This window comes from Talpa occidentalis, unplaced genomic scaffold, assembly GCF_014898055.3.
Source record: "Talpa occidentalis isolate TD23 unplaced genomic scaffold, MPIMG_talOcc4v2.1 talOcc4.7, whole genome shotgun sequence".
NCBI lineage: Eukaryota > Metazoa > Chordata > Mammalia > Eulipotyphla > Talpidae > Talpa > Talpa occidentalis.
Window position 1 is genome coordinate 117240376 of NW_023605083.1, and position 63151 is coordinate 117303526.

Consider the following 63151-nt stretch of genomic DNA (forward strand, 5'->3'; position numbering starts at 1 on the left):
TCCTGCCAAGTCCCGGTCAGTTGTCCACCCCCACAGTTTCTCTTGTCAGTGTTGAGTATCACTTCAGCTGACTTTTAAGGAAAGTTTTAGAATGTTCTCAATATCACTAGATTCTGAAATGTCAACACAACATATGTGTGTTGGTTGTTTTCGTTCTTCCCGTACCACACACAGTGGGCACCCGCAAACTGAAGACTTATAAATGTCACTGTATTTCTCTAGTGCACCCCTACTCTTTTTACTCTCTGCTTGAAGAACTACTATTGGATGGATGTGAAAATTCCACACAGACCTTATGCTTTTTTTTTTTTCAGACCTTAAGCTTTTTGCTTCCTCTGCCCATCACTTTCTTTCTTCGCACTGTACTATGCAAGATTTGTCAGCTCAGTACTGCACTCACTAATATAGCTGTGTCCATAGTGTCACTCAGCTACTTTCTGAGGTCCCACCCCCACAGGGGAGTTTAATTTACAATGTGTGTGTGTGTGCGCGCGCGTGTGTGTTATCCTGCATCCTGTTTCAGACAATCACTGCAGTATAACAAGCTGCCTCGAAACTAAGCGACTTGAAACAACTATCAGCTCATGATTCTGTGCTCCTGGGAGGCTCAGCAGGAGTTTTTCTGGTGGGCCCAGATAGCTGCCTTCAGCTGGGCCCTCTGAGGTGGGGTCAGCTAGGATGGCCAGGTTTCCGCTCTGCATGTAGCCCCAGGGCCTCTCTGTGCAGTGTCTCTGCCTCATCTCTCCAGCAGGGTGTCTGGAGAGCATACATGGTGACCCAAGGCTGCCAGGAGCACAAACATGGGCCACGCCAGGTCTTCTTAAGGTTTAAACCCAGAACTGGCGCCCTTCTGCCATAGGCACAGAGAGAAGCAGGTCACAGGCCAGCCCAAAGCCCAGGAGGGAGGGGTCTTCCAAGGACAGGCTCATCAGGAGTGATGTTCATGGGGCACCACCCACGTGGCAGACCCAGCCATCCCTCTGGAGCTACGAATTCTATTTCTTTACACGTCTCAGGTTTGCTTGGTTAACTCCAGGACACGGTGTCAGACAACATGTCGCCTGAGGGAGGAGCTGGGAATTTGCCCTCTGAGTGTGAGGACATCTGGATCCTTCCCTCCCAGTCAGGGCTCACACTCTGGGTTAACATTGCTGCTAGTGCCATTCCGGCTGCTACTCAGAGGCATGACAGACAGAAGGGGGAGCAAGGCACTGCCCACTGCTCCAGATGCAGCCCCCACCCATAATAATGCAGGTTCACATTCTAGAGCAGCCCCCCCCCACCCCGGGGCTTCCTGGTCCCTCAGGAAGGCTGCTCTTGACTAATTTCTATATTCTGGAAATTCTTTAGCATTTCCCAGTTTGCCTAACTTTTCTGTTGTTTGTGGGATTTGGTATGAAAGGGGGTACAGAGCTGTGCTTAACCTACCAAGGTAGTGCATATCAGAACTTGTGGAATTGGTTGCCCCACTAAGCCCAGACAACAGGTCCCCCTAGGAAATATGCTTCTCAGCCCTGGACATCCTACCCAGCTCACATGCTGGACCCTCACTCTCAGCCCCACCCCACCCCTGCCCTTGGGCGCGTCTAAGAGGGTGTACTGAATAGAGCACAAACTTCCCAGCAAGTGGTTAAGTGTGGCTTCCAGAGACACTGGACTAGGGATGTCATCAGCCTGGACTATGGTCCTGATGCCCACGACACCCCCGCTGGCTCCCACCCCCTCTGGGGGTCAGGCAGGAACCCAAGCCTCCAGTGTGTAGCCACGGACAGAACACATCGCTACATCTAATGTCCCAGGTCTGATCCTTTCTCCAATGAAGGCGTCTGGGTTGTAGGGAGTCCCTGGCCCATCCTTCCCAAACACACACGAGAAACAAGGAAGAAAGGTCCAAAAAGTCCTGGAAGGGCAGGCAGTCCCAGACTGACAAAGATGAAGGTCGAGGGGGCAGAAATGGACACCTGTCCCAGGCGTCACCTTCAGCGCGCGCGCTGGCACCCACCTGGCTGGCGGGGCCGCCTGAGGACACCCACTTAGCAGGAGCGCGGCAGAGCCGAGCCCAGCCCGGCGGCCCGGGTGCAGTTCTCGCGGCGGCCGCGGGGAGGAGCCCGAGGACCAGAGACCGGGAGCGCGGACCTGGCCTCGTCTGTCCCCCACCGCCTCTCCGGTGAGCTGCGCAGGAGCTCCCGGGTTCGTGCACTGGGAATGCGAGGGGTGAGCGGCCGTCCTCCCACCTGGTCAGCTGCAACGGGGACATCAGGCTGGGATGCAGCAGGGAGGGCGCCGGGCCGGGAGTGTGCTCTCTCCCTTGGCACACACAGAGCGAGCCCCCCAACTCGGCACTGGCCCGCTGAGGGACCCAGGGGCGTAACCCCCAGCCTGCAGCCCTCCTCTTGCAGAGAGGGCAGACCCAGTGCACCCCAGTCCACGGCGGCCTCCTCCTGCCACTTCAGTGGTCCCTCTGCAGCTTTCAGAGGGAGGGGACCCGCGATGCCAGGTCTGAAAAAGGACGCGGGGCTGCCTAAGGGGGAACAGACAAGGTGACTTGGAGGGAGTGAGGGATTTGGGGGGGAGGGGAATGATTGCCAGTAGGGATAATGCAGGACCTTGTGAGGGAGAGCGAGTTATAGAGGCTGTGCTACAGTTGTCAAAATCTCTTTACATGTCTTCCTTTTATCTGCTGATAACCTGCATGTTCGTTATAGAAAAGTTTCCCAACACAGTGGTAACAAAGAGTATCCCCTGTGGTAGGAGTTAGAAAGATACAAAAGCTCTGTTGGAGGGCCTGCTAGGTGTTCCTGCTCCCTAGAGACAGAACCAGAGCAGGGACAAGCAAAAACATACATGGATTTGGTCTCCCCAAAAGGGTCACAGCGGCTCTCCTCATGTGCCCATGGGTAGGCCTCTTCCAGCAAGGGCTGCAGACCATGAGTATGGAGAACTAAAGGTCCCTCTGAGGCCCTTGGGAAGTCTACAACCATTTCTTAAAGAATGCAGATCACTTTAGGAGAGGTGCCATACTCAATTATCCAGGGTTAGATTTTCAATTTGGCTTTCTGTGTCCCTTTGATTAGTTTCTTTATTTTCCACCTGTTAGTGACACCATCCTCCGCTTGGGGTGAGCAAGGCAGAGAGGAAGTTCCATGGACGGAAGTGGTGGATGCACTATGGTAATGACACTTGAAGGGGGTGGGGAGGCGCAACATCACTTCAATAAAAAATAATAATCACAAAGAGCAGTGAAGGCCCTAGAGGCTAAGAGAAACTTTGTCCCTGTCTAGTTGTTTGCCCTTTTCCTAACTAAAGACGTAATCATTGCCCCTCTTTCATGATGGAGAACAATGTGGCTGGGAGTATCATACAGCTGTAGATTTATCAACACACCCTCACTATCTGAGACACTCATCATTTACTCTCAGAATGAAGTGATCTTCGCATGTCATGTGACATCTCTGCCTCTCTCTCTCTCTCCTTGGTGCCCAGGTCTTTAAATACAAAATAATTTCCATTTTACTCTAGAACGCCCTACCTATGTTAATTTTTAATTTTTCTCCTATTAATTAATCTGATACTGGGCCTCTCCGGTGGCGCAGCGGTTGAGCGCTGGGTTGCGAAGCTGCCCGCAGCCTCTGCAGCGCCAGTTCTATCCCCACCTGCTCCCCAGCCACCGGAGGAGGGTCCCACATGGCGCACAGACCTCTCCTGCCACCCGCTGCTCCCCTCAGCAGTGTACTTCGGTCCTTCTGCCTGCTCTGCTCCCTGCTCTGGCTCTGGTGAATTCTCTCACCCTCCCGCACTTCTGACTGTACCCAGTGCTTGCATAAATAAATAAATAAAAATAAAAATAAATCTTTAAAAAAAATAAGTAGTTTAAAAAATAATTAATCTGATACTAATTTGTTCATCCAACCAGCCTCAGAAAAACCCAGATGGGGTGGGGGAACTTCCCCCTGCACCCTAACAATAAGGAGGGAGATAGCAACAAAGACAGGCATTGCAGAGACTAAAAAGTCCCCAGATCTGCATTCAGCAAGCTTCAGACCAGAGAGCTGGCTGTGGAGTTGGAGCTGGAGGGCTGGAGAAGGCCTCACCTTGAGTTCTGTCCAGGTGAGTCTGGCTCACCCATGGCAGGGGTTGGGGGGGTCAAGCTACCTTAGCCTTCCCATGTTCATCTTATCCGTCAGCACCCTCACAGGCAGACAGATTATTGTTTAACGACTATCTATGAATATTGTTTAATGAGCACCCTATGACCCAAAGTGACACACAGAATTAAGCATCAGAGGGCTAAAGCACATCGTAGGCAGGACTGCAGTAAAGGAATAGCATGGACTGGACGATTTCAACAGCGAACACCGACTCTCAAAGTTCTGGAGACTGGGAAATCTGAAATCAGGATGCCGGTTGCATCAGCTTCTGAGACAGCCTGTTACCCAGACGGCTTATCAAGCAAACTGTGTTTTCAGAACAAACCCTTAGAGCAATTTCAGAGCTGTTTTAAAAAGGGTCAGTCATTCCAACCCAAACCAGTTAAACCACGTGTACAGAGAAGATGCCCCTAGCAATATCGCCTTAGGTTCATCTGCGTAAGATCCCCTCCCAAGATGGGGGGTAGGGTGGTGCTGGGCGCCCTTTTCTGAACAAGAGACTCATGAAGAAACTTGATCTGGTCATGGAACCACACCGTGCCTGCAACCAAGTTTCCAGATATTCTATCCTGCCAAACACAACATCCTGTAGAGACCCCAGCTCCCTCTAGGATGGGGAGCCATAGCTGGGAGCCATCACTCAGCCTGCCTCCTGGATTCTCCCCCTGGGTCTGGTCCACCAAGCACCCACCCAAGGCAGTAACAAACCCCTTCCTGGTTTCCTCACAAGCTGAAAGGGGAGGGATTTGCCCAGGTGTCTTCAGCTCCTTATTAGGGCCGCAGTTCCCTAAGGGAGGCGTCACTCTAAGACCTGACCCAACTTAGTCCCTCCCAAGGGCTCCACTTCTAAACTCCATCCCTTTGGGGGTGAAAGGCTTCAACCCATGAATTGCAGGAGAGGGGGGCCTCCAAGCATTCAGTTCATAGCAACGACTCTTGTACCATTTCAGCATTTAGTACAGCCCTAAGTGATTTACCTTTTCACTGTTGGAGCGGCCCAGCATCCGAGTCCTCAGAGCAGCTGCCAAGGCTGTGAAACTGGGCGCACAGCCAGCTGCTACCCCTCCAGAGGCGGGAGGTCCCCTGCAGAGCGGCGCAGGGCTGGACTCGCCCAGCAAGGGGGCTTCTGGGAAGGGGCGGAGCCGGGCAGTCTTCTTTTTTTTTCTTTCTTTTTTTTTTTTTTGTGACTGCAAAAGGGGGAAAGCAGGTTCTTTCCCTTCTATCCAGAGCCCACCTGCCTTCTCATTGCATAGCTTCACCTGGCCGCTCAGCCTCGCCCGTCATTAAGCGGGGCTGAGAATATGGTCGTTCCACTTATTATGGAGATGACTCTTGGTTACAGGGCAGGGAGAGGGGCACTCCAGACCCCGCAAACCCAAAGCCTGTATGGAATTAGCTCAGGACATCCCTTCCCCCTAACATTTTCACCTCCCTCCCTCTCCCCTGCTACCCCTTCCCCGGCCCCCATTGGTTAGAATAAACTGTTTTCATCTCCTTTGCTGCACCAAAAGCCCTCTTGCTGCTTGCTAGCATCGGAGGCAGCAGGTGGCCAGACCTAGGTGGTGAGAGAGGTTCTGACCCCTGAGAGTTTCTAGACCCTTTGCCTGGTAACATCACCACCCTTTGTTCTTTGACCTATGAATTATCTAGGGGTGTTTTTATTTTTACATATGGTAATGTAACTGTTCTTATTAAATTTTAACATAGTTGCATTATGGTCAGAAATTATAGGGGAGCAAAAATCTGCTACCCCAACACAATGTCTTTAGGACAAGAGGTTTATTTCAAGACTTGGGCTCTGAAAGCTGAGTGGAGTTGCTTTTGCTATTTATATGTAAGCTCTCTGTAAGAGCCCCTCCCAGGAAGACCTAGTCTCCTGGTCTATTTTTCAAAGGAGAAAGCAGAACTAAATCCTCATGTCTTTTGTTTGCTCTGCCTTCCGCAGTAAAGGATCTAACTGAATTTCTTCCCCCTGGCCCCCTTGTTTTAGCTAAACCCTTTTGGATGGTGTCTGAGGCCTAAGTGGGTGAGTTACACAGTCACACTGGTTTTCTCCCATGTATACAGGAGATAATTGTGTCATTATTAAACTTCATTTTGGCTTTTTCTCATGAGTCTGTCTGATGTTTAATTGATTGTCAGCCTGTAAGAGTTCAGAGGGGTAAGGGGTGATTTCTTTTGTGCCCCAACAGAGTGAAATGTCCATGAGTCCTATTCTTTGAAGTTTTTTGGGTTTTTTTGCTAAAGATTTATTTTATTCATGCATACAAGAGCTGAGGTGTAGTCCATAGTTGTGGGGTGGGGAGTGGGGGTTGGTGGTGACAGGAATCACCAGAGACAGAGTGGGGAGCAGAGCAGGCAGATCCACTAAAATACACTGCTGAGGGGAGCAGCAGGGAGACAGGAGAGGTCTGCTACACCATATGGGTTGCTCCCTGGACAGGGAGCAAACTCGTGCTGCAGTGCCGATAGCTTCAGAATGCTGAGACTTAACCCCTTGCGCCACTAGCAAGGCCCTCTTTGAAGGTTGCTGGAATCATTATTTTTGTCCAAAAGTGCAGTCTGTTCACCACCTATCAAATTCACTCTAAAGTATGATTCTTAGGACCCTACCTCTCCAAGGGAGATTCTGAAGGCTTGTGTTGAAGTCAGAAGTCAAATGAAATTAAATGAGAGGATTTCACGTGATTCTAACAGGGAACCCCTCAACACTCTGCCAGTAATTCACAACCAACCCTTATCAGTCTCCTCTGCTGTGAAATGCTTGCAGCCACCAGCACCATGGACAGTGGCAAGCACAGTAGGGTCTGCAGAGGTGAGGGCTCATCACCTCCCAGGACCCTGTCCTGGAATCTTTGCCTGTAACTTGGGTTTCCCATGGAAAGGTTGGAGGAAAAACTTCAATTATGACCAGGGCCTTGCTGTTTCTCATGGTGCTGGCTTCCTAGGGGTCCTGATGCAATGTTGGTTCTCCAATACCTGCTCTCAGCCCCGTACCGCTCCCTGGCCTGTGGAAAGGGAACAGCACTGTTGGGTGTTGGGGCAGCATGTGTGTGTGCTCCATGCTCTGTGCTGGGCCTGGTCTCCTGTTGACAGCAGAGATGACAGAAGCCCCTGTCTTCTGTTTCCTCTACCCTCTCCTGGATATTCAGGTCACATGATTGCTCTATCAGGAAAGTATAATTTCCCTGGGGGTGGGGCGGTGAGGGGTGCACTATGCCTTACAGGATATATGACCAATTGAAGGGCCAATTCTAGTCTGTTTTATTAGTCATCCTGTGACTGAAAGGTAGGAATTCCAGGAAAGCTATTGGCTTAAGATTGGGCATCTAGGGCCTCCCCGGTGGCGCAGCGGTTGAGCGCTGGGTTGCGAAGCTGTCCGCAGCCTCTGCAGTGCTGGTTCGATCCCCAGCCACCGGCTGAGGGTCCCACATGGCGCGCAGACCTCTCCTGCCGCCCGCTGCTCCCCTCAGCAGTGTACTTCGGTCCTTCTGCCTGCTCTGCTCCCCGCTCTGGCTCTGGTGAATCCTCTCACCCTCCCGCACTTCTGACTGTACCCAGTGCTGGTATAAATAAATAAAACTAAAAAAAAAAAAAGATTGGGCATCTAAACCTCCCTATTCCTGAAATGATAGAAACAATTGACAAAGAGAAAACACATTTCAGTACTAAGTGGTGGTGCACCACAACCAGAGAGGAATTCCTGATGGATGCACCTTACATCAGACCACAGTGACTGGCAAAATCACTCTTTTTTTACACACAGACATGCACATCTTTACCAAGAAAATACCACAATGTTATAGGAATAAAAAAGGAAATTGTCATTATCAGAACACCTTGTTGTTTCTTCAATTACCAACCTGTTGACTCCCTAACATGGCCTCAAACTGACCTCCCTCCTTCCCAGTTGTTTCTGTCCACAGATGAATTGAAAAGGTATGACCCATCACGAAACCAGGGTGACTCTGGCCACACTGCCCCTGGACAGGCTGACACCACAGCCACCAACTTCACAGGTGAGGGAAAAGCAACTTCCCACAACAGGAGAGCTGAGACTTGTGACCAACTGAAAACCCATCTCCTCCTCCCCTGCACTCTGCTGTGAAAACCCAAGCCCGTTGCCAAGAAGCAAACCCCACTTCCCTCACCCCAGACCCCGTCTCTGGAGACTGGCGCCAAGCAGCAAGTAGCCGAGCTTTCCCGGCATCACAGTCTCCCCAGAAAGGACATTTGGGTTTCCCCCAGTTTGGAACTATTACAAATAACACTGCTATGAACATTTGTATGCAGGTTTTTGTGTGAAAATAAGTTTTCACTTCCTGGGATAAATGCTCAGGAGTGAAATCACTGGAGCATATGGTACGAGCGTATGTTTAATTTTATAAGAAGCTGCAAAACTCTTTTCCAGCTTTTAGGGTTTCTTAGGTTTTTCATTTTTGTTAATTTGCTCATTTCCTCTCAGAAGATACTGGGGAGAGTGATCTCTGGTTAGATCACCCCTGGTCACTCATTCTTGGGAGTGGGCTCAGCATTCCGGGCGGCAGTCCACGAGGCCCTGCACTGTCATTTGTCCAGGTTTTCCTTGCTTTGCTTTTCATTCTCTTCTTAGTGCAGGGTTTTCATCCTCACTATAATTTAATTTAAAGACATAAAAATATAAGCTTTTCAAAAGTTTGAAGGAAATAACAAATAAATAACAAATAAATAACAAATAACAAAACCAAACATGTGAATTCCAAATTTTTATTTTATTTTTATTTTATTTTATTTTTTTATTTTTATTGGTCTGTTTTATTTTTTTATTGGTCAAAGTTACTGAATTTTTAAAAATTTATTTGGGCCTCCCCCAGTGGCACAATGGTTGAGTGCTGGGTGCAGCCTCTGCAGCACCGGTTCAATCCCCAGCCACTGGTGAGGGTCCCACATGGCGCGCAGACCTCTCCTGCCGCCCGCTGCTCCCCTCAGCAGTGTACGTCGGTCCTTCTGCCTGCTCTGCTCCCCGCTCTGGCTCTGGTGAATTCTCTCACCCTCCCGCACTTCTGACTGTACCCAGCGCTTGTATAAATAAATAAATAAATCTTTGAAAAAAATTATTTATTTAAGAGAACCCAACAACAGAGGTCAACCCCAGCTGTGGGCCTCTGTGCTGGGGGCATTTCCATAAATGTGCGGGAGTGTGTGGGTCCATGTTCCCCATCCTACCTATTGAGGGGAGAAGCCGTATAAGGGGGAAGACAGGTGAAGTCAAGGGGAGACCCGTGGAGAAGGACTTGCTTCCTTCTTGAATTTGGCCTTGCACCAGGGCCTGGGAGGAGACACTTGCAGGCGAGAGACTCAAGGGGAGGCTGCAATGGCGGCCGTTGCCTTGATTTGTACTTTGATTTTGCTCCTTTTGTCCCAGACTCGCCTGGGGCCTTCTGCCCCTTTCCTCTGGTTCCCTGCCAGAGGGTACCTTAGACTTGTGGCAAACATTCCAAAATATTAACAACGATGTAAACCAATGGTGCCTCAATTTAAAAAAAAAAAAACCAACAACAAACTTATAAGCAGCTGGCACAAAATCAGCATGAATGACTGCCTGTCAGGATGTACATTTTATTACTAGTTTCTTTATGCACCTCACTTTCTTCTACTAGAAACCAGAAATACTATCTTCCTGGAAGCAACTGTAATGGCCAGAGGCAAGGCAATGAAAATGCCTGAGACTTTATAGGTTCCCAACAGAACATAACTGTTATGATAATGATGAGCACCCCTCAAGTCCCCAGTTAAACTATCAGCTGAGCATTCAGTGGACACAGAGTTGCTGAGAAAGGAGGTCACCTGCCCAGGAGCTGGCCCCGACTGAGGGGGCCCTACCCCAAGAGTTGGAGGGTGTCAACTCTGCCCTCAAGTCTAAGGAGCAAGAGGGAGGACCCCTCCTCAAACCCACTACTATCAACACGGTCTAGGCACCACCTGTAAGTCCTTTATGTAACAGAAGGGGGCGCGGTCCCAGGAAGGGAAGAGCAGGTTAGGGCATCAGAGCTGGGGCTTCAAGGGCTCCCAGGACACTGCCCTCAGAACTGGCACAGGGAGTGAGGGCCCTGGGGGCCCAGGCCATGCTGGGCTTAGCTCTCTGCTGCTCCTAATCCAACCACCCCCTGTCCTTTAATTTATGGAACCAGAGATATTTTTTCTTGTCCTTCCATAGACTCTGCAACTCCCTTAGTAACTATACAGATAAAGTGTGGCTCAAATTGGGGTGCCCTGGGTCTGCCCTCTGCAGGAGGAGGGCTGCAGGCTGGGTCCCTCAGTGCCCCGTGCTGTCTTGTGTGTGCCCGCACTGTGGGCGCCAAGGAAGAGCACACGCTCGCGCCTGGAGCCCGGGCCCGCGCCCTCCCTGCCGCACCCCTGCCTCATGTCCCTGCTGCAGCCGACGGGTGGGAGGAGGCCGCTCAGCGCACCCCGAACCCGGGAGCTCCCGCGCGCCTCGCCAAAGAAGCGATGGAGGACGGACGCGGCTGGCGCACCGGGGCCTCCAGTCGGGGGTCCACGGCCCCTCCCCGCGGCCGCCGCGCCAACTGCACCCGCGCCGCCGGGCTGGGCTCGGCTCCCGCCGCGCGCGCCTGCTACGAGGGTGTCCTCAGGCGGCCCGGCCAGCCGGTGTCGGTGCCAGAGCGCGCGCTGAAGGTGACTCCTGGGACCTTCATCTTTGTCTGGGACCGCCTGCCCTTCCAGAACATTTTGGACCTTGTCTTCTGTTTTTTCTCGTGAGTCTGAGGATGGTGAGACAGGAAACCCGCCAGTCCAGAGGCACCTTCACTAGAGAGGGCGATCAGTCAGCTAGCAACTTAAATGTGTCCTGTCCTATCCCAGGCACCGGCGGTGTCAGGGGCCGGCAACAAAGGGCACCATCTTTTAAGAAAGTGGAAGTAACCTTAGATTCCATTGCCAGGTGTGCTCCTGCCCCAACTAAACTGTAGGGTAACTTGAAAAACTGTATTTTATTCCCACCTATGGTTGACAAGATCCTTATCCCTAGGCCTTCCAAGTTGGGTTCCACCTCCTGCAGGAATCAGTCTGGCACCCCAATGCCTGAGCTGGGTGGAACCATTACCCCACTTTACTGAGGAGGAAACTGAGACTCAGAGAGGAGACAGCAGTGGATGACAGAACCAGGCCTAGATGACAGAACCCAGGTCTCTTAGGAGTCCAGCACATTTTCCTCTGCTCCAGATGCCTTCTGTCTGTGTCTGTGTGTGTGAGGGGGCAGGGAGGACTCTGCCCCTTACTAGGGAAGCACAGAGCAGCGATGCCCCAGTTGGTCCTGAGTTCTCCGGTAAATTAGGCACAGACTTAATGCCCCACCCCAACCCTCCCCCTCTTAGTGGGGTAGAGGGGGTTTCCGTCTCACTACCACACTCCCTCCTGCTTGTGGCTCAGAGGTCAGGGCCCAAGCTGGACCCCTGTGAACCAGCCCAGACCCCGGCCAAGCTCAGGAAGCTAGGGAGCAAGAGGGTAGAGGCAGTGGGTCAATATCATTGTGAGGGCCCAATGGGTGAGGCTCGTGGAGAGGCCTGACTCCCAGTGCTGGGACAGAGGAACCAGCATATCCAGGCATGGCAGCACCGACTTTCCCCAAATAGCCAGACAACCCTCAGGGTGATGGGTTCTTGGGATAGTGCCGAAGGCTGAGGGATCACTGAGGACTGAGAAGCAGTGTGTATCGGGGTGAACACAGTCTGAGCCTGGAGAGGCTTCTGTATGAGTTGTCCATCACCACTGGGCAGTACCATCAGCCATCCTCGCATACTGGTTCTGGATTGACCTGCTTTGGTAAAGATTTCCAAGTAGAAGTAAATGAAGGCAATTAGTCCCATAAGGCCCTGTGCCCTGATGACGAGGGCACTTTGGGAAATTGGGTGCCCCTCTTGTGGTTAGTTGAAGAATTTCACTCTATCTTTCCATTCTCGGAGTAGTTCCACAGCCATTTCCACCCACCCCAGCCCACTCTCAGGCCCATTAAGAGGCATCATCATTAAGGACAGAAAGAATTCTGGTGTCCCAAGATTGATTTTCAACACATGAGACCTTGAAGAGTGTAAACAAGCATTTACATAGCTCTTACTATATGCTTTCCAAATATCAACTCATGCGTCCATCAGAGCTGCCTGTGAGGCCCCAGCCTGATTCCTATGTTACCGATGAGGAACTGTGGCACAGGGAAGCCTAGTGTCCCATGGCCCCCTGCCATGCTGCCTCTCACTGCATGGGGAACCTCGCACAGCTCCCTAGAAGCTCAGCCAGAGCAGTGTGTGTGTGTGTGCTGGCAACAGACGGAACCTCCCAGGCCTCTTCTCTGACACCCCCAGAGCTCACCCTGCACCTCCCAGGGATGAGCCTGTGCAGCCATGCGAGTGAAGGGGCAGATTTCTAAGAACCTCCCTTCTCTACCTCATTGGTTCTACTTCCCAGAGGTGCGAAGGAGGCGCGGGCAGAAAGCACTGAGACGCTCAGGGAAAGCCCACTCTCACACAGTCGGTCCTATCACCAACTAAACTAGACGCGAGTGTAGACACAGGCCAGTTAGGCGTCATCCACACCACCTTCCACCCGCCATCTTTTTGGCATAGAGGGCATCCAGATGAGTGAGCACAAGAGTCACCCCTCTTGTGAAACCTGGAACTGGGGTGTGAGCTCCTCTTCCACCATCTTACAAGGAGACAAAATCTCTCCAGAAGACCAACACTCACTCACCACATGCTTGTGACCTCCACTGTGGGTACTGGGAGAGAGGGACACAGAGTGGATAAAGCCCGTCTCCCTGCCCTTTGGGAGCTCTGTCTTGGAGGAAGGACAGGTGGACAGAAAGCAGCTGTGGTTCAGTGTGGTGCGTGTACCATGGGGGTGGCTGCCCCAGAAAAGCAGGCTGAACCCTGGTCAGATGGAGCAGGAAGGAGCTGTTACTTGGGATTGGTCTTGGAGGACAAATTGGGATTCATCAGGAGGGAGAGAAGAACATTCCAGATTGAGGCTCAGGCAACAATGTGGCAGTCTGAGACAAAAGGGCAAGTTGGAGAACTGGCTTATAGGGGTTGCTTGGGAGGGTTGGGTCAGATGGCAAAGGTCTCACTCACCAGGTGAGGAGTTTAGACTTGACACTCTAAGTGTGGGCGAGGGGTGGCACCAACCTCTCCAAAGGCAGAGATGAAGAGGCGTCTCACCAAACTCAGAAGGAGTGAGGGGGTAGGGAAGCACTGGAGATGGTTTGCTTAGTTTTTGATGTTTTCATTAAACTTTTATGCTGTTCTCCATTAGTCAGAACTCTTTGAATTACAACTGGTAATAACCCACACAAACCAATTTAAACAGAAAAAAAAAAGGAATTTATTCACTTAACTGGAGAAAATACTCTGAGAGCCTCGAGGAATAAAGGAGAGCAATAGGAGCTGGCAGAACTGGCACCCAGGACTCCAGGCCAATGGAGCTCTATCTGCCCGTGATTAAAATCCACCCATCTGTGCCTGATGTTCTGCAGAGAGATTCCCCTCACGTGGAGGGAAGATGGTTGTCCACACCCTGTGCCTGTACCATCTCCACAAGCAATGCTAATGTGCTAGGACCTCCGCCCCGTGTCTATATGTAAGTCCCAGGGAGGGCCCTGTGTGGGTCCTGCTACCCACTCCTCTGACTCCTATTGCTGGGGGCTTGGGAAACTATGATCAGCATGGGTAGCAAGTCCACCTCTGTAGAGGAGGCAGAAATGGAGGAAGTACCCCAATTTATAGCTTGTCAGTACCATGTGGAGTGAAGGAGGGAGTTCCCTCCGTGAGCATCAGGAAATGAGCCAGATGGCCAAAAAATGGAAGCTGCCACTACTGGGAGCCACATGCTCTCCTAGGGGGGATTCAGAAACAAGAGCCCGTCTCTGCATCAAATAGCTCGCAGTGTGGATGAGGGTTCAGATACTTAGGAGGCGTCACAACGATGATGGGACACAGGGACCCTCCAGATACCTTGGGAATCCAAGAGAGGACACCCGATCCAGACTGAGGCAGAAAGAAACCTGGAAACACTCCCCAAACACTGCTCCTCAACTGAGCAGTGACGGATGAATGAGAAGTAGCCACAAGAAGAAGAAAGTTCAGAATGAGAGTAACATCCAAGTTAATCAATAACAACCTAGATGTTGCTGTGAACACATTTTGTAAATGTCATTAAAGTGACTCATCAGGGGCCTCCCTGATGGCGCAGTCGGTTGAGCACCACACTGTGAAGCTGTCAGCAGCCTTTGCAGCACGGGTTCGATCCCTGCCAGCCGGCGGGAGTTCCACATGGTGCAGCAGGCCTCTCCTATCTCGCCCACTGCTCCCCGCAGCAGTGTATTCGTCAGTCTGCCTGTTCTGTTCCCCACTCTGTCTCTGGTGAATCCTCTCACCCTCTCGCACATCTTACCTGTACCCAGGTTCTTTTAGAAATAAATAAATCTTAAAAAAAATAAAAAAAAATAAAGTGACTCATCAGCTGACTTCCAGCAAGAGAATTATTCTAGATAGTCTGAGTTGACAAGCCTCAATGAACTGAAAGTTCATACAACAGGGCCTCCCTGGTGGTGCAGTGGGTTGAATACAGCGCTATGCTGTCTGTAGCCTCTGCAGCGCCGGTTCGATTCCTAGCTGGCCAGAGGGATACCCACATGGCACGGCAGACCTCTCTTGTCTCACCTGCTGCTCCCCTCAGCAGTGTATTTCATTCTTTCTGCCTGTTCTGCTCCTCACTCTGTCTTTGGTGAATTCTCTCATCCTCCCATACCTCTGGCCTATACCCCAGTGCTTATATAAATAAACAAATCTTTTTTAAAAAGAAAGAAAGAAAGTTCATAGAACAGAACCAACACTTCCCTCAAGAAGAAATTACCTCTGTGACGGCAGGGAAGCATAGGCCACCCAGACGGTGTAGGCCACCCAGACACACCAGGCTTCTGGCCAGGCAAGAGGACAGGCTTGAGGAACTTCTTTGAGAGAGGGACACAGAAAGACTTTCAGACTGAGGTGAGGGGACTGGAGGTTCAGATCAGGACATGGGGAGCTTGGGAGAAGGGACCTGTGGGTCACTCAGGTGGAGAAGCCCAGGAGATGACAGAATATTCTGAATCTAGAGGGTGAGAAATAGAATTAAGCTGTGGAGATAAATTTGCTAATCACCCCCACAGTGAGTCACTCCCATGATGGGAGCTAATGACACAGGAGGAAGCTCTCCCTGGGGAGAGGAGAGGAAAACTGAGAACCCCCATATCTCCAGAGCAGGTGAGTGAGAGGACCTACAAAGAAAGGAGTCCCGGGGAAAGAGCAAGAGCAGGTCAGCAGCAAACTGTGAAAATGATTTGTGTTCTCAGGCCCCAAGGGCCTCTGCTTATGTAACTCTCTCTTATTTGAAAGCTTCAGGGTGAAAGAACAATTCCTTACAAATGAAAACCAGATGGTCTCCAGACATCTCATTGGCAACTCCTGATGCAAGAAGGTGAGGCAGAGCTTGCAAGGGCTGAAGGGATGACAGGACAGCTAGCTGACCCCAGCACCTGCTCCCCATTCTTCTTGCTAGCAGAGCCTTGGTTGTTCAACTGGACACACAGCCATTTGCAATCAGACTTCCAGAAGGAGCCTAGTTCCCTCCAGCCTTTTACATGGGGGGGGAAAAAAAAATAAACTTCAACTTGTTTGAGCCACGGCTATGTTGGATCCCTTATTTAGGGGCAAACTGAATCCCAACTGATATTGAGGGGAAATCATATCCAGGCAAGATATCTATCAAGTACAATAAAATAAGGTCATTCTAATACAGGCAACAGTCCAAAGAGAAGTCAGGAAATAGATATGTAAATATACTATTTAAAGCATTGAAAGTTAATAACAGAGGCCCTCCCCGGTGGCTCAGCGGTTGAGTGCTGGGTTGCGAAGCTGCCCGCAGCCTCTGCAGTGCCGGTTCGATCCCCGGCTGCTCCCCGGCCACCGGAGGAGGGTCCCACATGGCATGCAGACCTCTCCTGCCGCCCGCTGCTCCCCTCAGCAGTGTGCTTTGGTCCTTCTGCCTGCTCTGCTCCCCGCTCTGGCTCTGGTGAATTCTCTCACCCTCATGCACTTCTGACTGTACCCAGTGCTTGTATGTATAAATAAATAAATAAATCTTAAAAAAAAAAAAAAAAAAAGAAAGAAAGAAAAGAAAGTTAGTAACAGAAGGACAGAATAAACACGTGGCTGGCAGGGTCCGGGAAGAAGGGACACGATAAAAGGAGCCACGATCATCGTCCTCCATTGCAGGGAGTCTGGAGGCGCTTTAACCTTGATGAGCTGGGCATGAGGACGCGGGTGCAGGTGCTGGCATTGTGGGGGCACTAGAAATAGTTGAAAATGATTACCTCTGGGCAGTGGGGCTCAGAGTTGATGGAGGACAACTCATTTTTCAATTCACCCTCTTGTATGAATTTGGATGTCTGTCTGTACGCATACACACAGAGGAAAGATACAGACCTAACTCTTTTTTTTAAAGATTTATTTTTATTTACTTATGCATACAAAAACTGGGGTGTAGAACAGAGGAGTGACAGAGTGGGGAGCAGAACTGGCGGATCGACTGAAATACACTGCTGAGGGGAGCAGCAGGCGAGACAGGAGAGGTCTGCTGCGCCATGTGGGTAGCTCCCTGGCCGGGATCAAACTCGTGCTGCAGTGGCTGCAGATAGCTTCAGAGTGCTGTGCTTAACCCCTCGTGCCACCAGGAAGGCCCAGCCCTAATTTTCGCTGGCTGATACTGAACAGGAGAAGTAGGCAGGCTCTGGATACGACCCCCCACTTCAGACTGTGGCTGTGATCCACACCACCAAACCAGAAACTCTGAGTGCTCTTTTGCCTTTAAATTCATGGTCAGGAGCTAACCATGGGCTCAGGGTCACAAGCTTTAGTACTCATGCACCTTTACACTTCAGCAAGACCTGGGACCAATCTGCGGATGGATCAGAAAATAACTGCCACGGGGGTAAAAATGAGGATGTGCTCTCTGTTCTCCATCGTAACCCACCCCCCACACTGCCTCACCTTGCTTCTGCAGTCGGATATTACTCGGAGATGAGCTGGGTACATGTCCTCCCACAACAGAGAATGTGCGTCTTCATCCTCTTACTCACAAAGATGTGATTTGCTTATTATGACTGGGAAAGAATGTCTTAATTAAGGTTCTCTTAGTAGTCCCAGGCTCCCACTCCAAACTAAAGGGAAACTATTGTCAGCGCATGGCTCAGAGAATAGAGAGAGGAAGCTCCCTAGGACCCTAAGAGGAACTGGAACCAGGAAGTTGTTTCTCACTTTCACTCTTGCTATCACTCACTCCCTCGTATTTTATTCCTATGTCACTTTGCACATCTTCTGCTCCTGTCTCCACAAGCCGCTTTCTCTGCATTTTCAAGCACTTGGCCACCCTGTTGTACTATAATTTACACAACCCAAACTCAAGCAAAACAACCCAAACCCAACTCAGCAGTGACTCTCAACCCCAGTTCCTTCCTAGAGCAAAGCTCTCCTGGTCAGCAGTGATGAGGACTGAGAAGGCAGGGTCACTTCATGCAAATGGCCTTCCGGAACCAAACCTGTTCATCGGTAAAGATGAAGTGTGATCCAAGGCGCAATAGTTATTATTTTGCCCCAAGTTAAACGATTTGTTTAGCTGATGTATAGCCAATGTTCCCACATAAAAAGTTGCCTTACTCAATTATCCGCCATTTCAAGGCCCAAAAGAAAATTTCAGAGAACTGGAATTTTATATTCAATGAATTGAGAATTGAGATATGAAGATAACACACCAAGAATAAAGGGGGATACATAAGACAAAAATGGGAAAAGAAGCTAAAGCCCAAGTTGCGGCCTCCCTGGTGGCCTAGGGGTTAGGTCTCAGCGCTATCACCACGACGGCCTGAGTTCGATCGCCAGCCTGGGAGCTAACCCAGGTACAACAGACCTCTCCTGTTTCAACTGCTTCTCCCCTCAGCAGTGTATTTCAGTAGATCTTTAAAAGAGTCAATAGATAATTTAACAGAAAAAAAAATTAAAAAATAAAGAGCACAAGTTAATTGAGGCAAAAACAGGGCTGAATCACAAATGAGGCCATTGTAATTCAGGGTGTCTGGACACAAAGCAGCCACGTGTCTATGCACAAGTTCTCTCTAATCACATCAGGACACTTGTCAGATGAGGATCTGAGCATGGCCAGTTGTATTTTCTCAGATATTTCCCGACGCAATTCTGTATTCCTTTCCTCCCTTGGAGGAACCACTGGTGTTCTAGATATAAGTGACTCAAAAAGGCTGGGTTTTGCTGAATCCAAAATCCGAGAAAAGATTAAGCTAATATTCATTTATTTTTAAAAGATTTTATTTATTATGGCATAGAAGAACTGGGGTGTAGGCCAGAGGTGCGGGGGATGAGAGGATTCACCAGAGTCAGAGTGGGGAGCAAAAAGGGCAGATTGACTGAAATACACTGCTGAGGCGGGCAGCAGGCGAGACAGGAGAGGTTTGCTGCGCCATCTGGATTAATCCCTGGCCAGGGGATCAAACTCAGGCCGCCAAGGTGGGCCAGTGAGGCATAAGGATGATAGGGCTGAGACTTAAGCCCTAGGCCACCAGGAATGCCCTAAACTAGTGTTTAATCTGGTTTCAAGTCTTGACTCCAAGAGTTACTTTTATAACCTTATAATGACTCTTGCCATTACTAACTTTTAAAAACACAACACATTAAGACATAGCCAAGTAGGGCCTCCCCTGGTGGCACAGGTAGTTGAGCGCAGTGCTGTGAAGCTGTCCGCAGCCTCTGCAGCGCGGGTTCAATCTCAACCCGCTGATGAGAAACATTGTGCGGCAGACCTCTCCTGTCTCGACTGCTGCTCCCCTCAGCAGTGTATTTCAGTCAGGCTGCCTGTTCGGCTCCCTGCTCTGTCTCTGGTGACTCCTCTCACCCTCCACACATCTGGCCTGTACCCCAGTTCTTGTATGCATAAATAAATAAATCTTAAAAAAAAAAAAGACATAGCCACATAATAGACTGTCTCCTTGGAAATTAGGAATGTTCAGACTAGCAGTAAAGGAAAGATCCTAAGACAGCGGCTAGTACATGACACACCTCCCATCCAGAGAGGAAATGATCATCTCTTCCTGGACTCACATGGACCAGTGGAAGGCACTGGGGTGATACTGCCCAGCCCCAGCTCAGGCCTGGAAGCTTCTGTGCCACTCTTTTGGAGTCCTGAGCCAAAATGTCTGACTATGTACTACTGGAGAGAAAAGTCCAGCCACGACTTCATGTCCCACATCTCTTGAATTGGAGGCAACATCTGTGGAAGAAATTTCTTCCAATTTAGTCTTCTAGGACTTCCATAGCTAAAAATTCAAACATGGGCCTCCCGGGTGGTGCAGCGGTTGAGCGCTGGGTTGCGAGGCTGCCCGCGGCCTCTGCGGCACCGGTTCGATCCCCGGCTGCTCCCCGGCCACTGGAGGAGGGTCCCACATGGCGCGCAGACCTCTCCTGCCGCCCGCTGCTCCCCTCAGCAGTGTACTTCGGTCCTTCTGCCTGCTCTGCTCCCTGCTCTGGCTCTGGTGAATTCTCTCGCCCTCCCGCGCTTCTGACTGTACCCAGTGCATGTATAAACAAGCAAACAAACAAACAAATAAATAAATAAAAACATGCCTCTATTAAAAAAAAAAAAATTCAAACATGACCTTACAGAGGCCACCAAGCTTATAGGAAAGCAATCCCTGTGAGTGACAATCAGGAGAAACATGTTTAAACACACTCCTGTCACCACCTTCCACCAAGACAGCAGATCTTGAAAAAGTCAAATACAAAATATAGGATGTCATGTGGAAAATGTTTACAGAAACAGAGAATGCAATCATAATGGTAAGCATGCAACAGAAAATCATCAGGTTTATACAAATTGTAAAAAACAGAACTTAGAGAAATGTAAAGCAAAACATTGAAAAAAATCTTCTTGGAGCTATATAAAATAGTTGTGTAAAGTACTTTGTAAACTCTGAGAAAAAATCTCAATGATGGGCTAATCAGTATATTAGATGCTCTTAAAAGTAGAATTAAAATAAAAGAAAAAAAATAAAATAAAATAAATATCCCATGAATTTATTCAGAATGCACCAAAATAAGGAGGAAAAAAAAAGACAGAGTTGAGAGACATGAATAATAATAGAATGAGGAGATCTGACATCCATCTGAGTGGAAGCCCAAAGGGTGAAATTGGAGAGAATAATAAGAAATAATATTTGAAAAGATAGTGACTGAGAAATTTCAGAATTGATGAAAACCGTATGTACACAGATCCAGTATCCCAAATATGATTGAGAAAAATAACTTCTAACCTCATCACATCACAGCAAATATGTTGGACATCAAATATAAATAGAAGATTTGGAAAGCAGAAAGAAAATGACAGATGACCTGCAAAAGAATGACATAGAACAGGGCCTCTCCTGGTGGTGCAGCAGTTGAGTGCTGGGCTGCAAAACTGCCCGCAGTCTCTGCAGCACCTGTTCGATCCCCTGTCACCCGCCAGGGTCCCACATGGCGCGACAGACCTCTCCTGCTGCATCCACTGCTGCCCTCAGCAGTGTATATCGTCAGTCTGCCTGTTCTGTTCCCCACTCTGGCTCTGGTGAATTCTCTCACTCTCCCGCACTTCTGACTGTACTCAGTGCTTGTATAAATGAATAAATAAATCTTTAAAAAAAAATGACAGAGAACAGAGACAGATGTTGAAGATATGGCATATTGTAAAATGAAAAGAAAAAAGTACTATCCACTTAAAACAATTTTCTCTGCAAAACTGTCATCTTATAATAAGGAGGGAAATAATCTCTCTATAAACACTTGAGGAATTTATCTTCTCTAAAAGAATATATAAAGGATTCAGTTTAAAAAGTAGAAAATGATCCTGAGAAAAGAAATACAAATAGGAAGAGTGAGCAGAAAGAATAGTAACATAAAAGTAAGTCCACACAAATACGGTCTCAATAAAGTAAATTGGGAGAGAAAACAACAGTAAGGTGAGAAGATCAGAGTTAAATCATCTGAACTTGTATTGACCAGAAGAATGGGCAAAATCCCATTCGATATTAAGACTTTGTGAGGTTAAATCTGCATATTAAAATGTATAAAGTAACCACCACAGTAACAGAAGTAGATTGCAGAAATGCCAAATCAGCACACGGGAAAAGTGGAATAAAAAGAGGAAATACCACTCTCCAAAAAGAAACAAGCATCGACGTTCTAGCCAGTGCAATGGGATGGGAAGGAAAAAAATGGAAGCTCAATAATTATAAAGGAGGAAATAAAATTGTCATTACTTAAAATAATCTGATTTGCCATAGAGAAAATAATGAATTTATAGCAAACTAAAAAACAAAAGAATTTAACAAAGTGGCTGGATCTTAGGATCAGCATACAAAAGTCAATCGTTATTCTACACATTAGTAACAATTAGACAACAAAATTTTTCTTAATGTTAAAAAGCAAGCAAAGGATAAACACAAAATTCAGAACACTGGTTATCTATATGGGATAGGCAGGAGATGAGGTGGGGTGATACACAACTAGCAATGATATTAGAGTTTTATTCCTTGAGTTGTACCGTGGGCTCAAGAGTAATCGTTGTATTTATAAGCAAACAGAAAATATTTTAAATAAGGAGTCCTAAAACGTGTTTTTAAATTCATGAGTTTGCTGCTCAGCAAAGACATAACTGCCACAAAAATGAAACTAAGACATTATCCACTAAAAATGAGAAAATGGTTCAGATTAACTCAAATAAAAACAGAGCACAAAATTCTATAGAAATGTCAGCCCATGCAATATTTAGAGTAAAATGCATAACATTAAATGCTCTGAGTACGTGTGTGTTTACCTATATATCATATATATCATATATATTTAAGCTAGTCCTCCCTTGTCCGCGAGGGATGCGCTCCAAATCCAGGGGACGCCTCGAACTGCACGTAATACCAAATCCTCTGCATGCAGCTTTCATCAAGTTTAACTTATAAACTAGGCGCCGTGAGAGATCAACAACAATAACTGCAATAAAGGACACACTGCAACGAAAGCTACGTGGCTGGGTCTCTTGCTCTCGCCCTGGCTGCATCTCACCTGCGGGACTCGGTCCTGACCGCCCGCCCAGAGGCGCTTGCGCTGCGCTGCGCTGCTCCCACCTGCGGCCGCCCTGGGGCAGCGCCTCTCCAGGGCGGAGGATCCAGAAGATCCCGGTCGGCGTGGACGCTGAGGCTGACGACGGGCTCAGCAAGGTCCCCAGCGAGCTGAACCGAGAAAGCCCAGAGACGCCGCTGCCCAGAGCAGGCGCTGCGGCCCCCTCGGCTGCGTCCGCGGCTCCTGCCGCCGGCTCCGCCCCAGCTGCAGCCGAGGAGGAGCCGAGGAGCCGCGCAGCCCCGGACCCGCTGGCTTGATCCGAGTTCTGCTCCGCTGCAAATAGAAGCCCCATGCCACCTCGTTCTTCCTCCCCCAGCAGAGAAACAGACGCGAAGCCAAGTCTAGACGTGTCCGGGGTCAAAATGTTCACTGAGAAAATGCAATTTGCTGCTTCCATCCTGCTCTTTTGCAAATAAAAGGCCTTTTCCGTTAAAAAAAAAAAAATCAGGGGGCCACAGTTGACCACAGGTAACTGCAGCAGCGGAAAGCGAAACTGTGAATAAGGAAAGTTGGGTGTTTTCATATATAATGTATATTCTGCAACAGAAATATGTGTGTATTTATTTAGTAAAATGTGTGTGTGTGTTCAGTAAAAGGTACGTTTAATTGTGAACAAATAATAGTCATGAGCCTTTAGGACTTAATGACACCATCAAATCAATGCAGCCAGACTTTGGAGGAAGGTGATGGAAGGAGGCGCCCACACCTCTCCCTTCACTTCCTACCTACAACAGTGAACAAAAACCATTTAAAAGCAGTGGGGGAGAATGTTGTACCTACCAACAGCAGTCCCCCAAGAAAGGCAGCAGGCCCGGAGAACACTATCACCCCCAGCGGTGGTGTGGCGGCTGAGGCCGCACAGGGACGCTGTCTGTCAGGACTAGCATCACCTACGAAGTTACACACCTCCAGATCCAAAGAGATGGAACCAAACCTGTCCCCTTATCTTTTCCTTCTTTCAACCAGGTGATGAAAGTGACCCCTGGTAGAGGCCAGGAAAGGGGGCGGGGGGTGTGAACTGTGACAAAAGCGAAGTTTTCCAGGCTCTAAGAATTAAGAGAATACCCCAGATCCCATGCCCCATCAGAATGGGGTCTACCCTGTACAGGAGAGGCAAGCATAGTAACTCCAAACCCCTCATGCTTCCCAGAAGCTCCTTTCTTAACCTGAAAGGCTTAACCTGAAAGAGCGCTTTCAGAAACTATGTCTTTTTTTTTTTTTTTTTTTTTTTTGCGTACAGGAACTGGGGTGTAGGCCAGAGGTGGGGAGGTGAGAGGATTCACCAGAGACAGAGTGGGGAGCAGAACAGACAGATCTACTAAAATACACTGCTGAGGGGAGCCGCGGGTGAGACTGGAGAGGTCTGCTGATCCATGTGCGTCACCTCCCTGGCCAGGGATCCAACTCAGGCGGAAGCAGTGATAGCGCTGAGACTCAACCCCTAGGCCGTCAGGGAGGCCCCAGAAAGTTATTTCTTACAATGTAGAACAGTGTATCTCAGGTTGAACAATCCCTTTGGTTCACTTGAGTGTTTAGGGAGTTGATGGTGCTGTTATTAAATTCTGTGAACTAAGATTCAATAGTCTTCATGAAATAAAAGCATTTTCAGTATGACTCCCCTGTTAAAAAGCGTTTGTCTATCTAGCCCACCTAATGTTAATGGTAATCCTGTGGGTGGTAATTTATAGCTTTCTTTATATATTTCTGCATTAAAGAATCAGGTATCACTTTACAAATACAATTCAGTGTGTGTATAAGGAGAGAGAAACAGCTCTGGAATGATGATAACAATTGTTAATGCTGGGCCTCCCTGGTGGGGCAAGGGGTTAGGCACAGCACTATGAAGCTACCCGCAGCCACTGCAGCACGAGTTTGAGCCCCAGTAGGCCAGGGAGCAACCCACATGGCGCTGCTCCCCTCAGGAGTGTATTTCTGTCAGTCTGCCTGTTCTGCTCCCCACTCTGTCTCTGGTGAATCCTCTCATCCACCGCACCTCTGGCCTGTACCCCAGTTTTTGTATGCATAAGTAAATAACAATCTTTAAAAAATTGTTTATACAGTTTTTTAAGTACTAGTCTAAACCCTTTACAAGTACTAGAAATTTTGATTTCTAGTAGAAATTGTCAACATGTGGCTGTGCTTGACCTACCAATAGCAATTTCACATGGTCCAATTTACATTTACTCTTTTAATCCTTGAACCATGCAGATCAAGATGGACAGTCAAAACTGCTAGAAATGCAGAGAGATCCAGGCCATGCCGCAGAGTCCTGACATCCCCCTTCTCCAGTCCTCCAGCCTGACCCCCACCCCTCCCCCACAGGTCAGAGCACACACACAGGCAGAGGGAGGGAAAGCATAGACCTACGTGCGGAAGGGAGGACATGGGACCTTGTCTGACTCAGCTTCTCCCCTAAATGACGCCACTGAGGGTTCTAGGAATTACAGGTTCTTCAGAACTTTAGGTTCTGTTCCAGAGCCAAAAGAACAGCTTTTAACGACCCCAGTGGTGCCTCACCCACACCCCCCACCCTGGCACTGAGGCAGGACATGCTCAACAGTTTTGTTTATTTTCAGAAAGTGATGAAGACAAAAGAAACATCTCCAGACATCACTCTCTGTACAATAAATAGTCTTCTCCATTTCAAAAAAAAAAAAATACAGAAAAAGAAAGACCCTGCTTCTTGCCATGTGACTGTCCCCCTCCCAGCCCCGCCCTCTGGACCCACTGTCTCCGAGCTGGTGGCCAGGTGAGCTGCGGGAGGCTGCCTGAGGCCTCCCCCTGACCTTGGCTGGCTGCCTTGTGAAATCCATGTATCCTTATTTTCAGATCAGGGATGAACACACACACAAACACAAATGTTGAAAGTAATTCCACAAAGGGAGAGAACTGAGTCTCTGGGTCCCAGCCTCCCCTCCTGGCCTGACCCCCACCCCCAGAAGGAAGGAAGTTCCTTTGTGTACAAGATACTCTCGTTCTCTGATTTCTCTTCTCCAGCTGGGAAGCCACAGCCAGAAGCAGCACCAGGTAAATGACTGTAGTTAGGGCAAGGGAAGGGGCAGGGGCGCTCCCTCATTGTGGGCCAGGAAGCAGCAAGTGCACCCCAATTCCTTCTTGGCCTCTCTGTTCCCCAACCCACTGCAAAAGGAGAAGAGACAGAAGGAGCTGGGGACCTCTCAGTCCTGAGTCTGCTGTGTATGTTCCCTGGTGTCCTCCAACCTAATAACGCTGTTTCCTTTTGTTTCACTGCATCATCTGCTCAATTGGGAAAATAGTTATAAAACTGGCCTTCCGTTTCCTTATCAAAAGGAGAAGGCGCCCCAGCGGGGGACGAGCTGTCGCCGCTGGAAGGATAAGGAGATACACGCCTCCTCTTAGAGTCTCCTTCGCCCAGTCCCGAGTCACTGGACTCTGGCCGGATGGGGGTGATCTCAGTCCACACCGAGGGGGAACCCTGGTCTTCGGGCCCCCGCCCGTCGGAAGCTCCAGGACCAGTTTCCATGGGCAGAGTCCGCATGGAGCGGAACCAGCTGGCTGGGCCCATCTTGGGAGGGTACTGGGGGGCCATGGGCCAGCCAGCTCCAGGTGCCAGGACCTCCTGGCCTCGGTAGTAGGACATGGGGGGCCCAGGGGCAGAGGGCAGGAATGCAGGCTTCATGCTGACAGCTCGGAACTCGGCCTCATAGCTGTGGTCCCGGGGAGCTCCCAGCCAACTCCCCCAAGGCTGGGGAACCACATCCTTTGCCTGGCCAGGAAGGTCAGTGTAGAAACGGCTGGGAACAGGATACTGGTTGGGTAGGAGAGGCGAGTAATGGTCTCCCCCAAGCAATTGACAGTTGGGTCCAGGCGGGGAGGGGACACTGGTGTCAACAGACGCATATATGCTGCAAAGAGGAGCAGAAAACAGGGTCACGAGCAGAACCAGTCACCGGCGGCCCTCCTCATGTGTGACCCTCCCCTGAACATCCTCCCTGGCCTGCCCACTCTCCAGCACCCACCTCACAGGCACGCACACATAAGCCTGCGATCCCAGTCTCATGAGGGACAAGAGAAGGCCTTTGCCAAGGTGAGTGGAACCCAGTGGCACTTACGACTCAAAGTTCTCACGGAATCCTTTGGCGAAAGGGTTATTATCAATTTTCAGCTGAGTAATCTAGAGAGAAGGGAATAGTGGCCTCTGAGTCCTGGGTCTGGAGCTAGTCCCTCCCGAGGGAGACTGGGGGCTCCACTCCCCGAAGCCCACGGGGTCAGGCCTGCCGCGCTGGCCTCACCTCGGCGTTCTGGTAGGCGGTCACGGCGATGAACTGGGTTTCTTGGAAAGTGAAGATGTGTGTGTTGGAAGTGCCACAGGCCACGTCCGGCTCTCCGTCGGTCACCTCGACGATGTGCAGCCGGGGCTGGTACTTATGGAGGGACTGGAGCACGATCATCTGAAAGACAGACAAGATGCTTGTGGGGGCACGGGAGATGGAGTTGGGAGACGCTCCCCCACCAACAAGGCCACCAAGGGCTGGCCTTACCCCAGGTTACAAAGGACTCTAAGGTCACCATGTCCACTCCCCTGCTCTGCCAGCAGGTGACTTCTCCCAGGCCTTCCAACTCTGGTCCCAGGCCCTGCGGGGCACCAGTTCTATCCTCTCGCCCCACTTCCCACCCCCAGCTGTCCATCGGAGCGAGGTCTGAGCGCAAAAAGAGCTTTTCAGGGATAAGGGCAGTTCTCTGGGATTGCTCAACTTAGAGAAACTGCATCCATCCCCTAGGAGCTCCGGGCCCAGCAGGTGCCCGGAATGGGGCCCAAGCAAGGGCAGCCCCCACTCACAGCCCCAAGCAGGCCAGCACATGAGCCCGTCTGTCCTCCCACCTCACTTTCCTCCTCCCACCTCCCCTTCCTCCCACGTGGATGGAAAAGAACCAGAGTCAGAGAGGAAGAAAAGTGACTCTCACAGAACTAGATCAGCGCCGGGACCCCTGTGGCCTGGCAGGGAGGAATCCCACCTGGGTGATGTTGTTGGAGGCGCCTTTGTTGTTGGTGAGCTTCAGCTTTCCAAATGAAACTTCCTGGCGCATCCAGTGGGCGCCGGTGTTGGGGGAATCCGGGTGGACGTACCGGCGGTTTCCTGTGGACAGTTGATGTCTTTGGCATGCAGTGCCTGGATCAGACCCCTGGTGATGTGGGGGCTTCTTTACCAGTTCCAAGGGGGATGGCAAGAAGAACACGGGGGAGGACCGGACGGGCAGGACAGGGGGAGGTGTGAGCAGAGGACTGGAGAGAAAACAGGGCTGAGCGAAGTGGAGAAGAGATGACACAAAACAGAAACCATCAGTGGGATGAGGTGGGGTGGGGTGGAAGGGCACCGCGTGGGGAGAGAAATCCCAGTTACTGCGGCTAGGGCAAGAGCCAGGGGGGTTCCTCCTGGATCCACTAGGGGGCGCCGAGCCTTGGAGGAAAAGAGTCCACAGTTCCCAAGGGGGTGCGTACCTGGCATGCTGCCCTCGGCCTTTCCACACTGCACCCACTTGCCACTCTGATACCGCCAGTGGTGCTGGTCCACCAGAACCACGTCCACGAACATCTGGTAGTGGCTGGTGGGCTCCAGCCCGGCCACAGTAAATGACAGGAAGGGGAACATCCGCCTGGGGAGAACAGAGACCCACCAATCCCCATCAGCCCTGAAGCCCGAGGAAAGTGACCCCTCCTCGGAAGCCCAGCAGTGGAGAGCTGGAGCTGGCTCCCTCATGGGAGCCAACTGGAAGTGCCCAAGCGGTTAAACACAGCCATAATTTAACATTAAATTATATAAAATTACAATTACACACACTATGTCATCAACCAAAGTAATACATACTAAAAAATCTTCACTTCCCACTTTCTTGGTGTATGTTAGCATGATCTGGAGGCTCTTTGCATCTATGGTGCTGGCGTGTGGGAATATTAGACAGCCTCACTGTTCTTCCCAACTCTGGCTTCAGTGCAGCAGATGGGAGGCTGGAAATCAGTCACCGCAGGAGTATTCACGCCACAGAAATCAGAAGACACTATGAATCAGGGCTTTTTAGCATGTTTTTCGTTTGGAGGCCAATCGTTAGACACTAAGGAGCACGCCACTGCCCCTAATCTTAGTTTGCATCTTGGGGAGAGCAAAGCCACAGCTCGTCCCCCAAAGGCAGTTCCTAGCAGGTTCTCATACCTCAGTCCTCAGTCCCCCCCAACCACCTTCTCCACTGGGGCTCTCACAGAGCCAACACACCCAACCCAGGGTCTCTGCCAAGTTCTCCCTGACCCATCCTCCCAGGGCCTGATGTCTAGGGTGGGAGGCCCCCGGCGTGGGCCTGCCGAGGAGCAGGAAAAGGGGCTTCAAGTCCACCCAAAAGGATGCTATTAAGCAGTCCTCACACTCAAAGTCCTGATTGCCAAGAAAAGTAGAAGAAGTTGGGGTTGGGATATTGCATCATCCCCTATTGTGTCAGAGTAATAGATTCAGAGGAAGAAGCACCCCCACAGCACAACGATCTCTACCACCCCCACCATCACCTCCACCCTCACCATCATTAATACAAACATCACTTCTAGCTCTACAACCAGCACCTCCATCATCACCACCCCCCACACCATCTCGACATCCAACATCCACCACCATCACTACAACCAGCAGCTCCACAAGTACCACCATCACCACAACAAACGCCTTCACCTCCACCACCACCACTATCACCATAACCTTCACCTCCACCATCACCATCATTACAATGACCCCCTTCGCCATCACAACCACTACCGCCACTGTCACTCTAACCACCACCGACACCATCACAGTCAGTTCCCATACAAGCAGCGCTTCCACCAGTGGCTTAGCTGTTCTCTTCTAACCCAAGCAGAAAGACAGTTTTCAGGATGGCAGGAAAAAACCCTCAGCAGCGTTACTGTCCATGCCCACACACATATCCCCTCTTCCCACAAGAAGTCCTGCAGTCTGGGAAGAAAGGCACTGGGCTGTGAGTCAGGAAACTTAGGGAAAGGTGAGTTCCAGGAGCCTTAGAATGCTTTTGGGTGTGCCCTACTGCCCAGAGGGTTCCAGAGCAATACCCCTAATAACTTTATGAAGGTCTCCTGGGAGAGCAGTGTTGCATTCCTGTCTTGCCCAGACCCTCCCAGACTGAGTAAAAGAGACTTACTGGCCTTTTGACTTCAGACAGTTGATTTCCAAACCACACCCGTTTCTTCATGGGTAAAGAGAGATAACTCCTGTCCGTCTTTCCTCAGAGAGGTTTGTTTTTTTTTTTTTTAAGATTTATTTATTTATACAAGAAGTGGGGTACAGTCAGATGCGCAGGAGGGTGAAAGAATTCACCAGAGACAGAGTGGGGAGCAGAACAGGCAGACAGACGGAGAACACTGCTGAGGGGAGCAGCGGGCAAGACAGGAGAGGTCTGCCACACCATGTGGGCATATCTCCCTGGCTGGCCGGTAATCGAACCAGCGCTGCAAAGGCTGCGGACAGTTTCACAGCGTGGTGCTCAACCTGCTGCACCACCGGGGAGGCCCTCCTCTGAGAAATTTTTTTTTTTTAAGATTTATTTCATTTAGGGCCTCTCTGGTGGTGCAAGGGGTTTAAGTCTCAGCACTATGCAGTTATCCACAGTCACTGCAGCACCAGCTTGATCCCCGGCCAGGGAGATACCCACATGGTGCAGCAGACCTCTACTGTCTTGCCCACTGCTCCCCTCAGCAGTGTATTTCGGTCAATCCGCCTGCTCTGCTCCCCACTCTGTTTCTAGTGAATCCTGTCACCCACCTCACCTCTGGCCTGTACCCCAGGGCCTCCTGGTGGCACAGGCAGTTGAGTGCAGCGCTATGAAACTGTCCGCAGCCTCTGCAGCACAGGTTCAATCCAGGCTGGCCGGGGAGATAACCACACGGCGCAGCAGACCTCTTCTGTCTCACCGCTGCTCCCCTCAGCAGTGCATTTCAGTCAGTCTGCCTGTTCTGTTCCCCACTCTGACTCTGGTGAATCCTCTCACCCTCCCGCACATCTGGCCTACATCCAGTTCTTGTATGTATGAATAAATAAATCTTTAAAAACAATAAAAATTGGGCCTCCCCGGTGGCGCAGCAGGTTGAGCGCAGCACTGTGAAGCTGTCCGCAGCCTCTGCAGCACGGGTTCGATTCACGGCTGGCCAGGGAGATTCCCACATGGTGCAGCAGACCTCTCCTGTCGCACCCCCTGCTCCTCTCAGCAGTGCTTTTGATCTGTCTGCCTGTTCTCCCCACTCTGTCTCTGGTGAATCCTGTCACCCTCCTGCACCTCTAGCTGTACCCCAGCTATTGTATAAATATAAAATAAATCTTAATAAATAAATAATTAAAAATTAAAAGTTAAAAAAATTTATTTCATTTATTTATGCATACAAGAGCTGGGGTATAGGCCAGAGTTGCAAAGGCAGCAGGCGGTGAGAGGACTCATCCCTCACCTCTGGCCTGTTCCCCAGTTCTTGTATACATAAATAAATAAATCTTTAGGGCCTCCCTGGTGGTGCAGGCGGTTGAGAGCTGTGCTGCAAAGCTGTCCGCAGCCTCTGCAACACTGGTTCAATCCCGGCCGGCCAGCGAGAATCCCACATGGCGAAGCAGACCTCTTCTGTCTCGCCCGCTGCTCCCCTCAGCTATGTATTTTGTCAGTCTGCCCGTTCTGTTCCCCGCTCTGGTCTCCCGTGAATCTTCTCACCCTCCCGCGCATCTGGTCTGTACCCCGATTCTTGTATAAAAATAAATAAATCTTAAAAAAAATTAAAATAGGGCCTCCCCGGTGGCGCAGCAGTCGAGCGCTTGGTTGAGAAGCTGCCTGCAGTCTCTGCAGCACCGGTTCGATCCCCGGCTGCTCCCCGGCCACCAGAGGAGGGTCCCACATGGCGCGCAGACCTCTCCTGCCGCCTGCTGCTCCCCTCAGCAGTGTACTTCGGTCCTTCTGCCTGCTCTGCTCCCCGCTCTGGCTCTGGTGAATTCTCTCCCCCTCCCGCGCTTCTGACTGTACCCAGTGCTTGTGTAAATAAATAAATAAATCTTTTTTAAAAAAATTAAAATAAGTAAATCTTTAAAAAAAAAAGGTTTATTTCATTTACTTATGCATACAAGAGTTGGAGTGTAGGTCATAGTTGCGGAGAGGGGTACATGTGGTGAGAGGACTCACCAGAGACAGAGTGGGGAGTAGAGCAGGTGGACTGACTGAAATACACTGCTGAGGGGAGCAGTGGGGGAGACAGGAGAGGTCTGCTGTGCCATGTGGGCAGATCCCTTTGCCGATAGCTTCATAGTACTGAGAGTTAACCCTTTGCGCCCCCAGGAAGATCCTCCTCTGAGAGTTGTTAAAAACTTTGATAGATGTGAAACAGGATGAGGACTTGAACAATTGAGAATGGAAAAATATTTTCAACTCATTTCTATCACTCACTCATTCGCGTAGTCAGGTCATGCACACATATGTAACTGGTATGTGATCAGTTCTTCTCCAAACTTGTACGAATAAAGGAAGAGCAGGAAATAAAGTCAGTCCATCAAACCAGTTCTTTGAGATATAAAATGTTCTTCCAATTTTATACTTGAAGAAACTGAGGCTCGGAGAGATTTGGTGATGGATCCTTGGCAGAAAGTAGAGTCCGGACCTCTACCCACACAGTGCCTGGCAGCGGGGGCATGTTCCATTCCTCTACCCTGCTTCTATTGCTGGTCAAGGAAAATGGAGGAGACACAGAAAGAGGATGGGGAAAACAGAGAGAAAAAGGGAGGTCTCCATTTTACCCTAAAGGTCTAGAATCACTACCAGTGGGAATCCCAAAATAGAGCCTGATTTACATGACACTGCTGGGAAGAAACGTGGGTAGAGATGGGCCTGCTGTCAAACTTACTATTTCCCCCCGCCCCCAGGATAGAATTCAAGACCCCAGATTTTTCTGCTGCCCCTAAGGACTTTGATGCCTTGATTCTGAGGGTTACCGAACCCCCATCATGAGCACCCGAGACAGGCCCCACTTCAGCATCGCTGAGCACATCTTGAAGGGGATGGGTTTGTCAGCCTGCTGGCAAAATATCTAAGAATCAATTGTCTCCAATGCTGAATCACCTGTGGGGAAATGATCTTCTCAAACACTGTGGGTGGGATGTCGTCGGCCCCACCATTTGGGGGTATATCCTACCTGTAGATGCACAAAATTCGCTCAGGCCTCAGGGGATCTCCACCTACCCGCACCTCACACTCTTATAGAAGCCAGATGCTGTAAGCAAATAGCCAAACAGAAAGCAAAGCTGTTTTCATCTCCCCCAAGAGAAATGAAGCCTGTCAGTCCTTAATAAATCGAGACGTTTTGTTTGTTAAGGTCTAAAAAGATGGTGGAGTTGGCAATGGGAAGAAAAGAAAGCCACGGGGCTGTGAGGCCAGCGCTCGGGGTTCGTGCGGGACTGAAATTATTTCATCAACCCCTCACTTCGCACACACCCCATGCAAATTGAGCTACTTAACAACAGAGGCCGAACATTATCTTAATTATAATAATCAACTAATCACACCCAGAAAAGTGGGGATTGCCAGCCATGAATGCACACCCACACACCCACACTCACAGTCCCCGACCTCTCTTCCTCTACTGAGCCTATCTACCATCAAGTGTGAGATGCGCACCAACACTCGCAGCACACACCCTGCCGCAGAGGGACGCGACGCCAGTCTGCGGTGGCCGCTACCAGGCCTCCAAGGCTCCACAGACACATCATCGTAGACACTGGAAGCCCCCGCTGGTCCACCTGTCACTCTGTCCTCACTTTCCTCCCAGGCCGTTGAAGTGCCTGCATCCTGACAGCCCCCTACTCCCACTCCACCCCGCCCATGGGCGACAGCGTGACTGTCCAGACTGAGGGGTGGGTGCAGGGTGGCTGGGAGAGGATGAGTCAGCTCAAAGCATCAGGCTGCGGGCCCGTGGGTGGGCCTGGGTGGGAGAAATTTTCAAAGAGGAAGAAGCCGTGGGTGACTTGGTGGTGGCTGGTGGGTCTACTGGAACACACTGGGGGACAGGCCAGCCCTCTGAAGCCGAAGGATGGGAAGGCTGACCTTGAACTCGAGACTGACTTTTCAGAAGCCATTAGTGGAAGGAAATGGCCGCTGATTTCCCAGATCACCGGAGCCCGAGTTAACACATGGGGGTGATTTAGGGCTAGTGGGGTTAAACTGGGAGTGTTAACTGTTCCCGGCACCCCAACATGGGACGCCTTGGTCTGATCCAAGGGTCGCATCAAAAGAAACAGTGAGGGGCCACTGCCCCTTCCAAATGAGCCCAGTGGTGCTGTGGGTCACCCCTAGGTATGGACGGAAAGTATAAGCATTACCACACACGCATACACTTAGGAAACAGGGGAGTTGATGATTCTTAGAAGTTTCTTTTCATGTTTGCTAACGATACTGTGTTTTACTGTGTTTCTTTTTCCAGAGCCATTTTTAGAGATGATAGAGAAGTATTTAAGGATGAAATAATGTAGTGCCTGGGATTTACTTACTCGTTACTTACTCTCACGAATATAGTTGCAGCCCAGAGGGATAGGAGTGCGTGGGGATAAAGAAGAAACAAGACCGGACTAGCATGACCACTGTTGACACCGAATGATGGTCAATGGAGGTCTGTTGCTATTTTTCTCATCACTTTAGTATATATTAGAATTTTTCATAATAAAAAAAGAAAGTAGTTGTGTGCATTCAAATGAGAATTATTCAGATGGCTCCGAGAGAATTATTCAGGGAGAATTATTCAAAGAAATATTCAGCAGGGACATAAAGAACAGGAGACCAGGGGTTAGGGATGGTGACCCACCCAGAGACCCCCACCTTAAACTGCTGGTGTTGCACCCATAGCCGGCTCAGCACAGCCAGATCCCCGAAGTGCTAGCACATGCGCCATCCAGCCCCTCCCTTGAGACCAGACAGGGAAGATCTGGCAGCAGACTGTGGGGAGAGCCCAGCCGGGCCCCAGGGTGGGAGGACTTCCTGACCACATGCAGAGTGGAGGCTTGAGTTCAGGCCTACTGTGTGACCAAGTGCAAGCCACTAGACATCCCTGTGCCCCTGTCCCCTCAGCTGTAAAACAGGGAGACCGTTTGGCTTACCTAGAACACAGAGAAATGATGGAAGTGAAAGCATCTGACTGCACCAAGACTGTCAGACAGTGTGGGTGGCTGTTTCTACTCTTGGCCATGGGGACCAGAGAAAGAAACCCAGGCAGGTAGCATCTGGGTTCTACTGCCTGCAGCCCATGTGCCTGGTGACCTCAGGAGTTTCTCACTGCCTCTGGGCCTGTTTCCCTACCTGGGAAACAGAGAGGAGGGGAATGGACAGAATCTCCTGGGTCCCCTCCATTCACACACAATGGGCTGTGCCTAGGTGCACCCGGAAGGTCTGGGATTGTGGGGAGCAGAGACAAGTTATCAGAAGGCTTAAGAGATGAAGGCCGGCCATAGAAGAAAATGTCCATTTTCCTGGATTTATCCCAGGGACAGGGGGACAGTTCAGCAGCTTGAAGCCAATTATGATTGGTGGGTGGATCTCGCAATATCAGACCACCCACAGAAAATCATCAGGAAGGAAGACTGTTCCAGCAATATCCAGATTGACTGCCAACTTGCAGGCCCATCATGGACTCTCCTCTCTCCCTTCCTCAGTTCTGTACTTGGTGTCCACTCTTCTCCTGGACCCACTGATGACACAGTCCATCCACAGGGAGGTTCTCACTGTTGCCCTGCCACATAGCCCCGGCTGGGAAGGGTGGGTGCAGGAGCTCACAGGCCAGACACAGGCCAGGCCCACTCTGAGTCTTGCTTACTAGACTAATACCACACAAGACACAAGTTTCTCTTTCTTTCTTCATGAAGGCTCTCTGCGGAAGCAGCAGCCTTGGCCCCAAACCCCAGGCCCTGCTCAGGGTCCCCTGAGATGTGGGGGCCCCTCCCCACTTCTCCAGGCTGGACCAGATGTATCTGGACAGGGGTGTGGGCAGGCACTCAGGGGACAGACCTCAAGGATGTGGAGTGTGGGCTCGGCTGGGACCTGTTGCTTAGCTTCACCTGCTCAGGTCCATGGACATTAGTGCCCTGGAGCAGGGATCTGTGCCCCCATACACTTTACCCCCACCCCTCTCCAGCACACACACCAGACATATGATCTCAAAGTACTACCGGAAAGGAAACTTGGCAACTGCTTCTCCGTGTTGCCAAATGCCAGTCTTACCTCCAACCCCAGCGGATCTGGGAGCAAAGGGGCTGGGAGAGGCGGGTTCGGGGCTGGGGTGGCAATGACGGGGGTTTTTGTAGCCACACTGCAAGTCTCTGCCCCCCTCCCATTTCCCCATACACAGAGGCTAAGGAGTCCCTCCTGTCAGACCCAAGTCACATGCTCCCCTCTCCATGGCGACTCCCCACTCAGGCAGGAGCGCACACCAGTTCTCAGTGACACCACGGCACCCTCCCCTGAGCCAAGGTGACGCCTCAGGCTACCCTCATCCACGTCCTTGTGAGTTCTCTGCCTGTCGGTGTACCGTCCGGGGCTCAAAAGGCCCCAGTTGTACTCACTGACAACTCCCTCTGCTGCTCCCCAAAGCTTTAGCCAAAACTGTCAGGCCCGCAGAGATAGGGCAGCACTGTTCAGGCCGGCGGGATGCGGGCTCCCAGCCGCCGCGGAGCTGGCTCGCGCGCCCGCGCTGGCCTCACTCACCGGCCCTGCTTGGTGATGATCATCTCCGTCTGGTGCTGGTTGAACTTGGACCACAACAGGTGGTTATTGAGCGCGACTCTCAGTTTCCCCGACACCTCCAGTCCCGCCGGCAGCGCATAGTCCTCGCGCGTCCCGGGAAAGAGTCCGGCGCGCGGGTCCGGGGCCACGAAGCCGTCCCCAGTCTGGTAGCCCTCGGCGCCTGCCGTCGGCGGAAAGGGCTCGCCAGCCCCGGGGAAGCCGGCCGGCTGGGGCCGAGGCGGGTAGGCGTAGGCTCCAATGAATCGGCCCGGCGGGGTGGGCACCAGGGCGCCCCCGGCGTAGGGCGCTCCCAGGCCGGCGCCCCCGCGACGGTCGTCCTGCGCGCCTGGCTCGGGGTAGAAGTAGCGGTTCTGCGGGTCGGCGCCAAGCGCCCGGCCCTCGTCGCTCGCCGGCATCGGCTCGGTGCCTGTCAGCATGTCTCCGCAGCCCGGTCCCACGATGCCCATCCGGGGCGGGCTAGCACCTTCCAGCAGCCGTCGAGGACCGCCTTCCTTCCTCCGCGCCGGACAGGCAAGAGGGTCCCGTGGGTGAAGGCGTGAGGGGGGCGGGGCGGGGCCCCGGGGGCGGGGACCCCACCGGAGCCGGAGCTCGGTTGCAAGAGTCCTGCGCCCGCTTTCGGCGGGGCGCGCGGCAGCTGCCCAGCTCCCTCTCCGGGCTGTCACTAGCGTCGAGGCGGCGCCTTTGCTGTGGCTTTATGAAGCTCTCCGCCCCCCCACCCCATATCCCGCCACTTCGGCCCCGCCCCGCCTCGCCCCGCCCCCTCTTGGCTGAATTATATGCGCTGAGGACTAGAAGGTCCCCCACCCACCCACGGTGGAGACCAGCGGGTCACCTCGTCTCCTGATTCGTGCTTAAAGACTGCCTTTTGGGAGGGTCAACCCCTCCACCTGAAACGCCAGCCTGTTTCTCTCTTTTGAACCCTCGTGGAAATTCCATCCATCCCTGTAGTCTCAGTACAAAGGCCCCCTCCTACGGGAAGCCTTCAGTGATGGCCCAGATGCTAATCAAGGAGGTCTTCTCAAAGCTCTTGCAGGCAAGGAACACTCCCAATGTCAAACCTCTTCAACCGTAAATATTCAAGAGACACTTATTGATGCCCATTGTGTGTCTAGTTTCTGGGGTAAGTGGCTTTACATGACATGTTTGCACACTTTGTACCACCCAGAGGAGGAGGTGGGCTGTGTCCCTTGCATCTTGAACCTCCAGCCCAGGGGCAGACCTGGTACCTGGAGGGCAGCAAAAGAGTTCCTTGAGGGGGGTTGCAGGTCTGCTGACGGGTTGCAGGGCCCAGGCTGGGCAGGGCCCACAAATGCTCCCCCACCTGGTGCCCGGCTCTGCTCACTCGGGAGCATGGCAGCCATGGGCCCTGGAAGCACTGGCTCTGCCTGTGACTCAGGTGTGTGTGACCTTGACAAGTCACTTCCCTTGCTTGAAAGTCAGCCTCAGGTGGCTCCTCCAGAGGCTGGGGAAATACACTGATCTACTTTAGGAGGGGCTGAGAGAGGGGCACCTGTGCAGCCCTTTCCAACCTATTATCATACCTGGATGGGAAGCTGCTTTCAGCACACTCGGGGGCTGACAGGAAGGAAACACACCGCATGTCCTGAAGGGCTGCCTGGGTGATAGGACCACAGTGCCTTTTCTTTCTCTCTTTTCCTTTTCTGTTGAGTAATGTATTGCTAGTTACATTTTATGATGAAAACTATCCTTTTTCCTCCTGATTGAAAATAGCATCATTGGGAGTTTTCCTGTTTATAAAAAGAAAACATACTCATATAGAAAATTTAAGCAGTTCAGAGAAGTAAAAATAAAACTGTTTAAATAACCCCAAATTCCACCCCCAGAAGCAAACAGGATCAACATACCGTGAACCCCCTTCCAGACGTCACTCCTTGCACGCTGCCTGTCTTTTGGGCACACACACACACACACACACATTTTATATAAACAGCACACGTGCTGCTTTGTAGTGTGTGTTTTTCTTTCACTCGTCAAAGTGTCATGGAATTTTTTGCATGTCAATGTATAGAGAAAGATTTACATTTTTAAAGAGTGTTTTGAAAAATACTTAGCAGTTTCGATGTGTTAAAGGTTAGCTTCTCCTCTCGCCCTCCTCAACTGTCCCCCGGGGGCTGGCCCCATTCTACATCCCTGTCCCAACCCAACAGGGCTTCATCCTGAGGGGCCCATAGGGACTCTCTGCTCCCAACTAGAGCTGAACCGAGAGGCAGCTTAGCAGGTGAAGGCAAAGCTGGGGACCCCAGGCAGCAGGCATGACCCAGGGAGGGTGGGGGAGAGAATCTGCGCATGCCCTGAGGACCGGAGACCAGATACACACAGCACAGAACCCGCGGCCTCCTCCCACCCCTTTACCCCCACGTCTTAAGGAAGGGGGAGGTTTCTGCCTGGCAGTGCCAAGTGGGGCAGCATTACTTGAAAGAGAGAGTGACTTTGGACCCTTGGCTACTTTTGGGGAAACATGAGAAATTTCAGCAAGACCTCCCTGAATGACTGATTTCCCCAGGAGACCTGAGACTATTGAATGCTCACATCTCTTCGGGGGGACATTTTTGCTAAGTGCTTGGTTACAGAAGGCCAAATGGAGTCGTGTTCCTCCCCCTCCCCTCTGCCCTCTTTTCCATGTTATTCCTCGGGTCAAGGGATCCACCCCCCTGCCCCTGAGGTGAGAGACCTGAGCCCCCACCCAGCTTTGTGGAGTAGGGGGGGTTATGAACCTCAAAATCAGTTGGATGTGGAGACCCCCACCCCGGAGGAAAAGGGTGGCCAGGCGGCAGTCTCTTCATACCCTGATGGCTATAAGAGGGTCTTACACCTTGCTCGTCAACCCCAGACTCCTCACCCCCCTCCCTCCAATTTCTTCCACCCAAAAAAGAAAGTGCTTGTGAAAAGCGGGGGCTGAGTGGCCCTGGTGTCACCACTGCCAGTCCCGCCCCACTGCCAGCTTGGGTGAGAAGAAGAACCCTGGCTGTCACACCTCCTCCTCCTGTTGCCACCTCATCCTCTTCCCAGGCCCCAGGCCAGAGAGGTGGGAAAGGAGAAGCAGGAGACTAGGTCCCCTGGGATCCCCTCACTTCCCATGACTGCCCCCCATCCCAGCCCTCTGGCATCCCCTCAACACGCTGAGCACCCAGAGGCTGGTGGGGCTGCAGCAAGGATACGCCAGGCACATCCAGGATGGGAGGGACATGGTCCCCAACAAACACCAAGTAGGAGACAGGCTGGTGGTCAGCAGGAGGAGGGCCTGACTCACCCCAGTCACAGGCCGCCGCGGCAGGGACAAGTCTCTCGACTCCTGGTCCAGTGCTCTTCCCACAGAATGCTGGCCTTCCTGTTCCGAGGGGAACAAGAAGAAATGAGGCCGTTTGATCACTTTAGAGAAGGTCTGGAAAATCTAAAAGAAAATCGCCCTGAACCCACCAGCCTGGACCTGGGTTTTCTTCACACTATACCCCAAATGTATTTATGGCTTCTTTTTAAGGAGTTTCCCACCAAGTCTCAAAGTGAGCGAGACTCCCCTGGTGTCACACAGCACCTGCCACATCTGTGGGTCGCAGCCCGTGCCAGGAAACTTACAAAGCAGATTCCAGGGACCTGCTTCTAGAGATTCTGATTCCTGGGGCTGTGGCAGTTCCCCAGAAGCTACACATTTAAGAGGGACCCAGGAGACGCTGGGCCCCACGGAGTCTTCCACAGGGTCATGGCCCATCCCAACAAAGTCAGTGACCTTATTTGCTGCATTGGTCTCACACCTCGGGATGTGGAAAGAGGTCTCCTGCCCAAGGAGGGCCTCTCCAGGCCTGAAGATCTTTTTATCAAAGATCAAAGTGCAGATACCTCCTCGACCCAGAACAGAACAGCCGGCCAGCCGAATCCTCTCCTTTATTTATTTATTATTTTTTTTAAGATTTATTTATTTATTTATACAAGCACTGGGTACAGTCAGAAGCGCGGGAGGGTGAGAGAATTCACCAGAGCCAGAGCGGGGAGCAGAGCAGGCAGAAGGACCGAAGTACACTGCTGAGGGGAGCAGCGGGCGGCAGGAGAGGTCTGCGCGCCATGCGGGACCCTCCTCTGGTGGCCGGGGAGCAGCTGGGGATCAAAACGGCGCCGCAGAGGCTTCAGGCAGCTTCACAACCCAGCGCTCAACCGCTGTGCCACCGGGGAGGCCCTGAATCCTCTCCTTTAAATGTGTGGTGTGTCGAGCCCCTCAGGAACGGGAAGGCCCTGGAATGGGGGCATCCTTCTGGTCCTTAGGGGAGCCCTGGAGGGGGTGGCTGTGAGTGAACCACGGGAGCCCCAGGACCCTCCACCCGGCTGGGCACAGCCTAAGGCCTATAGAGGATGGAGAGTGGAAGACAGGAGGGCCCCATGTTGGCCATGAGGCACAAAAGGAAGAGCGAAGTGAGAGGGTGCACCCTGAAAGAGATTTAGAGATGTGGGGATGGGGCCACAAAGTCAGAATCCTAGAACGTGGCTCTGGCCTGGGCAAGAAAGAAGACAGGCCACTGAGGGGCCCATCTGCAGAGGCGGGGGACTAGAGTGGAGGTCTGTGGGAAACAGGAGGCTGGGCAGAGGGGAAGGGGTGGCTGGAACCCCAATTCCAGCCCTCATAGGCTGTGTAGCCTGCTCAAGTTTCTTACCTTCTGGGTCTCCCTGTCAATAAGTGGAGCTAACAGACCTGCTAGAACTAACTGGAACTCAAGTGAGGTGTGGGAGAGTGGAAGGCTGAGAGGTTCTGGCCCAGAGCAGGCACTGAGCAGAGGCACAGCTGTGTTCAACTTCCCCTCCTGCCTCTCCTCCCAGCTGCCTGCATCTTCCCGTGCCCCACTCCAGCATCCATTGGCCTCCCCCATAGCGGCCTTCAAGTCCACCCTTCAGCCTCTGCTCAGGACCTTGGGCCCAAAGAGAACCACTGCCTCTGCTCACGAGCCAGCATCTCAGAAAGCCCAGGCTTCCCCTGCTGCCACCATAGCTGCTCCCCTGTGGCCACTCCCTGGACACTCAGGGAGGGCTGGGAGGGGCCAGACTCTGGGGTCACAGAGATAAATTAGGCTCAGGCCAGACCCAAAAGCACCTGAGTCCACTTGCCCCTCCTGTGTGGAATCATGACACACGAGTCACAACACGCCCCCGCAAGCACATCACCCACACATATATACACCCCACACACAGAGCCATGCCAGACAAATCCCCGGGACCCGGTGCCTGCAGCTGCACCCTATTCTTTGCCCCACATCAGCTTTCCTGAGCTCCTTGGGTATCTGACCCACTACCACCCACCCGGAGCCCCCTCCCCCATCTGGGCCTAGACTGCCAGTTCTTTGGAGAGGTGGCCGGAACCATGGGATTAACAGCCAGGGAGGGCAGAGGGGGGTGACCAGCACCTGCAGAACCCCCTCCCCCCACCCTGTGACAGCTGCAGGAGTTCTGAGTCCCCAGCAGCCAGCACCAGGTGGTCAGTGTGGGCTCATCCCAAGGTCAAGGGCTCCGGGGGCTCGCTGCCATGCTGGGTTCTCACCCTTCCTCATCCCGCATACCCTCAAGGCCAGGCAGCCTTACCCTGTCTCCAGGCCTAGGTTCTACCAGTCTTTCTCCTTCAGTGGGCTTCCTATCTCTTCTCTCTGGGTCTCTAGTTACTCTCACCCCCGCCCCAGTTCTTCACACCCATGCAATACCCTCCGCAGTGCTCCCCGGCTAGGGCGTCTCCATCCTGAGCACTGAGGGATATTGAGGTGTGGGCTGCTTGAGCAACTCTGCTCGTGGGAGCACACAAGCTACGCATGGGCAAGCCCACAGGGGAAGGAGGCCCCAGGGAGAGTTTGTGCCCCCCCCCCCTTCCTGGGGAATCTCAGCAGACAGGGCCTTAATCTCAGGCAGGAAGCAGGGTCCGGTTACCAGGAGTGGGGGTGGGGGGGAATGCCCAGGGCTTTAGGTAAAGGGAGCTGGGGGAGGAGGGAAGAAAAAGAAGAGCTGAATGGAGTCCTGGCTGAAGGGATCAACCCCACCCTAGCCAGGATCCCCTGGCTCCCCACCCGGAGCTCCTGGAGACACGGCCACTCCTGGCACTGTCAGGCTCTGCCAAGCCCAGCCTCCCTTTAAGGTCACCCTCCCCACTCCCCAGAGCCTGCTTGGCCCCCCTCTCTCCCAGGCCCTCTCTGGCTTCCTGTGAGCCTGAGTAGCCCTGTTTGCCCTGTGACTCTCCCAGGGCGTCTGGGTTTCTGTGTTGCTCTGCTATATTTGTCTGAGTCCACGTCCCTTGGGGTCCCTGTGTCCTGCCTGTGTTGCGGTGTGTCATTTGACAGCCACCTCCCTCTCTGGGATCTGTAAGACCTTGTGTGCTTGTCCTGCATGTCGGGGTTCGATACCAATGTCTCTCGGGGCTTTGGAGTCCACTTGAGCCTCTGTTAATGTCTCAAGGTCTATCTGGGCCTGGTGTGCCTGCTGCATGTCTGTCCTTCTGTCCAGGCTTGGGCCTGCACTTGGCCTGTTTGCCTCCAGCTTGGGGCCCTTTGATGTAGCCATCCAGTTTACATTGTGGAGGGGGGATGAGAGGGGCCGGGGCTGTGTGAGAGAGTGAGGGAGGTGTGGACATAAGCGTTGACTGGACGGGGCGGGGAGAGAGATGAGGAATGAATCCCATTCCTAGAAGGGACCTAGGCCTGAAGCAAGCTGGACCGTCCTGAAGTGCCAGAATGAAGCTCCGGCCAGGCCAGTGGACAAGGGAGAGAGAGGGATGGAGCAGAAGGAAAGGTGAAATGGGGAGACACAGAAGCAGTGGAAAGGCAGGTGTGGGCATCCTCGCTCCACCACTAGCCCTCTGACTTTGGATGGGGTTTCCTTCTCCTGCCTCAGTTTTTTTGCTCTGTAAAATGGGACACAGAACAGCCTTTATAATCCCATGAGAGAGCTAGGAGATAGCTGGCATCCCTGAGCCCAAGACAGGATACTGGTTGCCCCTTTCTGTACTTGCAGGAGGCGTACCAAAGCCCTTTCCAGTTCCAACATCCTCTGTGTTTTCAACTCAGTTAGGGGCAAGACAGAGGGAGGGATGGAGGTTAGACAGCAGGAAGGACTTCCTGCCATGCAGCAGGAGGGTGAGAAGGCCCCAGACTCTCCTCCCAGCAGTGGGGGGGGATCTATTGGGACTGGGGGTGGAGAGGCAGGGTCTGGGGGTTCGGCAGCTGGGTAATTAGCCATTGCTTTCAGGCCCTAGAGGAGGGGCCGCCTGGACTGAGAACCAACACAAAGTGACAGGGGCAGTTTTGACACGTGGTAGAGTTGACGGGCCCAGGGGGCCTGGGCATTGGTTGGGGGGGGGGGTGGAAATCCCATCAGATGATTGAAAAATAGGTCAGAGGGAAGTAGCAGCTGCCAGCACTGGGTCCCTCTGTGGTGAGAACGCCATGTAGCTGCCCCAGGGCTGCCCGCCAAAATGGGTGGGGGTGCCGGGAAGTGTTTGCAGGGGGTGGGTGAAAAGGGAAAGAGCGGGGGCAAGAAAGCTGCAAACCCAGCAATGCACCTGCTGGCTCCCTCAGCTCTGTCTCATGGGATGCTTTGCAATTCTCCCTGCAGCCCACCTCTGGCCTTCCAGGTGCACCCTCTTCCTCCTCAAAGGCAGGGAGGTGCAGCTCTTCCTCTGTCCTCCCATCTCAGCCAGAACGTCTATTTAAATTCTGTTCCAGAAACACTGAGACGCTTGCTCCACCTGAAAGTCCTTCTCCCCTCCCTGCTTGGGGGTCGCTGCTGGAAGGCAGCTGGCCGACATGCTCTGCATTTCTTGCCCATCTGATCAAAGTCACCGCCTTGCAGCCCCTAGGTCATCCATCCTGCCAACGCTGCATTCTGCTTGGGGTCCATTTTGGCCCTCCAGCTTGTTTTCGGAGCTTGCTTTTCTTCCTCCTCAACTGCTGGCATGAAACCTAACCACGGCCTGGGCAAGGCATGAATATGGCAGGGTGCGAGGAGGCCAGAGGGAGCCAGCCTGCTTGAAGCTCCACTTAACAGGTGGGGGCTGAGTGCTCCGTACACACTCAGCCCCCTGCGGCGCCCCCCCCCCCATCCAGGCAGTTTGGGGCCACTTCCCGCCTCAGCTGCTTGCAAGAGGGAAGGGCTCTCAGTTGTCCCACAACCCCTCGTACTGCAGCCCCACCATGTTTCCTTTTTCGCCACGCGAAACCCATGGAGAGAGTGGCACGCGCAGCCCGGACGTGGGGCAGGGGCCTAGCATCAACGCATGCCATGACCAGTCCTGGTAAATCCCAGCATGGGCAGAAATCGGCGGCCAGCCCCCAGAGCGGAGGGACACACGGGGCACTGGCAGCGTGGGGTCCCAGCCTAGGTCCCAGCCACCGCAGCGGAGGCCACCCCAGGCTGTGTTGCTGTGGAAATGGGGTCTGACCTTGAGTTTAACCCTCTCACCAACCCAGACACAGATGGGCTCTGACACAAAAGTCTGAGGTTTCCTTGGGAGCCTGCTGTCTGCTGCCCATCCTGCTCAGTTACCCAGGAAGCGTCACAAAATTTCCTGGCAACCTCCTTCCACCAAGGCCATGGGCATCTGTGCTCTGCGCAGGGTCTTGAGACAGCCCGGGACCCCTGGTCTCCACCACAGGGAGCATGAAGCCGGTAAGGCTGCCCATCACCACCCCCTCCCCATGCCCACAGCCAAGTCTTTCCACTCACTGACCCCAGAACCTGACAAGTTCTGAGGTTGGGGAGGGGTGACTGTGGTCAGGTAAGTCCTTAGCAACTGGACCACTGGCTGGAAATCAAGATACTGGGTCTTTGCTGTTCATTCTGATCCGGGGTCACCAGCCAGGGCCCAGCACCGCAGGCATGGGCTGTGCATCAGCGCCCCGCGCTCCGGCCGCCTGGACATGTTGTTGAGCCCGGCTTGTACTCTCCTCTGCTGACTCCCAGGGAGGCTGGAAAAATCCAAGTTCTTTTTAATCATCCTACTCCTCCCACTGTGGCTCAGGCGGGATGGGGGATGAGATTCGAGAACATTCCCAGGCAACTCATAGCCTTGCCTTCATTCAGCTTCATAATGCCTAAAGTCAGCTGGGCAGGAATCATTGTCCCTGTTTTCCAGACAGGGAAACTGAGGTCTGGAGAAGTTACGTACCTCATCAGTGTCACAGTCAGTGACCCAATGCTGAGCCCTCTGCTGGCACCGTGGCCTCTGTGACCCCATCTGCAAAGAGGACACCATATCACTCTTCTCATTTTGTAGATGAGGCAGTCAGCGCTCAGGGGGTGACTCAACTTCCCAAGACTCTCAAGTTTTTTTTATCCCTATCCCACTTTCCTTGCAAGGTAACCTACCCAGCCCAATACCCACCCAGACTCCTTCCCCTTCCTCTGGGGAAAGTCCTTCCTCTTCCTCTGGGGTGACCTCCCCAGGGCACCAGGTGAGCGTTCCCCTGACCTTGGTACAGTCATCCTCAGGTCCATCCTTCTGTCTCTTTTTTTTTTTGGTGGGACCCTCGCCGGTGGCGCTGGGGATCGAACTGGCACTGCAGAGGCTGCGGGCAGCCTCGCAACCCAGTGCTCAACTGCTGCGCCACCAGGGGAGGCCCTCAGGTCCATCCCTCTTTAACAAGCCCGATGAACCTGCAGAATTGAAATCCATCACTCGGCAAACCCCACTTATGGGCAGGAGGGGTGAGAAGCAGGACCCAGGAGCTGAAAGGGGCTGGGCTGGGCACAAGGCAGGGGAAGAAAATGGGTACAGACCGGAAGAGCCCAGGAGTCCTGGTTTCCAGGTGCAGCTGTGAGGTGTGCCTGTCTGAGGGGGGTTGCCAGGGCAGCTCTGGGAAGTGGAGGAGGAGGAAGCCACCGGCAACCCTCTGCTGGGCAGGACTGACTCCCTCTGCCCGCTCCAGGCTCCATCACACCGTCCACTCTGCTCTTCTCTAGAACATATACTCGCTCTCCCTCTTGCTTCTCACCTTGAGACCTGCGAGCCAGAAGTCAAGAGGGAGGCAGCAGAGCCAACTGGAGCTACCAGCTGCCTCACCCCCTCCATCCTATGCCTGTGACTGCGGCCTCGCTGCCCCTCTGCTGCGGCACAGCCCCTAGCAGTGGCTCTGGGGACGGCGAGGGGCCGTCAGAGCTCTTGTTCTCAGCTGGAGTTAGATGGGGGCGTTCTTTGACAACTTCTGTGGGGAAACTGAGGACTCATCCTCTGGTCCCCGACTCTTCTCATGTCAGCCTTCTTTAACAAGCCCAGAGAAAACTTGCAGAGAGGTCACGTGAGGTAGAGTCCCTTCTTTGCTGGGCTATAAGTTCTTCTTCGAGTCTAACCTTGATCCCTGCAGAAGCGGGGAAGGGGGCAGAGATGAATCGCAGTTTCTTATAAATCTAGTGGCTTCTTGTTCTCCGATGACAATACAGCGAACGAGCTCTGTGGTTCTGGCTCTGAGTCAGGCCCAGCGCCCGGGCGTCCCAGTGCCATCTCCCCCGCCCCACCCCAGACTGGAAAATCAGGCTCATGCCTCTGCCCGAGTCAGTGCTTCCCCTGCTTCCCCTCTCGAGCTATCTCGCTTTCCCCTAAAGGGAGGTATTTCCTCGAAGCTGGGAAAAGTCAAGGGGGCAGAGACCTCACCAGCTGTGGGGAGGCGGTCGGTGGGCATGGGGCATGGGGTGGGGGTGGGGCCGCCCGCCTTCCTGTTCCACCCCCTCCAGCTCCCCAGTCCCGCTCTTCTAGCTCATCGGATGTGTGCGCTAGAGCGTGAGTTTCTGTGTGTGTGTGCGTGTGTGTGCGTACACGCGCGAGGGCACATGAACTCACTGAACACACGGATGGCTGGTATGGGTGGTCCCTCACCCCCAAGGATGAGGGCAGGGTGGCAGAGGGGAAATGCCATGCCCTGGGGTTTCCGCAGGGACACACACTTCCCCATATGCGTGTCCTTCATAGGTGCTCTCCGTCCTCACCCCACCCCCAGCCACAAGTCTGGTGGCTGACCACCCCCCGCCCCCCACATCCTGGGGCACAAAACAGATTTCCTTCTTCTCCTTAAGTGAAAAGAAGCCCTCCTTGGGTCTCCCCACAGACTGGAGGACTCGGGAAGCAGTGAGGACACCCTGGCAATTCCCAACTCAGAAAACTAATTCTTCCTCCCAACAGCTCCCCCCGCCTCATGGGTGGGGGTAGGACACACTTAGGTCATGTAGGTTCTCAGCCTTTTCAGCTGCTCACAGGTTCAAAGAGACGTGAGCCCCAGTCATCGGAACCTGGCTCTCAGCCCCTGCCCCTGCGTGAGGGCAGCAGAGTCAGGGGAGGGTCTCTGTCCTTGGAGAGGGGGTGCCACAGGGGCCGGAGTCAGCAATCTGAAGGACTCACGTGCCCACCCCCCAACCTGGGGTCAGGGTGGGGAGAATGAGGGAGCTGAAACAGAAAGGAGCTGGAGAGACAGAGAATGAAAGCAGGAGGGAAAGAGAGAAACTGAGAGAGTGGACAGTCAGAAAGAGAGCGAGGGCAGAGCTGGGGTTGAAGGTCAGCTGAAGAATCCAAGCCTTTGATCTCAAGAGGCGAACATGGGGGGCTGAGTGAGAGCAGGGCCCAGCTCAGTCACTGAAAGGGAAACCAGGAGGGGGCAGGACCCACCCTGCTGTTGCCCAGGCTGGGCTCATCTCTAAGCCTGGAGGGAATCAGGAGGACCAGGCAGTTGGGATGCTTGGGAGAAGCTGGACAGTTCCAGCATTTTCTGTGGGTGGCGTGGGGCAAGGGAATAGAGATGTCTTAACATGTTTTTGCAAGAGCACCTCATCCTTTGCAATAAAGATAGCCAAACTTGGGCCTCCCTGGTGGCGCAAGGGGTTAAGTCTCAGCATTACGAAGCAATTATCAGCAGCCACTGGCACAAGTTTGATCCCCTGGCCAGGAAGCTGACCCATGTGGTGCAGCAGAACTTTCCTCTCTCGCCCGCTGCTCCCCTCAGCAGTGTATTTCAGTATATCTGCCTGTTCTGCTCCCCACTCTATCTCTGGTGAATCCTCTCAACACCCCCCTCCCCCCTACACCTCTGGCCTGTACCCCAGCTCTTATATGCAAAAATAAATAAAATACATCTTAAAAAAAAAAAAGCCAAACTCCTATAGTCCACTTTTCCTCCACGTTGTGCAGCACTGCAATGAGGGGCAGGACCTCCTCCCTCGGCGCTTCCTACCACAGGTACACAGAAGGAGGACATCAGAAGAGGGGCCAAGAGGGATTTTCTAGGGAGAACCTGAGTTCTCTCTTCCTCACTCCGGGGGTCCAGGTCAGGAACTGTCCAGACCTGTCCTGCTCCAGATGACACCGACTGGGCACAAGGGGTGGGCTTCTCCCATCCGTACTGTCCCTGCCTGGAAGACCACCACTGGGAGTTAGCCAGAGAGGGGAGCAGGCTATCTCCAGGTCACACAGCCTCCCGGGGCAGGGGTGTCTCCTGATCCCAGCTCCCTTGAGAATTGGAGTTGGGAGAGGCAGGTTGAAAGAGGCTCTTTGGGGGATCCAGTGTCCTCATCCTCAGCCCCTCCCTCCTCCATGCTGTTAGTGAGGCAGGCCAGGGGTACTGTCACCCCACCTTGGTGACCTCCCACATCCTGGACCCACGGACGTGCTGGACGTGTGGTGGCCCTACTCTCAGGGAGCTTAGGCCCCAGCAAAAACCTCCAAAAGAAACCACTTTTCGGCCTCCCTGGTGGCGCAAGGGGTGAAGCACAGCACTGTGAAGCTGCCCGCAGCCTCTGCAGCCGAGTTCAATTCCCTGGCTGGCCAGGGAGCAACCCACATGGTGCTGCAGACCTCTCCTGAGGTCTCCTCTGCTACTCCCCTCAGTAGCGTATTTCAGTAGATCTGCCTGTTCTGCTCCCCACTCTAGCTCTTGTGAATCCTCTCACCCCCAGCCCCTCTGATCTATACTCCAATTCTTGCATGCATAATTAAATCTTTAAAAAAAAAAAAAAAGAGGGCCTCCCTGGTGGTGCAGGTGGCTGAGCGCTGTGCTGTGGAGCTGTCCATGGCCTCTGCAGTGTGGGTTCGATCCCAGCCGGCCAGGGAGATACCCACATGGCGCGGCAGACCTCTCCTATCTCGACAGCTGCTCCCCTCAGCAGTGAGTTTCAGTCAGTCTGCCTGTTCTGTTCCCCCTGTCTCTGGTGAATCCTCTCACCCTCCCGCACATCTGGCCTGTACCCCGGTTCTTGTATAAATAAATAAATAAATAAATAAATAAATAAATAAATAAATAAATAAATAAATCTTTAAAAAAAAAGAAAAGAAAGAAACCACTTTCCTTTCCTACCTTTCCCTCTGACTCCTCTGAAAATTTGGGGGGGGCTAATAAATAGGAGGGGCTTCTAACCCCCTTAGTCATCCTAGGAAGTCAAGCTGAAGAGCAGTGACTGATATTCATCCAACCACAGCCAATTTTGTGGTTTCAGTTGTTTTCAGTGGCAGAGCCAGGGGCCCGGGGCAGAGGAGTGGGCCGGCTCCCAGACCCCCAGCATGCGAGACTCTGGCAGAGCAGGATGGGGCACCCAACACGGCCAGCCTGGCAGCACTCAGCCCAAGCTCAGGAAGGCAGGCACTGCTCCCGCCTCATGGTTTCACAGAGTCACGGGTAACCAACAGGACCTACAGGTCCCCGTGCCCCCATGGCCCCACATGGCATTCCTGGATAGGCCGCTGCTCCCTGGGTCCAGGGTGAGCCCTTTCTCCGCTTTTTCCTTGCCCTTTCCTTTCCCTTTCTTTCCTTCCTCCCTCTTCCTCTCTCCCGCTCCTTCCCCTCCTTCCCCGGCACAGCCAGCAGGGGTAATCCAGAAGCCACAGCAAAGGGAAACAGAGGCTGCGGGAAGTCCCCCCCAACTAGTTAGCAGGCCCCACACCCAAACCTCAATCCTGCTCCTTCCCCGGCGCCTCCCTCCCGGGCGAGCAGGGTGAAGGCAGGACAGCGAGAAGGAGCACTCCCCGCAGGGCAGTCAGGAGCTCCAGGAACAGAGAAGCCAAGAGGAAACAGCGAGAAGGAAATGGGAGTCACCTGGTCCACTCCCTTCAGCCTTTTCAGTGGAAGTGGGGAGGCGCCCGGGAGTGAGGCCGTCCCTGAAGCACAGTCAGAGCAGGCTCTCCCTCCTCCCCCACTGTCTCCAGGGGCACGTGCTCTCCCCTCGCAGCTTCATGTTGACCGGACTCCTTGTCCGGATAACCAGGGAGGGGCTCGAGAGGCAGGAATGGGCAGGGGCGAGAAGGCAGACGCAGGGCCTCAGTGCCCTGCACAGACAGGGTTAGCGTTTTTCTGGGGCCACGTAGCATCTCCTTGTCCCCTTCCTCCTGGAAGCCCACCTGCGTTAGTCATGGGCCCGTCACATCCCACCCTGGTGGCTGTGGCCGTGGCAGGGAGAAGGAAGGAGCAGAGCGAGAGACTAGCTGGAGCTCACAGTCCTGCCTGGCAGGGAGGATGAGGGAAGCGAGAGGCCAAGACCAGGTGGGAGAAGCTAGGGCAGGGGAGGCCACCGCGGGGGAGAAGCTCCCTCATGAGTCACGGGTGCCCCGCTGCAGCCTTCCAGGGGGATGTCCATCCACAGATAAGATTTGTCATGTGATTTCTGCACAGGATAACAGGGCGGTGGGCTGGAGCCAGGCTGATATGGGCCTCTCCCCAGTGCTTAGTGGCGGCACAGCGGCGGAGCAGGTTGTGAAGCCTTTATTATCAGCACCGCTAGGAGCATGTGGGCCTCCACAGGCATTGGGGTGGACTCTTCCCAGGAGGTCGTGTGTGAATACAGAGCAGCGCGTGCCTCTGTCCCTGCGGCACCTGGGGCACCCCTGGGTGTCACCGTGTTCCTGGCTGTGTGAGGCTGTGCCTGCTGGGGAAGTGGGTGTCAGCAGTTGGTGTCCCCGGGAGCCTGGTCAGGGCAGAAGGTGCGTGTGTGCATAACCGAGATTGATAATCTGGGGCTAAGCGTGGTTGGATGAGTTTGGAGGACGGTGGCGAGAAGACCCATGTGCGCCCGCTTGGGCAGGGCCCGAGAGCAGAGACACACAAACCCCTGAGTTCTGGGACTGAGGGGTGTGGGGAAGGCTTTCTCCCTGTGCCAAGCCTCCATCTTGGTCCCTCCTGTGTCCTCAGGCTTAAACACCTGCCAGTCTGCGAGGGAATGGGATGCCAAGGCAGGTGAGGGGCTCTCTGATCCCCAGGTGAGTTCTGTGTGTGCGCTGGGCACACCAGAAAGACCAGCAGCAGGGGGCACTGTCCTCTTCCCTGCCCCTCACCCATTCTTCTGGGTGAACTATCTCTTTCACACCATCTCCTAGTCCTCCCCCTCACCTCCCATCCACTTTGCTTTTGCTGGTGGGGGGCTGGGGGCTGACAGTTCAGCGCCTGCAACACCCACAAGGTCAAGGGCCCCAGGGAGGGGAGAGACGTGATTGCCATTCCACCACCTCCATCCACCTACTCACCTGCAGGCCCAAAGCCTGGGCTGGGTGTCCCTCTGGAACAGGGGGCTCTGACTGGAAAGACATGGGCTCCCCGCATTTCCTACCCATCTGCTGACCCCCTCCAGCTCCTCTTTCTCAGGGAAGTTGTCTGGGACATGACCCGACCCGTTTCTCCCTGCCAAGAAGTCCTGTTGGGCCCTGGTTCCAGGCACGGGAGGAAGAACCAGCCTCCCCTCCACCACAGCTGCTTCCCTCCCTCCTGCCCTCCCGGGTCCACAGGCCAGATGAAGGAACACGTGATGCTGAGGCAGTGGGAGAGAGGGACTGAGATGAGAGACAGGCTTTCTCACCTGTGGCCTCTAACTCAATTCCCACACTCATGGTCTGGTTTGGGGCCTGCCTTCTGACTCTGCACCCACCCTCACCCTCCTCCCCGAAACCTCAGACTCCCGCCACCTGCAGTGGGTCACTGTGCTGGGCCCAACGTCAGCTCCCACTCCCCAGCCCTCGAGGCGGGAAGGATCCCGTGAGGGAGACATCCAGGGAACCGGATCCCTCCATCCACCTTGGACGTGGGCCCCAGTGTCTCCCAGGAAGTTCCCCCTACAGTCATGGCCGGTCCCAACTGGCTAGAAGGGGGCCTTCTTCCCACCTCAGTCAACCTTGCTCCTTCAGGTGAAGCTGGACTTACAAAGAGCCAAGTTCCAAAAACGAAAACAAAAGTCTTTGCTCATCCTCAGTGCTCTCGCACACATCCTTAACCCCTTGCCCCAGCCACCACAGAAACCCCGTAGGGCACTGGTGCCTTCAGCCCCAAATGAGTCAGGGCCCCTCAGAGGGGCTGAGCTGGGGCAGGAAGGAATTCCCCTTCAGGCCCAGCAAGGGCTCCTCTTCACGCTGACCTCTGTCCAGCCTCCTGGAGCAAACAGGACAGGCTGGACTTGGCCACCAGGAGGGGACCTCCCGGGGGTGAACAGCCGGCCTGGAAGCATCTTTTGCCCTGACCTCTTTCAACATCAGATTTCTTCCCTAAGTGTGATGCTGAAGGGAGAGGCACGCAGAGAGCCAAGTCTGGAGTTGGGGCCGCGAGCGTGCAGGCGGCTGAGCTGCCCAGGCCCTCCTGGGGAAGGGGCCACGGCGCCCCTCGACACACATTTTCACTGCAGGAAAGTAATGAAATGAAAGCACCTCCCTAGGTCTGAGGGCCCAGAGGAACCCTTCAGGGGATGCCAAGTGGCCAGCGGCAAATCTAGCCCCCGCTTTCTCTTCTCGCACTCGAGACCATGTTCCCAGTGGGGCGGGGAAGCCCTGGGGGAGGCAGGTGTTCCTGGGCCAATGAAAACGGCTGGCCCGGGAGAGCGGAGGCAGCAGGTGGTCCAGCTGACCCCTGTGAAGCTGCTCTGCTCTCCACCCTGCCCCCTGCACTGCATATATCATCTCCCTCCAAAATAGCATCTCTGGAGGGGGCGAGTGGGGGAAGTTCTCAGTTCATCGTTCACTCCTTCCCACAGTGAGTTCACAGCTCTCTCGGCTGTCTCTCGCGACCTGGTTTCCCTGCCAGGCCCTTCTGCTCTGCCTCCACCCTCACCACCACACTCTGCAGGCCCTGGGACCCTCTGGCCGAGAGAGAGCCTCCCTCTCCTCGGCGGGCCCGTCTGCCCTCTTTGGGACAGAACAGACTTCAGTGAATGCAAACCGCAAACCGAGCACCCAGCGCGTGGGGGGCGCTCTGTGCCGTAGTCACTGGGGCCGGGAGAAAACTGTCGAAATTAAATAGTCCTGCTCCTTTTCTCTACGGATGTCACCTGCGGGAGCCTGACGCCCGGGAACTCCCTGCAAGGAGAGACAGGTGGACCAGAGGCTTCCCACACAGCCGGGGTTCCCTCACTCTCCACTCCATTACCCTGGGGCCAGGGCTGGACCCTGGTCCACCGCATGTTCTTCTAGAACCTGCTCAGCTCCCCTGCTGCAGTTTGGACCATTTCTCATGCAGAACATTCTTTGAGCAGCTCCCAGGTTGGCTATGGCGGCTCAGACCCTGCCAGGGGAAATGCCCCTTTTGACAGGGAAGCTGGGCACAAGTTGAAGAGAACAACTACCCAGCCTGGCAGCTCAGGGGTCTTCACAGCTTCAAGGGGTCCCCAGGAGGAGGGTTCCCAGAAGAGGGGGGGTGCACAAGGACAGGGGCAGGGCTGGAAGTGGGAAGCCCAGATGGGGTGTCTGCCCAATCCCAGGAGGGAGGGGCGGCAGTAGATGCATTTCCCCTGGCAGGGGCCAAGTGGGGGACTGGGAAGGGGCTGACCTCCTGACCCAGCACTTTGGGTGTGTGGAGGCAAGGAAAGAAAGCCTCAAAGTACCCCCAGGGAACCACCTGCCCCCCCTTGTTATTTCTAGCTCCAATTTCTTGGTCAAGAAGGGTGTCAGTGGTAATGCAAATTAGGAGGTGCTGGCCGACACCCATCCTGTCCCCCCCCCCCCCCCGCCAGCTCTCCCCTCCCTCCCCCCATGCCCACACTATACAGCCGACTGGAACATCTGTGAGGTGCGCCTGGTACCCTTGCCCTCAGCTGAGTTGGCACAGAGGGTGGGTGAAGCTGAGATTCTCAGGGGTTTCTGACTCGCCACACGGAGATGGCCTCCAACAGATGCCCAGTTCCTCCCCTCCCAGCCCCCTCTTGCCCATGACCCTGCCAGGCCTCCTGGGTTCATTAACATCCGCATATGACAGTCGATGGCCCCAACCAGAACCTTCTCTCCAGGCTGCTGATGGGAAGCACAGACCGGAGCCTTCTCGACAGCACCCTTATGGTCCCCTGGAGATGTCAGCTCTCAAAAGGCACTCGGGCAAACGGGGCACCACTCTGAGTGCCAGGAGTTAGGGCAAGGGCAGGGGCAGGGAGCTAGAGGATGGCGCACATTTTCCCCACAAGATTTGGTCTCTGTCTGCAGAGGCCTAGTTCCATCGCTTCCCAGCCAGAAGCCCCTCGCCCTTGCCGGTCCATCCTGTGTCTGAACCCAGCTCCTCCTGCAGCAGTCAAGGCGGCTCTGTTCTTGTCCTTGCTGAGCTAGTCTGCTCCCCCCTACCCTATAAAGATGTCACAGTGCATCCCCCAACCCTCCCCGCTCTTCATTAGTCTTAATCAGCGAGGTGAGGTGTTTCTCATTAGCACGGCTGACTCACCCACACACCCCTCCCCTTTGTTAGCGATAGCTTCTCCCCAAGATACACACACACACACACACACACACACACCCCAGGAGCTTAGGGAAGGAGCTGTTGCTCTCCTCAGCTGGCCACCTGACACCGCCTGCACAGGGACCCAGGAGAGGGACAGAGGCCTCCAATTCTGGGGAAATCCTGGGGGAAGAAAGTCGGGCTGCAGGGTCCCCCAAATATGAGGCGGGGAGGCCCAAAGGTTGTTGATGTTGAAGGAGAGATGGGAGCAGAGGAGAGCAGGCGAGGTTGGGCGGGCTCAGTGGGCACCTGGGGGGTGGTCCCTGGTGGCTCGGCCCCTGCCACACGCAGCCGTGTCTGTGCTAGCCCACCCGTGTCTTCTCCAGCCCCAGCGGGGTCTTCCCTCCACTGTGATCCTGTGACGTCACCTCCTCTCACCTTTCCAGGAGTCTAGAGGTCTAGAGCCTCTCACCCTCCACTCCCAGCCCTCAGCACCCCGCATTATTCCCACAGAATAGCAAGGGAGCCCGTGTCCTATATCTGATCACAGTCCTTGGGAGAAGAGGTTGACAGGCTCCTCAGTCCCATCTCCAGCACCCTCACCCAAACGTCCTCTCCTTTGGAGGTGCTGGGAGGCAGTAAATGTAAGGCTGTGGTCCTGGGGGCCTGGGCGAGGGCACACAGATTCCCCCACCCCATTCCCTCTCAGCCCCCAGCAACTTCCACCCTGTACTGAGCCCTTTCCCAGTCCCCAGAAATCAAGGAGACCAGCTGCCAGAGACTGCACCCAATGTCCCCATGCCCCCTCAGCCTAGTGACAGGGAACTGTCCAAGTTATGGGAGACCTGGGTTCCCTCCCACCTTCAGACACGATCCAGGACCAGAAGAGGTTACCCAGTTAATGATGCTGCCTTGAGCACATTTCCACACACCCTCTGCCCCTTTTCTCAGTGAAAGGATTTCTCTCTGCACGGTGTCCCTGCACCATCCCATAGTCCACTCAAGTCCTTTAGGTGCCGTCTTCCTCCATGAAAATTAACCAAGGGGGAAAAGCACCAGGGGTACTGAGCACACATGTGCCAAAGTTTCCAGAACCTTCTTTTCCATGAAGGGAAATGACTGTCCCTTAGGAACGACTGTTCTTAGGCCTCCCTGGTGGCGCAGGGGTTAAGGGCAGCACTATCAAGCTATCAGCAGCCACTACAGGACAAGTTCGATTCCCCGGCCCGCCAGGGAGCAACCCACATGGCGCAGCAGATCTCTCCTGTCGTGCCCGCTGCTCCCCTCAGCAGTGTGTTTCAGTCAGTCTGCCTGTTCTGCTCCCCTCTCTCTCTGGTGACTCCTCTCACCACCCCACCTCTGGCCTACACCCCAGTTCTTGTATGCATAAATAAATAAATCTTAAAAAAGAAAAAAGGAATGACTGTTCTCACTTTACCTGGCACTCAGAACTTGGTGGCACATGGACTGAAGGTTGGATGGACTTTGAGAGCTCAATAGTGACTGCTAACTGCAAGAGAGGAGCAGAAGAGGCTGCGGAGTCTCCCACCAGGTCTGGAACTTGGTGCTAAATGGGGGAGGATGCCCCGGTGGCGCAGCGGTTGAGCGCTGGGTTGCAAAAAAAGCTGCCCGCAGCCTCTGCAGCGCCAGTTCGATCCCCAGCTACTCCCTGGCCACCGGAGGAGGGTCCCACATGGCGCTCAGACCTCTCCTGCCGCCCACTGCTCCCCCCAGCAGTGTACTTCGGTCCTTCTGCCTGCTCTGCTCCCCGCTCTGGCTCTGGTGAATTCTCTCACCCTCCCGCGCTTCTGACTGTACCCAGTACTTGTATAAATAAATAAATAAATCTTCAAATCCTTTAAATAAATAAATAAATAAATAAATGGGGGAGGATGCCTGCCTGGTGTCTGCTGCTAAACCTTAGGCCTTCAATGAGCTACTGCCCACACCTTTGGCTGTTATGTTCAGTCCATGTGCCACCAAGTTCTGAGTGCCAGGTAAAGTGAGAACAGTCATTCCTTTTTTTTTTTTAAGATTTATATATTTATGCATAAAGAACTGGGGTATAGGCCAGAGGTTGGGTGGTGGCTGTTATGAGAAGTCTGGGCCCAGAAGGGTCACATGGAAATGAAAGGCACCCAGAGGTGCTGAATAAGTTGCTCAGGTCTTTTTTTTTTTTTGCAGACAGAAGGCACAGCCAGGCTGGGGCAGAAGTCACGGGTTCATGACCTGGCTCTCACCTCCCTGGCTGTGGGGCTTTCAAGGCTGCTGCTGGGCCTAGAGCCCAGCCCCTCCTCTGCTCTTAGACCCATGAGGACATGGAACAAGGATGTTCCTCCCCTTTGAGGCCCCAGCCTGGTTTCTGGCATGCAGAAATCACATGATATTGAAGTAGCTGCTACTGATGGTTGAATCCCCAAGGCTTCGGAGCCTCTACCTGCCAGACCCCATGGTAGGGAAAATGCAGGGCTGGGGTGGCTGCTTTTGCACAGAAGACACGCTCTGCTGCACCACAAGTTCTATGTCAACTCCCTGTCACAAGTTATCTACCGCCACTTATGTGCCTGTGTCTGCAGAATCACCTTTGAATGGGGTGCCCCATGCATCCCCTTCTTGTTCAGTGGCCCCCTCCCAGGACTGTGCCTTCTTGAGACAGTTCCCAAGCCACCCTGCTCCCTCTCCCACCCCAGCCATGGAGGGTGCAGACTGAGTGCAGATGGAACAGGTACGTTTTATTTGGACTTTCAACTTGTTCAGAGAGCTCAGGGGCCCCCACCTCCCCTCTCTAGTTCCCCCCTTCCTCATTTCCCTTTCCAGGGGGAACACTCAAGGTACAATGCCATGTGTCTCTGGAGTCCTTGGCCCCTTCCCCGCCTGACACACCCCTCCTCTCCCCTGCACTGAGGAGGAGGAGAGGGATGTGAGAAGTGGGGGGCCTGGAAGAGTTGGATCAGAATGGTACATGCACTGACAGTAGCATCCACTGCCAGCCGCCTGGGGCTGAGACCCGGGAGAGGCTGGCAGTGGAGAGGGTTGGATTCATCGTGGGGCGGCAGGCTCTTGCCGCAGGAAGCTCCCCACCTCAGCCCTAGGGACCCCCTGGCCTCCTGCTTACCCGTCCTTCTGAGGGTATGACTCTGAGGTAGATTTCACAGAGGGAATGTGGGTCGCTGGGGGTGTAGGGAGGGGGTTAGCTCTTTTGAAGTTGATCTCCACAGCACCCTGGGCCCGTCTCAGGTTCTGGCTTGGGAGGCAGGGCTGATGACACCCACCCACTAAGAGAGGCTGAGTCGCACACAGGCTGCGGGGCGCCCGCGGTGTCAGGGCTCGTGTGGGGTAAGGGCGGAGGGGAGGATCTGCCTTAACAAGCTGAGACTCGTGCCAAGGGCTCCAGGAGGAGGGCCGGGGGCCTGGAAGGTTGGCACGGAGAGTCCCCTGACCTGAGGGTCATGGCACCAGGCCCTCAGGGCAGCCTCCTTAGGCTGAATCTTCCCAGCCCTCCAAGGTCCTCCTCTCCTCTCCCACCCACCCTACTCCCCAGGATAGGCAGAAGAGAAGAAGGTCGGCCTGCAGGGAACGACAAGAAACAAGATGCCTCCTTCCCCCAGTGGGGAGACCTACGCCACAAGGCCCGAGCTGGTCATGGATGGAAGAACTGGCATCAGTGTGCAGGGCAGGCTCTGGGACCCACAGGGAGGCGCTCCCCGGACAGAGCACAGCCTGAGAAAGATGGACATCTGGGGAGAGGCTGGGAGCTCCTGGAGTCCACAGTTACCCTCCCCCTCCCTCAGGTTCAAGCACTAAACCTGGGGCCCACCCTGTGTGAGAACAGAAAGGCAGAGGGGAGGCCAGGTGGGCATGCCCCTTCCCACCACAGCCCAGATCTCCGCCTCCCCAGCAGAAGCCAGGGAGCTGGCGAGAGCCTCAGCTGACCTCCCGGGAAGAGCCAGGGCTGAGTGGTACCTGGGCCAGGGAAGACGGCACAAACGCTGACTTGGTAGCTAGTGGAGGTATCTGGGGGTCGCAAGGGGCGGGCCCCCCACGAGATTCATGCAGCATTCAAAGTGAATGAATGGGGGTGATGGGAGAGGATGAAGAAACAGCCAGTGGGTGGGGGAGGCACCCTAGATCTTGCTGTTCTCCAGGTGGGAGTCAATGTGTTTGATGAGGGCATCATCTGGGTACCCAACAGGGAAACCCAGCTGGCAGAGGGGGCAGCTGCGGATGTCAGAGCCCACTGTCTCCATCAGCAGCTGTGGGGGGGAGAGAGGGGAGTTATTTACGGTCCCAACCCCCACGTCCCAGCCTGTCCTTTCCCAGAGCCCAGGGCAGGGAGAGCTGCAAATGCAGAAAGGGTATGGACCCCTTCTCCAGCAGCTCCTTCTTCCCCTCCCTGCCCATCTCCCACCACCCCACCAAGGCAGGGCACAGGGTCCCCAAGAGATGCGCATGCTGAGCTACGAGGGAAATCAAAACCCAGACGTGCCCCCAGAGTGTCGAAGACACAACTCCCTGATAACTTAAAGCACTGGATATTCCCAAACAGTGTACAACCCCAGATACTTTTCTCTCTGGCTCTGGACTATATTTTGGTGCTTCCAGGTGGTGAAAGTGGCTCTGACATTTAGGAAATTCATTCTAATATCAGTGAAATGATAGAGCCCTGGAACAGGGCGTTTCCAGGACAGATAGAGAAACTGAGGCCCGACGAAGGGTCCTGCAGAGCAGGCCTGTGGTGCGGCCAGCCCACAAGGAGTGGCAGACAGCGTGGCCCCCACAGCCAACACAGCAGCAGGTGCTCACCACCCAGCCAGGCACCGAGCCCGCAGTTCTAGTTTCAGGCTGGCTGTCTCCCTCTTGAGAACCCTCTAAGGCAACTGTAAAGTATAATTATCCTGCAGATGAAACTGAGGATCAGCGAGGGTAAGTGGCTTGTCCGAGGTGCCCAGCTACCAAGTGGTGGCCTGCAGGATCCCAAGCCAAGGCCGGTAACAAAGGCACTGCACCAGCTTTAACAATGGTGGGGGGGACTCAGCTCCCGCCCACAGAAGGCACACACGGGAGAGAGGGGGTGACCCTGCGCTACACCCCAGGGAAGCGCAGTAAGGAGGCTCAACGGAGGGAGCCCCGCCCACCGGGCTGCAGGACCCGCGGGGGTGCCCAGAGCGGGCGCGGGGCCGGGCTGTCCACGGGGCGCCCCACTCACGTTGATGGACGGCCAGGACTGCGCGTGCTCCGCGTGGGCGTAGGCGGAGGCGGAGGGCGACTCGGGGATGGGGAAGCCGGCGCAGAAGGAGGCGCAGCGGATGGTGCCCGCCTCGGGGCTGGGCGGGCTGGCGGGCACGGCCCACTCCTCGTCCTCCGACGGCTGCTTCTCGAAGCGCAGCCGGAGGCCCTCGAAGGCACGCCGCGGGCTGAGGGGCCGGCCAGGCCCGTAGAGCTCCCCGCCGTAGGCCCGCGGCTTGGGGAGCGTGGCGGCCTCGGCCTGCAGCCAGGCCGGGGAGGCGCCCGCGTAGCCCGCGCCCTCGGCCATCTCGGAGTAGCTGCGGCGGCCCTGGAAGCCGGCCTTCGCGTGCTGGCTGGGCGGCTTGGCGTAGGCGCGCTCGGCCAGCGGCCTCTCCCCGGGCGGCAGGGCCGGGGGCGGCCGGGGCTGCGGGGCCGGGCAGGCGGGCGGCCCCGGGGAGCAGCGGCGCTGCGGGCTGGGGGACGGGCACGGCGGCGGCCCCGGCGAGCGGCGCTGCGGGACGGGGGACGCGCAGGAGGGCGAGGCCGGCGAGCGGCGCTGCTGGGGCGAAGGGCACGGGGGGCCGGGAGAGCGGCGCTGGGGGGCCGGGGACTGGCACGGGGGCGCCGCTCGGGCCGGCGGGGACGGGGAGGGGCACTGGGGGGCCGGGGAGGGGCGCTGCGGCAGCGGTGAGTGCCTCTGGCCTGGAAGAGAGGCGGGGCGGGGCGGGGCAGGGGGGGGAGAGGGGGCGTCAGAACTGGGGACCCCGGGGCTTGCCGAGACCCACTCTCCTCCGGACCCCAGTGAGAAAGGCGCCAGGAAGGGACCCCGGAGGGCGGCCCCTGGCCCCAGGTAGTTGCCACTACCACCCCGCCGCCCCCAGCCCCGTCTCACCGCCGCCCAGGGCCTGCTCCTGCAGCAGAGTCCTCAAGATCCGCCCCTGCAGGGAACTCAGCTCGCGAAGGCGCCCCAGCTCCTCGGTCAGCTCCGTGTAAGCCAGCGCCAAATTCACCCTGAAGAACACCCACGACCCCAAAGTCAGGGCTTGACCCCAGTCTGCCCTGATCCTGAGGTCAGAGGGCAGGGCGTGGGGAACATTAGATAGAAGTAGGGCTACTGGCACCGCTGTGGAGGATGCCCCAGTATCTGGCCCACAAGTCCCCTGCAGGCCCTCCTACTCCAACTGCAGATACCCTCTTGGCCTTCACCGTCCACCTCAAACGCCACCTCCTCCAGGGCGCCTCCCTCTCCTCCCTGTGAAACTTACCGGAGGCTAGGGCAGTGGCTGATTATGGGCTGGGGCTGGGGAGTCTTGTGATTCCAAGGGGATCCCTGAATCTATGTGTTCATGGTGCGTCCTGAACCCATCTCATACAGTTACATGTGGGATGCTTTGCTAATCCGTGCAGAAGCTAGGGTGGCCAATGAAACATGGACTCATCAAAAAACTGCACCGAGGGCCTCCCCGGTGGCGCAAGGGGTTAAACACAGCACTATGAAGCACTCCACAGCCTCTGCAGTGTGAGTTCAATCCCTGGCCAGCCAGGGAGCTACCCACATGGCACAGCAGACCTCTCCTGACTCACCCACTGCTCCCCTCAGCAGTGTATTTCAGTCACTCTGCCTGTTCTGTTCCCCACTCTGTCTCTGGTGAATCCTCTCACCCCTCCCCGCCCAACACACACCTCTGGCCTGTACCCCAGTTCTTGTATGCATAAATAAATAAATATTTAAAAAAAAACTGCACTAAATCCCTAGTACCTTTGGTCACTGAATTTCCTCCAAGAGCGCATACAAAAGCGTAAATACAACCTGTGTGTTGAGGGCACGAGGCCCATGAAAAGACCGGGGACCAAGCTGTGTAGTTTAGGAAGCGCCCCATCCAAATGTGAAGACACTGCCTCCTGGTTTGGCAGAGGTGTCAACTGATAAACCTGAACCCAAGTCCGCTGGGTTCAAGTCCACTGCTCTTGCTTCGATCTCAAAAGCTGCCCGGAAGCTCCTTCCAGCTTTTGCCCCTTGTGTCTATCTCTGTGAACGGCAGCTGTGCACCGCACACCTTGAGGGCGCGCCACTCACAAAAGCGGCTGTTCCGTAACGCCACTGGGAGGGACACAGAGGTGGTCATTCCTTCTCTGTGTTTATTTTCCAGTGCCTGCTCCAGGGTCTGAGGCCCAGTAGATGTTCAGGCAGTGAATAATGAAACAGCTTCTCTACCCATTTTTCTTTCTTCTTCCCTTACTTCCTCCCCACTTCCTGCTTCAGCCTCCTAGACAGGCACCCTCATAAAGCTGGAACAGACCGAACGCAGCAAAGACGTCCCCCACTTCCTTTATTCTTCCTTTCTCTTTGGGCCATTCTGACCCAGAGCCACGGATGTTATCGCTCCTCAGCACTGCCCCCCGCTGTTGCCCTTCCAGACCATACATGTGGCTCTCCCATGGCCTTGGGTCATGGCCTTCATCTCTGCTCTGGGTCTGGACAGAACCTGGGAGGCAAGGATTTGGGTTTCCTCAGAGTTTCCTCCTCCACAGTTCCAGAAGGGACTCCAGATCTATGGAAGCTGGAGCTGGAGGGACGTGGGAGACAGAGGCTAAGCTGCCTCAGATGATATGACAGAGAGGCCCTGAGCCCCAGTTGCTGTAGGGCCCAGAGCAGGATGAGAGGTTGAGGGGAGGGTGTCCAGGCCCTAAGGGCCTGGTCCCCATCCCATGGTATTGGACATGTGGAATGTGGAAGGGTATATATGTGGATGGCAGGGAGTGAAGGTATGGGGTTGGGCTGAATATGAGGAATGGTGTGTGAATATGTGTGTGTGTGTGTGTGTGTGTGTGTGTGTGTGTGTGTGTGGCCCCAGAGGAGAGGAGGGGAAGTAGTGAGGTTAGGGCTTCAGAGGGCAGGAAAAGCCGAGGTGTAGAGGGTAGATACTGCCTGAGCTCCGCTCTTGCTCACTGGCTGGCCCTCTCTTACTGATCCTCGGGCAGAGCTGGGCTGGGCGGTGGGGGAGACAAGGCCCTTCCCACAACAAAACCATGGTTAACCCATTTGGACCAAAGGCAGTTACTGCAAACAGGTGGGAACTCTGGAGGGAGGGTGCTCACTCCCCACACTGGTGGAAGGAGTCCTTTCGGG

General features: G+C 54.0%; 2 protein-coding genes across 4 annotated transcripts in view; both read right to left on the minus strand.

Moving 5' to 3' along the window:
- Positions 1 to 25402: 25402 nt before the first annotated feature.
- Positions 25403 to 36818, minus strand: TBX21 (T-box transcription factor 21). Its single transcript, XM_037493755.1, has 6 exons — positions 36134 to 36818; positions 27870 to 28024; positions 27386 to 27507; positions 26662 to 26820; positions 26482 to 26543; positions 25403 to 26274 (listed from the first exon to the last, which is right to left on the minus strand). Exons 1-6 carry the CDS (start codon positions 36616 to 36618, stop codon positions 25650 to 25652), a joined length of 1608 nt encoding a protein of 535 aa, XP_037349652.1. The 5' UTR covers positions 36619 to 36818; the 3' UTR covers positions 25403 to 25649.
- Positions 36819 to 57502: 20684 nt separating this feature from the next.
- Positions 57503 to 63151, minus strand: part of TBKBP1 (TBK1 binding protein 1) — a 16881-nt gene continuing 11232 nt past the window's right edge. For all 3 annotated transcript variants that reach the window (XM_037493044.2, XM_037493043.1, XM_037493042.1), the window contains 3 exons: positions 60914 to 61032; positions 60002 to 60723; positions 57503 to 59048 (listed from right to left, as the gene is read on the minus strand). In XM_037493044.2, the coding sequence (XP_037348941.1) occupies positions 58920 to 59048; positions 60002 to 60723; positions 60914 to 61032 (970 nt within the window). In that variant the 3' untranslated portion in view covers positions 57503 to 58919. The remainder of the gene's footprint in view (positions 59049 to 60001; positions 60724 to 60913; positions 61033 to 63151) is intronic.

Excerpts from the sequence above, each read along its gene's own strand:
- TBX21 (XM_037493755.1), bottom strand. The coding sequence starts at position 36,618 with ATGGGCATCGTGGGACCGGGCTGCGGAGACATGCTGACAGGCACCGAG. Across the intron at positions 28,025-36,133 it reads ATCATCACCAAGCAGGGCCG|GCGGATGTTCCCCTTCCTGT; the intron begins GTGAGTGAGGCC and ends TGTTCTCCCCAG. Across the intron at positions 26,821-27,385 it reads CCTCCAACAACATCACCCAG|ATGATCGTGCTCCAGTCCCT; the intron begins GTGGGATTCCTC and ends TCTGTCTTTCAG.